This window comes from Helobdella robusta (genome assembly GCF_000326865.2).
Source record: "Helobdella robusta unplaced genomic scaffold HELROscaffold_22, whole genome shotgun sequence".
Classification (NCBI taxonomy): Eukaryota; Metazoa; Annelida; class Clitellata; order Rhynchobdellida; family Glossiphoniidae; genus Helobdella; species Helobdella robusta.
The window spans coordinates 1,586,898-1,658,986 of record NW_008704170.1 but is presented as its reverse complement, the minus strand read 5'-3'; the positions used below and the strand labels follow the sequence as shown (position 1 = coordinate 1,658,986).

At 33.7% G+C, this 72,089-nt stretch overlaps 9 protein-coding genes across 9 annotated transcripts; 6 read left to right on the top strand and 3 right to left on the bottom strand.

Moving 5' to 3' along the window:
- Nucleotides 1-3,488: 3,488 nt before the first annotated feature.
- Nucleotides 3,489-7,489, top strand: HELRODRAFT_111446 (hypothetical protein; the record flags this gene model as incomplete). The annotated part of the gene is made up of 7 exons (XM_009018676.1): nt 3,489-3,713; nt 3,927-4,181; nt 4,494-4,748; nt 4,891-5,001; nt 5,338-5,448; nt 5,719-5,826; nt 7,371-7,489. The coding sequence occupies exons 3-7, from the start codon at nt 4,670-4,672 to the stop codon at nt 7,487-7,489; spliced, it is 528 nt and encodes a 175-aa protein (XP_009016924.1). The 5' UTR covers nt 3,489-3,713; nt 3,927-4,181; nt 4,494-4,669.
- Nucleotides 7,490-8,915: 1,426 nt separating this feature from the next.
- HELRODRAFT_78428 (hypothetical protein) lies at nt 8,916-9,593 on the top strand (the record flags this gene model as incomplete). Its single annotated transcript, XM_009018675.1, has 2 exons — nt 8,916-9,046; nt 9,302-9,593. Coding segments are annotated over 2 exons (423 nt in total), but the record flags the coding sequence as incomplete, so codon positions are not given.
- Nucleotides 9,594-29,419: 19,826 nt separating this feature from the next.
- On the bottom strand, nt 29,420-30,294 carry HELRODRAFT_171997 (hypothetical protein; the record flags this gene model as incomplete). The annotated part of the gene is made up of 3 exons (XM_009018674.1): nt 29,420-29,587; nt 29,690-29,874; nt 30,240-30,294. 3 exons carry the CDS (start codon nt 30,292-30,294, stop codon nt 29,420-29,422), a joined length of 408 nt encoding a protein of 135 aa, XP_009016922.1.
- A 1,096-nt stretch (nt 30,295-31,390) lies between these two features.
- On the bottom strand, nt 31,391-32,541 carry HELRODRAFT_78077 (hypothetical protein; the record flags this gene model as incomplete). Its single annotated transcript, XM_009018673.1, has 3 exons — nt 31,391-31,512; nt 31,596-31,712; nt 32,409-32,541. Coding segments are annotated over 3 exons (372 nt in total), but the record flags the coding sequence as incomplete, so codon positions are not given.
- Nucleotides 32,542-38,682: 6,141 nt separating this feature from the next.
- HELRODRAFT_185541 (hypothetical protein) lies at nt 38,683-42,279 on the top strand. Its single transcript, XM_009018672.1, has 6 exons — nt 38,683-39,039; nt 39,107-39,286; nt 39,541-39,644; nt 40,683-40,836; nt 41,221-41,506; nt 41,597-42,279. The coding sequence occupies exons 2-6, from the start codon at nt 39,115-39,117 to the stop codon at nt 42,012-42,014; spliced, it is 1,134 nt and encodes a 377-aa protein (XP_009016920.1). The 5' UTR covers nt 38,683-39,039; nt 39,107-39,114; the 3' UTR covers nt 42,015-42,279.
- A 6,174-nt stretch (nt 42,280-48,453) lies between these two features.
- HELRODRAFT_99321 (hypothetical protein) lies at nt 48,454-53,820 on the top strand. The gene is made up of 17 exons (XM_009018671.1): nt 48,454-48,637; nt 48,707-48,891; nt 49,000-49,044; nt 49,151-49,312; nt 49,737-49,852; nt 49,911-49,990; nt 50,143-50,265; nt 50,418-50,459; nt 50,527-50,691; nt 50,765-50,856; nt 51,120-51,176; nt 51,488-51,668; nt 51,870-51,971; nt 52,192-52,296; nt 52,693-52,823; nt 53,101-53,155; nt 53,321-53,820. Exons 2-17 carry the CDS (start codon nt 48,737-48,739, stop codon nt 53,423-53,425), a joined length of 1,716 nt encoding a protein of 571 aa, XP_009016919.1. The 5' UTR covers nt 48,454-48,637; nt 48,707-48,736; the 3' UTR covers nt 53,426-53,820.
- A 29-nt stretch (nt 53,821-53,849) lies between these two features.
- On the bottom strand, nt 53,850-57,125 carry HELRODRAFT_185540 (hypothetical protein). The gene is given in 13 exon segments (XM_009018670.1): nt 53,850-53,982; nt 53,996-54,038; nt 54,060-54,400; nt 54,426-54,551; nt 54,797-54,896; nt 55,105-55,184; nt 55,259-55,390; nt 55,742-55,875; nt 55,995-56,068; nt 56,165-56,293; nt 56,434-56,548; nt 56,851-56,990; nt 57,101-57,125. The coding sequence occupies 9 exon segments, from the start codon at nt 56,988-56,990 to the stop codon at nt 54,496-54,498; spliced, it is 960 nt and encodes a 319-aa protein (XP_009016918.1). The 5' UTR covers nt 57,101-57,125; the 3' UTR covers nt 53,850-53,982; nt 53,996-54,038; nt 54,060-54,400; nt 54,426-54,495.
- Nucleotides 57,126-66,783: 9,658 nt separating this feature from the next.
- On the top strand, nt 66,784-67,077 carry HELRODRAFT_134617 (hypothetical protein; the record flags this gene model as incomplete). The annotated part of the gene is made up of 1 exon (XM_009018669.1): nt 66,784-67,077. A coding segment is annotated over one exon (294 nt), but the record flags the coding sequence as incomplete, so codon positions are not given.
- A 3,342-nt stretch (nt 67,078-70,419) lies between these two features.
- HELRODRAFT_78474 (hypothetical protein) lies at nt 70,420-70,713 on the top strand (the record flags this gene model as incomplete). Its single annotated transcript, XM_009018668.1, has 1 exon — nt 70,420-70,713. A coding segment is annotated over one exon (294 nt), but the record flags the coding sequence as incomplete, so codon positions are not given.
- Between the last annotated feature and the right edge of the window lie 1,376 nt (nt 70,714-72,089).

Below are 72,089 nucleotides of genomic sequence, written 5' to 3'. Positions count from 1 at the left end.
ATAGTTATTTATTTCTCTTACCTGTCACGTTCGTGAAGTTAAGATCATCATAATCCCCGCACGGCAAAAGTTTTGTCGTGTTAAAATGTCTGCGTGTGTGCATGTGTGTGTGTGTGTGCGCTTATTTGTTTGTTTGTGTGTGTGTTTGTTTGTTTGTGTGTGTCTGTGTGTTTAATGCATATATAGAGTGCCTGAGTTTTTTTTATTCTTCTGAGTATGAGCAGTGTCCATAAACAAATATGCGCGTTTGTGTGTGTGTGTATCTGTGTGTTTTTTCATGTGTGTGTGTGTGTTTGTGTGTGTGTGTGTGTGTGTAATATTTATGATAAAGACTTAATAATGAAAAATTGTCTGTGACGAATTGAATGCAAAAATTAAAATACGACATTTCGTTAGTGGTAAGATTCAACATTCTTCGAATTTTATATTAAAAATAACTTGTCTTTCCGTTAAGTTATTGTTGTGAAGTGAATAATAGTGAGTGATATACGCACCACACACACACACACACACACACACACACACACACACGCACACACACTCATGCACGCATGCGCGCACACACGCAAGAAGTTCAAATGAACCTATGACTCTTTGATAGTTAACAGTATTCGTAGAAATGTATGAATGTTTGTAATCAATTAAAAATACGTACATACTCGCACAGGCAAACAGTGTCACACACACCTACATAAACACACGCACGCACACGCACACACATACGCACACATACTCAAAACACATCAAACTGCCCTTCATTTAAAGGCGAACTAGTCAATTTAACATGCCAGTCATCATCACCAGTAGCAGCCGGAACAAAAGGAAGATACGTAACTATAAAAAGAGGCAGAGGTGGGTTTCGAACCGACGCCCTCTGCCTTTGCGAGGTGAAAGTATATGGCTGGCAATCTGGTATTAGCATTAATGAAGACCCTGGTAACAACAACAACAACAACAACGACAAAAATAATAACAACAACAACAACAATAATAATAATAGCAGTATCAATAACGAAATTAATAGCAAAGTTAATATTAGAGACACCAGAATTAAAGAGAAAGCAGTTGGTTAGTTGGTCTAGTGGTGCTTGATTCTATTTCACTATTTCAGTTCAATTCTTTAACTACCAATGATAACGAATGAGTGAATGAGTGAGTGAATGAATGAATGAACGAACGAATGAATACATGTAAGAATAGATGGACGAATGAATGAATGAATTAATTAATTAATTAACAAACAAACGAACGAACAAAAGAACGGACAATTTATTTAGAAAAAATCAACAAAAACACAAACCGCAGATATTGTTGTGAAGCCAGTAAGCGCTCGCCAAAGCAGCGTCTATGACGGTAAAGTCGGGCAGCTGGCGATCGACTCGGATCCTCTGACGTGTTCTTTGGCTGGCGTTGGATCGCAGTCGCCAGATGTGGCCTGGCTTCAAGTAGATCTGGGAGGTGTATACTCCGTTAAAGAGATCGTCATGCTTAATGCTAAAGATTATTATGGTTATTTTGAAGTATAGCTGTTCGATTTTCATCCTCTTGTTGTTTTTTCTTTTGGTTTTGTGCTGTTGCGGTTGTTGTTGATACTTCAGATTTTGTTGTTGTTTGTTTAAGACGTTATTTCATTCTTTGGCAATTGTTTCAACAGTTTTTTTTAGAACACAATAGTGGTATCAACAACATTGTCATCTACTTTGAAAACAGAATATAGTTTCTTAGTTCAGTTTTTATTTTATTAATACAAATAAAAACAAATAAAACTAATCTCACTTACAACCATCCTATCAATAAAAAACATTTTCCAACAACAACAACAAACATAACAACAACAACAACAACCAACAACAACAACAATAACAACAACAACAGAATCTCTCTTCATGTCCAACTTCGTAATCTCAGTGGATACAACGTCCAAAACTAACCCAACGACAAATGGCGACAACATCCCAAGCCCACCGCAGCAACTATGCTTCACCTATCATTCCATGGAACCATACGCACCAGCAGATGCCAACGCATCCATTCCGTGTTTTCCATCTGCCGTCGTTGGTCGATATGTGACCTATTTCAGACTTCCTGGAGGTTTTAGGCAAGATGCCATTAGCGTGTGCGAGATGTTGGTTGTATGCGATCAACTTTTAGGTTGTTAGGCTGGAAATTTATTTTTTTTGGGGTGATTTTTGGTAATTTGGGTGAATATTTTTGGTGTTGTTAGTTAAAATTGTCATTGTTTTTGTTTATTGAGATATTATTAATACATAGTAGGCAACTTTATTAATAAACAAGACCACGTGCTTATTACAAAATTAAAGTCTTTTTTTGATAATTTGAGTAAATTAAACCTTGCAGAGTTAATGTTATTTGAATGAAAATAAAATTAAATGATTTCATGTATTTGTTAGGTAGTGAGCCCGCCACAATGAAACCAGCAACTTCTACCCTTATTAGCACAACAACGACAACATCAAATTACATTTCTATATCTACTGCTACTCCGACGACTACTACGACTACTTCTACTACTACTCCGACAACTACTACGACTTCTTCTACTACTACTTCAACAACCAGTGCAGCCATTCTTTCCACAAGAAATTCTTCTCTAAGTAATTTGATTATAATATAAATCAAATTTTTTTTCTTTTTAACTATTTAAAAGGGGGAATAATTACGACATTCATTTTAATAACGATGACTTTTGATGACAGCCAAAATTTAATGATTACATGACGGCTTGAAGATTATGAAGAGGACGACGTAGTTTAATGTAAACTACAATATATCAAAAAACTATCAAACATAAAATATTTGACGCCGTCAATAAACGATTTCAAATTGACAATCCTTCTAACCTCACTGAAACCTCACAGACTCATACAGGATTTATACAAAATATTCATAAATCATTTTGAAAGATTAAAAATTTATAAACCTTCTGACCGTATTGTAGATTTATACAGGGTTTACCCAGTAAACTACACGCAGAGTAGCCAGTTTAGTGTCTACTACGGTTACTACGCTTTGGATGCTTCGGCTACAACTTGCGCCATCATGGGTGAGGGTTCGTATTCAACAAATTATGGCTGGTTTCAAGTTGACATTGGGGAAGAAGTTTTGGTAGATTCAGTCGTTCTAGTCAACATTCAAACATCTGGTTTGTGTGTGGTTTATTTTGTTATTCGTTCGTTCGTTTGTTTGTTAACTTGTTCATTCATTCATTTATTCATTCGTTCATTCATTTAATTCTTTTCTCATTCGATTGTATTGGTCTAAAAATCTGATTCACTTGAAATATTTAAAAAGTATCAAACAATTCTGCTACAAAACCGATTTCAATTTAGAAATTAAAATAAAATTTCTTCAATAAACTTCCTATAAATTACCTTATCAAACATATACTTATGAAATATTCACTCACATCTGACGTCCAAAAACCAACAAAAGATGCAACTCACCCACACAAGCAGATTACGTCTACTTGTCAAATTTCGCCATATACCTCGGCCAAACTTCAAACTTGACCACTACGACAAACGCGTGTGGCTACTACAGTGAAATTGCTGGAAAGGGAGCTGTGGTCAAGGTCCGGTGCCAAACCACGTCAGTTTCTGGGAGGTTTCTTACCGTTAAAAAGATTGGAGGTTTCAGACAAGACGCACTGACCATCTGTGATTTGCAAATTTGGGCGGCTGGTTTTGAGCCAGGTTTGCTGGGCTTTTTGGGAAAGTTTTTTCTATTTAATTCTATTTTAGTTACATTATTTTTCTTTTTCATTATTCCAATTAATTCTATTTAATATTTAAAAAGTTGAATCTTAATTGATTCAATGAAACGAACTTAAAATGGAATCAATGATATTTGAAAAACCTTATATAATAACATAAAGTTACGTTGACTTGAAAAAAATTCAAAAACAGCCCAGCTTTTACTGAAGCCTGTTTCAACGACAGTGAGTAAAAATGTAACATCGTCATCTTCATCATTATCCTCATCTTCATCATCCTCATCTCCATCTCCACCATCATCGTCGAACGGCTATTCGGATGACCACAAATTAGTTGCATGTTCCCTGATTGGGAAGGTTCCAGACGAGGACGCATGGTACCAAGCCGATTTCGGCTACTTTTACCTCTTCAAAAAGGTGCTCATCACTAACTCCAGACAGGCAACTGGTTAGCTGGTGTGGTTGCGACAATTGCATTTGTAGAAACGACTAATGAAAATATTTCGAATAAAATTTAGTAGTAGTAGTAGCAGGTAACAGTAACAGCAACAGCAGCTGCAGTAGTAAGTAGTAGCAGCAGCAGTTGTAAAAGTAGTGTCAGTAGTAGTTTTGTTCATTCAGCGGTGTTATGAAATTTCAGAAATTTACGCTATATAAATTTATCTGATCGATTGATTATTGATTGATTGATTAATTAATTAATTGATGGATTAACTATTTGATAAATTAATTCAGTAATTAATTAATTAATTAATTACAGAGGCGATATACCTGAGTAACTTCATCATCTCAATTGGGTCGGCAGAGATAAGGTCAAGCAACTACCCACACTCATCTCAAACCTGCTACTCCTACGAAAACTCAACCGCCATTCTTCCGGGCGCTGATGTGGAAGCCGTCTGCACTCCGCTTCCTGTCTACGGGAGGTATGTGGTGATGAGAAAAACTGGAGGCCCAAATCCCGATATCCTGGCTTTGTGTGCTGTCACTTTTGTAGTTGTATCCGCCGAAGGCAGTTAGTGTTGTTGTTGTTGTTATTTATTAGCATTAGTAGTAATGGTGATTGCTGTTGAAGTAGTTATATTGGTGTTGCATTTGTTCGTTGCTGATACCTCTAAGAAATATTGAAGGGAGAATTGTAAAAAAAAATACAACAGGCTGTCCGACAAATATGTTTAAATGTGCAACGGTGTCCAGGTGCATCCCGACGAACAAGACGTGCGACGGTCTCAACGACTGTGGCGATCTTTCCGATGAGCAAAATTGTAGTTAGTACAAAATTTCACCGAAATTTATCAACAAAATTGGGAAAAAATTATTTCCGCCATGAAAATTACTGTCAGAGGGGTAGCTAAGGGGGTCGTTGGGATTGAAAATTAGCTAAGGATAAGATAATGTAGAAGAAAATGTCTTTTGAAACTTTGATTAGAGACTGTAAATTATTTAACTTTTTTTTCACAAAAATGTAGATTTATACTAGAAAAATAACCGAAAATACCAAAACAGAAAAAAAGATCCATAATTAAGCGTCGCGACTGATTACTATGAATAAAATAAATATTATGAATATCAGAATTATGAAAAATTATTTACAACAAAACCAGCTTGCCCGGCCGATAAATTTCGATGTTTCAGTGACAACAGGTGTCTACTGTTGAAGTACGTTTGCGACGGTCAGTCCGACTGCGTGGATGGTAGCGACGAGTTCAATTGCAGTTAGTAATTGTGGCGGTTGGTCGTCGTGCTATCTATCATTTTATGATGGATTTTATTATTATTATTGTAGTAGTAGTAGTAGTAGTAGTAGTTGTTGTTGTTGTTGTCGTTGTTGTTGTTGTTGTTGTAATCATTTTGTCTACCTGTTGTTGTCGTTGTTAGACATCGTCGTCGTCGTCATCATCAAGTCAGCATAACCAACGTCAGCAGGTTATCATCGTTATACTTTTCATCGCGCCGCCATCCTCAACATTCTCAACATCATCCAGGCTGTCGAGGCAATCAGTTTCGTTGTAACAGTGGAAGGTGCATCCAATCCACGTGGCGGTGTGATAGCTATCCGGACTGTGATGACGATGGCGATGAAGTGGACTGTAGTCAGTTTCGCTTGTTTCTTTTATAAAAAAAATTTCATCATTGTCATCATAATCTTCACCATCATAATCGTCATCATCATAACTTTTACTTACATGCACGTGTTCATATACATGCACCTACACACGCACACACACAACACACACGCACACACGTACACAAACTCTCTTTTGGTTTCACACACGCACGCACACACGCACACATACACACACAGCGTGTGCAGTTGGTGCAATTAGGTGCAACGTGACGAGAATTTGCATTCCGGAGAGTAAGATATGTGACAAAATCAGAAACTGTCCAGACGATAGCGACGAAGCCAACTGCTGTATGTCTCGTTTTGTCTCGTTTCGTCTCGTCTCATTTCATTTTGTTTCGATTCGTGATGAATTTATTTTTAAAAAAAACTTCATATAGATGGTTTGTCATTTGAATAAAACTTAGTAGAATTGCGTTCAGGAAAAATTGAAACAATCCAATTACTATGAGATGTTAATATTTGTTCGGTTAATTGTCGTCATCATCTTTATCATTTTCAATTTCATCTTCATCATCTTCATTATCATCTTCATTATCATCATCTTCATCATCATCTTCATTATCATCATCTTCATCATCATCTTCATCATCATCATCATCTTCCTCCACAACAATCAGCATGTCAGTCCTACCAATACAAGTGCCAATCCAGTGGAGTTTGCATACACAACGACTTGCTATGTGATGGAATCCGAGACTGCCAGTACGGCGATGACGAAGATGGCGTTAGATGTCGTTAGTGCTTTTGCTCTTGCTGTTGATGTTGTTGTTGTGGTTGTTGTATTTTATTATTTTATTCTACACATTTAAAACACACACACACACATAAACACACACACACAAACACACACACATACACACATGTATACTCACGCACACACTCACAAACACACGATAACTAACCCACACGACGACGAGGTACTTCGGCCTAGTATCGTGAGAAACTTAAATTAGACTTTTGCTTGCGTTGAGCGAGTCAAAAGTGTATCAGTTGTACATTGAAACAATTTGTTAATTATAATTAAATAAATAATTATCTGCTAAATTCTCACACTTACACACACACACGAACACACACACACGAACACACATACACACACACACGTGTCATGTAGAATAAGCATTTTACATCATGATTTAAATAATGACACAGACCCATCGTATATACGAATAATCATTCAATCATTCATAAGCCAAGTAAAAATATATAAATATGTATATATATATATAATAATATATAATATGATATAATATGATATAATATGATATGATATGATATGATATGATATGATATAATATGATATGATATGATATAATATAATATAATATAATATAATATAATATAATATAATATAATATAATATAATATAATATAATATAATATAATATAATATAATATAATATAATATAATATAATATAATATAATATAATATAATATAATATAATATCATATAATATCATATAATATCATATAATATAATATAATATAATATAATATTTATATAAAAGCACCATGTGAGTCTGACAAATTCATGTGTCGAAAGAAGCAGAAATGTCTGGATAGGAAACAGCGGTGTGATGGTGTGGCTGACTGCAGCGATTCGTCTGATGAAGCCACGTGCCGTTAGTAGTAATAGTAGTAGTGGTAGTAGTTGTTGTTGTAGTAGTTGTTGTAGTAGTAATAGTAGTAGTAGTAGTAGTAATAGTAGTAGTAGTAGTGGTAGTATTAGTAGTAGTGGTAATAATAGTAGTAGTAGTGGTAATAGTAGTAGTAGTAGTGGTAGTATTAGTAGTAGTGGTAATAATAGTAGTAGTAGTGGTAGTAGTAGTAGTAGTAATAGTAGAAGTAGTAGTACTACAACTACATGAATTATAAATATGAATAATAATAACCAAACCTTTTACTAATTTAATCTATTAATAATAATGGTACTAATAACAACAACAACAAAATAATAACAATAATAACAAAAACAATGCGTAAAGTCAATAATTAGTTAATTAATAGAGAAATAGTCATGATTAAAACAAAATTAAATTAAAATAAAATTTAAATAACATCAACAATAATAAAAATTAAATTAAAATAAAATTTAGATAACATCAACAATAATAATATTAATAATTACGTCATCAATAGTGCACATGGAAAGTAGTTCCTCAAATGGGAGTCCCGCTGCTTTGTTAGTTTCATTGAATGGAGACAGTGTTAATTACCTCGTCTGTTCTGATGACTGGAGTCTTGGATGGAGTAATTTGGCCTGCAAATCCATGCTTTACAAGTTAGATTTTGTCATTTTTTTTAAATATTTTGATGTTGTTGACGTTGTTGTTGTTGTTGGTGGTGGTGTTGTTGTTGTCGGTGACGTTGTTGTTGATAATGTTGTTGTTGATGACGTTGTTGTTGATGATGTTATCAGTGTTATCTTTATAATTTCAAAATTTTTAGGTCTGCGTACAATACCTCGTACGTGCAAGTACCAGGTACAAATTTTCTAAAGCTAAGAAGTAAAGCCACTACAACGGCCAATATCTTGCTATCTCTAGAGCAAACGTCAGTGTATTAATTTTTTTTAATTATTTTTAAATGAAATACCAAAAAATAATTATATAGTATAATAATAATAATAATTTAATCAATCGGTCGATCGATCGATCTTTAGTACTTTAAAAATATTTATACGTAAAAACAATTCGTACTATAACTGCACACTAATGAAACGTGTATGTAAGTGTATAATGTATACAATAGTACTTGAATACAATGGAACTTAAAATACATTGACACTTAAATTTGTATTAATATTCACAGGAAGGCTTGTTCAAGCAACAAATTCGTTCATCTTGCCTGTCAAAGTCACGGTACGAATACCATTATGATGTCACTTTGTTGTATTTTATTTCACTACTCATTTTTCTTTCATGCACTTGTATACGGGACGACCAACAAGCCAAACTTTGAATATAGTATTGCACTTTTAAAAATAGTAAAACTCAAACTCACACACAGAATGTGGCAAAAAAAAATTATTTCCCAACTCGAAAGACCCTTACATAGTTAACGGGGACTTGGCTAGTCCAGGAGCTTGGCCATGGCAGGCTCAACTTTTTTATAACGGGGCGTTTAGGTGTGGTGCTTCCATTGTTGCTGACCGCTGGCTGCTAACAGCTGCCCATTGTCTCTTGTTCGTTACTTTATTTCATTTTATTTTAAATTTCATTCTATATAAAGATGCTTGTAATAAATTTTGTAAAGAATTTTTGCTAAATAGTCCTCTAAACTTTTTCATTTTAATCTACCTGATTATCTTTTACAATAATATTTCTATAAGTATCTATTTAACCGTGTATAAAATATAGTTTAAAGTTGATAACTAATATTAATTAATTTATAATTAATAGCAAACAAATCTAAATAAATCCGCACCTAACAATTTCAGAGATGCACTTGAAAACGTTCTCTCGGAGGGAAACTTAATGGTGAAAGTTGGGACCAACCTCTTGGCAGACCCTAACGCCTCCTCTATAAGCGTACAACGGATTATTAACACCCCAGATTTTGACAACAGGGCTGTTACTTCTGATCTAGCTCTCCTAAAACTTGAGACCCCCATAACTTTCAATGATTTCGTACAACCTATCTGTCTACCTGATTTTGATTATCAGTATGAAGATATGGAAGCATTTGATGTCTGCGTCGTTACTGGGTTCGGTCGGACTGACTTTTGTTAGTTTTTTTTGGTGTCTTGAATGTGTTTATGAGAAATTTTTAGGTTTTGAGAATTAAATATCTATGAGTGACATTTGTATTTTTTGTGTGTTTTCTATAATATTGTCTTCATCTCTCCGTAACAGCTGTTTTTTACATTCTTTTTGAAACAACCTTCAAAGGCCTTCTACTTAAAAACGTTTTTAAATTCATTTAGGTAATCTTACAATTCATTATCACTTCGATTCCACTTCATTTTAAAAATTTTAAGAATTCTCCTTCTGATGAAACCTGTAACATATTTTTCGGAATATTTTGCTACTAATAAAAATTCTTTCCCGAAAGATTCTACAATATCGAAGAACCTGTTGCAAGGCCGTATGAACGTAATGTTATACGAGGATTGCGTGCGTAACATGTTGAACCAGACGAAGAGTAGAGAGTCGGTGATAAGGTCCCAGCTGGTGGAGAAGGTCATGATTTGTGCCGGCTCAACTCCATCCTATTACGAGACTAACGCTTGCAAGGTTGGCCTCATTTTTTTGCCCTCATGGGTTGATTCATTTTGTCTTTTTTTAAATAGTGAAATTATATTGATAAAGGAAAAAAATGGGAAGAGAGAGAGAGAGAGAGAAAGAGAGAGAGAGAGAGAGAGAGATGTAGAAATATGAGAGAAAAAGTAAGAAAGAGAGAAAAATTAGTGTATACATTTTTAGTGTTATGAGTTTTTCAACACAAATGTAGAGGATACTATAATATGAATGATGTTTATAATAACGCAATTCTCGTTAATTCATCCAAATTTTTTAAGTTATCAAAACATTGTACAAAACAAATTGATGTCTCTATGAGGATTATGGCTCAGTTGTTAAAGACGCCTGGTTAGGTTGTTGCAGTAAGGCCGAGTTTGAATGCGAATAGATCTCAGCCTATTCCGTGCAATGTACGTGTGAATCGCGGTTTTCACGCGTATTCATATACGCTGTGCGTGTATGTCTGTCGTTGATACCTCTGAAGCAAGTGCAAAAAAAAAGAATGACCTTTTTAACCTTTAACAGGGTGATAGCGGAGGGCCCTACGTATGTAGAAACGTCAATGGCGTCTGGACCCAAATTGGAATAGTAAGTTTCGGCATGTCGGCTTCCAATGACAGATCCTGTATCAACAGTGTCTTCACAAAAGTATCTGCCTTTCTTCAGTTTATACATGACACCATGAACAACTATAACTAATTTGTGTATGTCTCTCTCTCTCTCTCTCTCTCTCTCTCTCTCTCTTTCTTGCTTCTCTCTCTCTTGCTTCTCTCTCTCTCTCTCTCTGTTTGTATGTGTGTGTGTGTGTGTATGTGTGTGTTACAGATTACATCAAAACTACACTGAATACGTTGTGGATTATTATTCCGTATTATCGTCGATATAACCAGCGTTACGTCAACTTCTCATCCACGTGGCAGTCTTCATCTCCATAATAATAGTAATAATAATAATAATAATAATAGTTATAATAATTATAATTAGTATTATTTTTATTATCGTTACCTCGGTTATTTGTCCTTAGCAATAATATTGCATTTATGAACGATGCTATTTTCTAATGGAAGTGTCACGAATTTAATGAAAAATATATGGAAAGATAGGGTACTTGAATAAGGGTGATATCTATTTGTGTGTATGTTTTTTGTTAGATTTTATTATAAATCTATATATATATATATAAATATATCAACATGTTTGTTTATATGTTTGTGTGTGTGCGTGTGTTTGTTTGTGTGTGTGTGTGTGTGTGTGTGTGTGTGTGTGTGTGTGTGTGTGTGTGTGTCTGTGTCAAATACGATGTTTTTTGCAACCGTTTTTACTTTTTGTCCAAATTTTTAATTTGTTAATTATACGAAATTATGATAAATAATAATAATATTATTATTATTAATTATTATTATTATTACAATAGACGTGGTGCTTTGTTGTAATATTTAGCTTTATATTTCTGTTTGTTTCGGCTATTTTTTTATGGTTTTTTGGCGAAAATGAACCAAAACGAACTTAACATATCATTTCAGCATCCGGAAAATTATTATTATAATTACTATTGTTGTTGTTATTGTTATTATTATTTATTATTATTATTAACATTAATCCTAGTTCAAAATATATGCACCGTTCAGATAATTTTTATTACCTTACTTTTCATTCGTTCGGAATATTTTTTATCTCTGTAAAATTTTAAATGATTTCTGCGCGCCATAGACAAATAAACAGTGTTTTCTTAATTATCGCCCAAAAAAACATAGTAATATAAACGTCACGATAAAAATATAAACAAACAAAACAAAAACAATCATAATTAACTTTTTTTCATATAATTATTTTTATTATAAGTAATACTCCTATATATTATTTATACTGTGGCAAGATAGTCTTTTGTATATAATAATATTAATCATAATTTTGTAGTAGTAATAATAATATCTTATATATGTAATACATACATACACAAATACATACAAACATACATACATACATATTGTATCCGAATAGTTTTTTTAACAATCAATGAAGATGTTTCACACAGCTCTTGGTAATTTGGTTGGAGGCATAATGGATTGGTTAGTTTTCGTGTTAGATAAATACGTAGGCAGACAGACCGACAGACAAACAGACAGAAAGACAGACAGACAAATAAATAGACATAGAGATAAAAAGAAAGATATATAGCTAGAGTGAGATTTTGTGCGTGTGTGTGTGTGCGTGTGTGTGTGTGCATGTGTGTGTGTGTGTGTACGCCTGGATTTCATTATAACAGGTACTATGGTGTTGTTATAAATTCATCATGCTGCGATTATTCAGTAACATTATTTTGGAAGGCGGTTGCCAAACTCATACTAATCCAGACCATAGTTATAATAACCTGTATAAGCCTACGAAGACTGTGCTACAAAAAGTTTGAAGATAGGACCGACACATCTGTCAGACCCCTGGTAGATATGCTGCATCATTTTGAGATATTTTGCGTCTGTCAGGTACAAATATATCTGTTGAATATCTCCACACTTGAAGTATTTTCAATGGTTACGCTATTTACTGCCTGGTTGTATCACTGCATCGAGTGCCCCTACCAACCCGCCGAGTCAAATCCCGTAAAAGGACTTGTCAAATCCATCATTCAGATTATGTCTACTGAGGTTTATAGCTCAAATAAGAATTAATTCCTTTTAAATTTTAAATTTTTAATTTAGCAAACTTGCGGTTTCCTGTCTTTTAAAATCTTTTCAACGATAAATATTTTTAGCGCGGTCTGTCAGAAGACATCAACAAGCTGAAGAACTTGATGAGGATAGCATCGTGGAGCGTCTTATTCATCCTCCTATCGTACACTTACGCCTACTTCATGCACTACGTAGTCACCTACGTCATTTCCGACGATTGGAGAACTGAAAAACTTGAGATAAGATTCTGCTGTCGAGTTGGTAAGGAGTCATTGTGGCTGGCGATGGTGATGGAGGTGTTGGGTGTTGTACTGTCGTGTCTCCTCTGTCGCTGCCTCTCTGTGACGTCGTCATACGCGTGTGAAGCTCTCTGGAGGGTTCTTCTGATGTTTCTCATGCATAAATTGAGTCAGACTTTCATGTATATTATATTGTTTTTGTGACAATAAATTGTTGAATATTGAGACAAAATTTTCTTAAAAAAGACACGAATTTTAGCATAACCACCAAATAAATTTATTTATAAAAATTTACACGCATCAAAATTGAAAAAAAAGTAAAAATAATACCTCCAACCATGCAGACTACGTGCCACAATACATCAACATCAACCCGGTGACGGCATTCGTTCAGCTGATCATCTGTGGAGATTACAGCGTCTTCATCTTCCATTTCTTCTCGGCACTGTTCACCACATTAACCTGCACCATCATCTCTCCGGCCGACGACACTCAGACGTTTGATGAAAAATTCTATTGCCAACAAATCGACTCCGTGCTAGCTTCAACTGAAAACGATTTCACCGATAATGAAAAACTTGGGAACAAAATCTGCGAAGGAATGTCTGACAAATTAAGAACCAAAGCATCCGATCAGTGCGAACGAATTCCTAGAATTAAGAAGAAAGATTTCTGTCGTCGTTATGAGAAATTTTTTCAAAAAAATTGTGAGAAAGAGCGGAGGCAACGAAAACAGCCAAAACCTCTGAACGTCTCATCAACATGCGACGAAGAAATTGGAGAAAATTTTTCGAATTGGAAATCGTCTCTGAAGTCTGAAGGTGGAAACGATGGAGATGGAAACGACGATAGCGATGAAGATAGTAGTATCAACGATACTGAAACCTGCAGCGATAGTGACCGCACAAAAGAGTGCAAGACAAGGTCTGCTGATGAATGCGATGTTAGTGATGACTCGTCGGAAAAAACGGAAGACAACTGCAAAAATTTCATCCGACAGATAGATCGACTCAAATGGGGTAAGAAAAAGTCGCCAAGTTACGGGAATTGGGGAAATTTTAATAGTTTTCGAAAGAATTCCTGTTTACAACCATTTAAGTTCTGTAACATGATGAATAATAGGAGTAAAAGCTCAAAATATTGCTGACGGTTTTAGGAGTGTTATTTTCCACAAAAATTTTAAAATTCTAATAGAAGAGACATTTATTTTAAAGCGGAAACGAAATATTTGAAAGAAATTTGAAAAAGTAAAAAAATGATTCGTTGGAGTTAAATTATATAAATCTGTAGATTCTAGAAAGTGTTGATTCAGAGAGAAAAATTTGGAGAAAATGTACATGAAATAAAGCAAAAACACATCTGATTGAATGGAAATAAAAATAAAATGCTACATAACGATGAAGACAACGATAGTGGTAGAGAAGTTGAATATGAAGAACATGAATTAAAAAGATTCAATACAATTGCAGATATAAATTTAAAATAATATTATCCATAATTTAAAAACATTTTTCTCATCTGTTTACACGAAATAATACATTTTTTAAAGTCTAGCATACATTTTTTAAAGCTTTCAAAACGCCCAGTACAAAACTTAATTAAATATCTCGCCTAGGTTGAATAATTTAAATTAACGTTTAAACTTTAATATTAGAAAAAAATTATGACAGACACTAATCATGATATAGAATGGCAAAAAATCTTGAGTCCCCAAAGCGGCATACAAAACAAGTAGCCCTGCTGTGTTTTCCACCGATCGAATGATCTCAAACGTGTTCATAGAATTTCAAATTTTCCTATCAAATTTTTATTTTTGCGAAATGTTTGCTAACCTTTATAATTTTGTACCTTTAAAACTTTTTAGAGAGTAATAAAAAAAAACATGAACGTGAATATCAATAAATCCGTATCATGGTTATCATGGTTATCAATTTTATTATTCCTCCATTTCAACTGCTTTTTCGTTATAGCTGCCAAGCAGGCACACGTATGCAGTCTCATTAATTATTTAAAAGAAAATATTCTGCGCTATATAACTCATCTGGTTACCTAGCAAAACACCGTCATAATCTAACTCAATATTTGTAAACTTGTAACATCAACTTTCAACATGATGATAAATAAAAGAAAAAAAACATCACCATTCTTCAATAACATACATTAGTCTATAAAAAACGAAATTTTTATAATTAAATTTGATTTGTGTTGAATAATACATTTATAAACTTCAAAAAAAAAAAATTTTGAGCTTTTTATCAAAAAAACTGCTAACTACCATCATTGCACATAGTGGACATTTAAAAATTTTCAACTGGTCACTACCAATGGAAGAGGGTGAACTTGTCACCTCTTTGGAAAATGCGAAACTTGGGAAACGAAGTTTGGCTCTGAGCATTCTAGAGGACAGAGTTTGTTGTGTTAAAAATAAATTTCTCTTCTTCGCTAATTCCGAAAGCGTCGTAAAAGCACTTGGAAGCGTAATAAATGAATGCCACGTTGAATCGACGAAAGTTCAGTGCCTCTACATTCTATTAAATGTTCTGCCGTGCTTGAAGGATGATCTCGATAATTCTTTCAGACACGTAATTGACAGCATTTTCCAATTAACAGTCCACCCGAAAAAACATGTCAGTCAGTTGGCACTCCAAGTTTGGCAGACGTACGTCAGTTTAACTCCGAACTACCAACTTGCTATAAACTATTTAGTCGAGCATGGAATCAGCTCAGGCATCGGTCTTGTGAGGATGAGTGTGGCAACAAATCTGACCAAATATTTAAAGTGGGAAAAAGATGAAAAGATTGTCGTCAACTATGAAATGTTAATAAGAACACTCATATGCCTCATTGGAAACAAGTTCTACCCGTTTACTATCAAGACTAAAATGCAAAATTCAGTCGAATATTTAAAAGAACTCGTCGGACAAGAGAAGTTTAACGAAATTTTAGCCATGATTCCGGAAACTTGTCAATCGAAATTCACGTCTTTTCTTATTCAGAAGAATGTGAGATCAGACTGGAAAAATGTCTTAGAGCTGAAACAGTACAAAAATTTCATTCCTATCAATGTTCTCTACGGGTTGATTCAGTTTCGAAACTTGAACCAACACAAAAAATGCGTCTACAAATTGAACGAAATAATCATTCACGAAGATTTGATGGACAAGAAAAAAATTTTAGCAATATACAACTTATTCATACTTCTCTTCAATAAAGAGCCGGCACTCGACGAAAGCGTCCTCTGCAAACTTTTGGAAATCCTCAAATTCATAATTGAGAATCGAGACCGATCACCCTCGGAGCATCTGACGGATATAATAAAAATCGTCTCTAATTACATCAACCACGACAACAAAACGATCAGAGCAACAGTGTACGATGTCTTCCAAATACTTTTACGTCTAGTCAAAAACAAAGCATTCTGTCTGAGCATCATGGATTACATGCAACGCTTCAAATCATGGCAGAAGAAAAAAAATTTCATCGACGCCCTCACATTTTTGCACTTAATTGAAATATCGAAATGCGATAAGACGAAAGAGGAAGATGTGCCATCGAAAAATTCGAGAGAATTTTTATTCGGCTACAAGGCGGCGTTGGTTAAATTGATAGTCAGCTGTTCTCTTTCCAACGAACCTTCCTTAAAGCTGGCAGCACTCGAATGCCTGGTTGTGTTGATCGAGCACCAAAAGATCAACTGCAATATGGAGCCGAGCATGGTTAAAAAAATTTTCCTTTCCACCATCGCCAACCACATCCAATTCTTTCCAAGCAGCGAGCTGAGCAAGAAGCAGAAAAAGTTTTTGATGCTGGCTATAAGGTTCAGGATGATGCGAAACATGCTGCCCTCCTTCAACGCTCACGTGAATTCACTCAACTACGCGCTGGACCTGGAGAAAGATGTTGGATTCGATGTCAACTGGGTCAGAGGAAACATCGATGAGGATATTTTAGACCTGGACAAAATTTTCAAGTCCATGAAACATGACGACTGCTGGCTCATGAATGGGTCGATTATGAGCTTAGAAGATAAAGAATTCATGAATAGAGAAGTCTTTTTTTTAATTACATTTTTTCATAAAAATTGTTTACGTAATTTATTAACTTTTTATGTAGTTTTTGCTAAAATTTACAGTTTTGATGAAACGCAATTTGTTTTAATAACGGCAATTAATTGACCATTTTATAATTTATTACCGCAACAGGTTTGCTTGGTGGATCCAGAACTTGTAATCTCATCCGATCACATCTCTGGGAGAAATTGTACGCCAAAACATAATTATAAAATTAATTATTAAGATTTTCTTATTATTAAAAACTTAATGACTCTGATAAATTGTTAATTTTATCAAAATATATAAGAATAATATACAAATTAAGATCTACTAACATTGTTATTCACACAACACACAACATTAATCCAATCCCTCAGTTAAAAAGCGTTGTCCTTTTGAGAGGTACAAGGCATATGATGGTACGTTATTACTTGAACCTTATGATTTTAAGATATATTGAGCCAATTTGGATTTTTTAGAATTATTGTTTCAAATTTTCACTTCTTTTTAATTTTTGTGATTTCAATTTTATGTACATTTTCTTTAATTAATAACAAGCGTTAAATAGGAGATAACATAATTACATATTTAATGAAGTTGACTTTACCAGATGTATCTGGTCTGGTTAGGTGATAAAATAATGAAATTGAATGGCACTTTAAAATTGGTAATTAAGAAAATATTGTGACCAAACAAAATTTAGGCATAAGCAAATTTAGTAAAAAATAATTTGCTACAGAAAAATTGACGGAGCCAGATCTCATAACTTGCAATCTAGCTCCAGGTTCAATCCCTAACTCCGTTTTCGACATAGCTAACAGCTCAGCTCGCTACCTAGCTCGAAGATCAACTCATAGTTTGAATCGAAACTTGAACTACAAATTAACGAACGAGCGTCTTGCGCCTGATATGGCATCCGTCCACGAGAACTGCAATAGCACGCAAGGTTGCAGAACAAACTCTGGAGATGTGGAGACCATGGAGTTCGTGGAGTGCATCTTCGAACAGTCTCTTCTTGATTACGATTTTGCCAATGGTTAGGTGTCGCTCTTGGTATGGGAAGTGAACGATGCGTGTGAACAATGAGTGCGAACTATGTTTGTGAACGATGTGTGTAAACAATGAGTGGGAACGTTTTTATGGGAATGTTGTTAAGTTGTACAAACAACAAATTAAATGTAAATTCTACGTTATTGAAATCTGTAATTATTTTCTTTATCATTAGATTGAGTTTTGTAGAAATATTTTTCAAAATCAAAGTTTCACACGACGAATCATTCACATTCAACGAATTCACCCGACGAATCATTCACATTCAAACGAATTCACACGACGAATCATTCACATTCAACGAATTCACCCGACGAATCATTCACATTCAAACGAATTCACACGACGAATCAATCACATTCAACGAATTCACCCGACGAATCGTTCACATTCAAACGAATTCACACGACGAACCATTCACATTCAACGAATTCACCCGACGAATCATTCACATTCAACGAATTCACCTGACGAATTCATACTACAAGGCTTGTGGGTTGCTCGATCGGAACAATCAGACGAAAAGATAAGGGTATCAGCTTATGGCAAGAACCCCACACAATGTCAAAAGAAAAACTTTGAAATCGCGGGCACCAAAAGCTCAGGTTTAACTAACATTATACAAAGTAAATTATCAATATATGTATCTCACTCATCTTCATACTGTCGCTTCAGACATAACAGTTTTATTTACTTTTATTGTTATGTTATGCAGTAAGTAATATTTAAATACACAAACACACACACACACACACACACATACATACACACACGCAAACACACATGTAAACAAACATACACACAAACATATACACACGCACGCACACGCAAATATATACACACATGAACGTCTATGTTGTAACTTATTGCCCTATCTAAATAATAAATGACTATTTTATAGCTTTTGTGGTTTTTAATTAAAGTCGCTCAATATTGATCTGCTGTACCTTAGTAGTAGAAGTAGTAGAAGTAGTAGAAGTAGTAGTAGTAGTAGTAGTAGTAGAAGTAGTAGTGGTATTAGTAGTAATAGTAGTAGTAGTGGTAGTAGTAGCAGCAGCGGCAGTATCAGTGGTGGTACAACTTAAATTACTAATTTATAATTCTAATTATTCAATAACAGATTTTTACACGTAATCAAACGCGCGCACACACACATACACACCAGAAACATCACAAACACATACACACCACAAACACCACAAACACACACACAAACACAGCTAAAGAAAAGAAAAATGTAAAGATGACATCAAAAAAGGGTAGCATGGCTGCAAAAAATGAGAATGGTGGTATCAATCTGCACGATGATGATACTATCACCACCAGAAAAGATGTCAAGGATTATGGAAGCAGTGGAAAAGAGACGAAATGCGTGGAAAGGGTTAAGAGAGTTGATGATGTTTTACTATCTTCAGACAGTAGCTCAGTTTTGCATCAGTTGAGTGAGAAACTCACTCAGATACAAATTGTTCTTCCGACTTTGAGGAAGGAAGTCAGTTTATGTGTTGTTGTTGTTGTTGGTGGTGTTGTTGTTGTTGGTGGTGGTGTTGTTGTTGTTGTTATTGTTGTTGTTGCTGCTGTTGTTGCTGTTGTTGTTGTTGTTGCTGTTGTAGTTGTTGTTAGTATGCAGTTGTTGTTTTTTTGTTAGTTTGTTGTTGCTCTTTATCTTGTTTAATTAATTAACCCAATTAATTATTAATTAATTGTATCTAATTAATTCGAATTGTATATCAGCTGAGACGATGTCGCAAGAGATCCAAGCTATTCCGCAAGGCGTAAGTTTGAAATGTCAAGTTTGTTACTACGCTACGTTCCTCTGTAATTTAGTTGTACCTGTAGTAAAACGAAAAAACAGCTGTACCAGTAGTAGCAGCAGTAGTAGCAGTAGTAGTAGTAGTAGTTATTGTTGTTGTTGTAGTTATTGTAGAAGTAGTAGTAGTATAGTAGTGGTGGTGGTGGTGGTGGTACTGGTAGTATTAGAAGCGGAAGGTTAATAAATATACTTTATCAATGCTTATATTTAATCGTTTTTTTATTTGATTAACAGGCAATCGGCACTCAGTCTCCAAGGTTACTAGTTATTTGAAATTTTGGTTTCTTTTGGAATCCTTTTTCATGTGTTTTCATGAAATAAACTTGTTTAAAAAAATATTATATTTGAATTGAAACATTCACGAAATAATTTGTCCTAATACGAAATCAATTCATTTCTTTCTATAGATAAATAATTTTAATTCGAAACCAATTCCAAACAATTCCAAACTAATTTGAAACCATTCGAAACTTGATTAAACTTTGTTTTTACAGAGTATAATTTGAAAAAACTAGGAAGACTAGCCAAGCATCTGCAGACCAACCCTCGCCAAAATTTTTCGGCATTCAAAATCAATCATGCCGGCATTCTTGAGTTCCTGTTAGTCAAATTTATGTATCTGTGTGTGTGTGTGTGTGTGTATGTGTGTGTGTCTGCAAATAACAGTAGCAGTAGTAGCGGCAGTAGCTGCACTAGTAGTAGCAGCAGCAGTAGCAGTTGTAGTAGTAGTAGTAGTAGTGGCAACAGCATTCGTAATAATGTTGTGTAATTGCAGCGCAAGATCGTATCTCAACACCGACGGTTACTCAAGTTTATCGAGGTCCATCCAGAACATCGCCCGCGCTGTAAAAAGTTAGTAACCGTATCTATCCGATATTCGAATATTCGATGTATTATTTATTATCATCTATTGATATGGTTTTTACTTTGATTTAATTTTAATTTCTCATATGATTTTGTGTGATACTTACTCGTTCAGTTGTTCAATTTTAATTGAAAAAAAACATGAATGTTATACTAGGTAATTATTTTTTGAGTTATTTAGAAAATTTAATTTTTCAAAAAAAAAATTTCAGAAAAAACCTCATCAAGATGCAAAGGTATTAAGTTCTTTTGTTGGCTTATGCCTTCCTTTTAAATTCCAACAACATCAATTTTAATATATTTATATTACATTTTATAAATAAATTATGACGACATAACTTCATAATTATTAATAATAATATCCATATTTTTAAAAACGAATTGCAGCTTTTGACATGAAAAAACTGAACGCGCTGGTCAAAAAAATTGTCACATACTCACGCCGTCATCACTCGGATGTTAGTGCGAGAGTTGTCTTCCATTTGTATGTCCGTGTGTGTTTGTGTGTGTATGTGTGCGTGTGTATATGTGTGCGTGTGTATATGTGTGTGTATGGATGTGTGTGTGTGTGTGAAGTGTGTTTATGTATGTGTGCGTGTGTGTTAGAGCAAAAATAATAAAAATTTTCTTCGTAGATTACAGGCAATTTATTATTCATCCTTATTTGGCATGTCTGGCTGCGAGTATGAATAAATTAATAAACGTCTTTTTTTTCTCTGTATTCTTTTTGATCACAACGCGAATGAATGATTTTGAAAGTACTGAACCATCTTATTTATTAAAATTAGTAGCAGTAGCAGCAGCAGCAGTGGTAGTACAGCAAAAAAATTTATTTCACAGGTTTTCCCTTGTAGAACGAAAAACAAGTTTGAAAAGTATAAGCTAAATAAGAAACTATCGTTCGAGAGGTATATGGCTCACAAAAGAATAAACAGCCTACTGGTTCTCGCCGATAAAATCACGCCTATCATATGGAATACGATCAGTAATGACAACAACAACAAATATAAGAATTTTAAAACAACCACTAGCGAAAATTCCTCAAAATCAGAAGTTCAAAACCCGTGTGAAAACATCACGAGTAACTTCTCTCTTAGCTCATGTTCAGAGAGTTCGAAATCATTAATTATATTAAGCAATAAGATTTCTATCGATGCCAAAACCAGCTTTTCAACTCCGAGCTTTCACAACAATTTTCTCTCAAATGACTCTTTCCGTCGTGAAATAGCCAGAGGATCTGTCTCAAGCTCCCAGATTCATCATACTAGCAGTATACTCTCAAACTCTAGTACCATTGTTTGTCGTAGTAGAAATTTTGATCCAACCAACAAAACTGAATTCACAAATGATGACAACAACAACAGCGACAACAACAGCAACAACAACAGCAACAACAACAGCAACAACAACAGCAACAACAGCGGCAACAACAACAACGGCAACAACAACCCGAATAATTGTGCAGATACTGCAAGAAAGATTAGTAGTAAAAGCTACAAGAACTGCCTCAGGCAGGATATCATAGATCTATCCTCCGATCTGGTACACCGCGTTCAAAGAAAATACAACAGTCTACACATTCTCAACAATTCCGGCTCTGTAAGAATGGGCAATGTGAACTTTAGCGCTAACAATAATGAGAGTAAACTGTTGATGCACCCCTCCTACACAGACAGAGAAAGAGAGAACGATAGAAATATCGCTGGTAACAACATTGCAAGAAATTTAAACGGCAGTAACAACATCCCAAACAACAATTACGTGAACAACTACAACACTACCACCACCAACAACAACAACAGAAACATAACAACACGTAGCGACCAACAACCCCAACCGAGGCTTGCAATGAGGAAACACATAACCACCCCTCTGCTTCTTCCCGACATAAACATCTCCCCCTTCTGTACCACACCAAAAAATTTCTCCAGTAGAAATGACAAAAATTTTCACAAAGTTCCAATTGAAAGTAGTGAAAATGAAAACCTCAGTAGCAGTAGCAGCAGCAGCAACTTCAACAGCAGCTACAGCAGTGGTAGTGATGGTAGTAACGATCTAGGGAGAATGTACAGCAGTCTGAATAACATTAAGTGTACGACTGAAACTAAACAAAACTTCTGCGGGTCTGATTCAGCTGAAGATTTCCTCAAAGACCATAACTATAACAAGTTCAAAAACGCTAACAACAGCAACAACAATAATAATAATAACAATCATAATGACTATATTAATAACTTTTCTCGAAAAAAGGCTAACAAAAAAAGCGAAAAACCCCGTAACGACGCTAAAACGTGCGTGACAAAAGACAACTTCACCAACTCTCACAACAACCAACAAAATGACGTCATCTACGATCATGATGGTGATGCTAGAAATACCGCTAATAATAACAACAACAACGAGACAAAGAGCAGTGCTAAAGAAGTTGCAGGTTCTTTTTTCTGAAATGAATTATACATACTTCTTTCATAAGGCCGCCAATCCCAATCATTAAGAATTGTCATTTGATTCGCCGTACAACTTGTTCACCTTATTATCATTAATTGATTAATTCATTATGATTAATTAGTTGTGAATTTTTAACATTTATTTGATTATTATTGTTGTTATTTTTGTTTTTTTATATATATATACACACATTTTCTATATTTTTATCGTAAATTAAAATTAAAATCGTAAAAAATAAATATCTTTTGGTAATTAAAAGATGAGGAGGTCGCGAAGCTGCAAGTGCATATCAAAAAATTTCCGTGGGTTTCCAAGAGGAGTGAACTCCCAAAGCCGTTAGTCTTGTTATCCGTTATTAATATATCATTATTTGCAGTAAAAGTAGCAGGGGTAGTAGTATTTGCGACTGTAGTAGTAGTAGTAGTGGCTCTAATAGTAGTAGTAGTAGTAGTAGTAGTAGCTCTAATATTAGTAGTAGAAGCAGTAGTAGTAGTAGTAGTAATAGTTGTAGAGGTGGTAGTAGTAATTAGTAGTAGTAGTTAGTAAAAGTAGTAGTAGTAGTAGCAGTAGTAGTAATAGTAGCAGTAGTAGTAGTAGTAGTAGTAGTAGTAGTAGTAGTAGCTTACAATGATTAAAAATTTTTTTAAAAAATCATTAATTTTATGTGATGTCTAAAAAATTGATTGGATATAAACTTATCCATATATTTAATCATTCTTTCATTTAATTCATTAAATCATTAATTAATTAATTAATTAAATAATTAATTAATTCATTCATTCATTCATTCATTTATTCATTCATTCAATCATTAATTCATTCATTCGTTCATTCATTCATTCATTCATTTATTCATTCATTCATCCATCCATTCATTCATTTATTCACACACACACACACACACACGCACAAACACACAAACACACACACACAACAGACAATTCGAAGAGTACGAGCGGAAAAAAAGTTCCCCAGCGAACGTCGATGACGTAGACGACGAAGATGACGTCATAACTATAAATACGTCACCCCCCGCGTCAGCTTTGGAGCAAGCCATCCAGTGCACTGAGGGTGAATGCTGGTTGGTTACTGCGTTGAAACCAGATGTAATAAAAATAAAATTACATAACCTACCACTTTACAATACTACTACTACCTACTACTACACTAACTACTACACTAGAACTTGCTACTACTACTTCTGTTGTGCTGCTGCCTGCTGCTACTACTACTACTACTACTACTACTACTACTACTACTACTACTACTATTACTTGGTGCTACTACTACTACCACTTCTACTATTACTACTACTGCTACTGCTGCTGCGGCTTCTCCTACTACTAATAATAATATTAATATAATAATAATAATAATGATAATATAATAATAATAACTTGTTTTATAAATTGTAGGAAGGAGAAACGTAAAGGAATGCTGATGATAATGAAGATGACCGAATCGAGAGAGCACGTCAATCTGGTCAAAGCGAACCTTCCGGTCATCATAAAACTAGTTGTGAATGAGGTATATAGATCTATAATTCTGGTTATTTTGCAAAATTGTCATAATTTCTTTATGGCTGGCGCGGTGGCTTAATGGCTAAGATGCCTGGCAGTGATGTTGTTGTGATTGTGTTCGAATGCGAAAAGACCCAGCCTTGTGACTGCCATATACAATGCGTTGATTTACGTGTAGTTCGTTTACTGAATGTTTGTTGCTGATATATGTATAAAAAACTAAACAGAAAATTTTACTAAGTATATATAAGATATATTTATACACACACACACACACACACACACACATATATATATATATATATATATATATATATATATATATGTGTGTGTGTGTGTGTGTGTGTGTGTATATATATATATTTAAAATTTTTCTTTTTGTATGAAGGTTAAGAATTTGCGTTCTAAAGTCTCCTTACTGGCCATGTCCACAATTGGTCAGTTGTTTGTGACGTATCAAAAAACATTGGATAAGGTGAGGTAACATTTATGTAAAAACTAAATTACAATTAAAAACGGATTTTTTTTAAATATTATTCTACACAATCCAACCCTGCGGTTACTCTTTATTACATAAACGCAAATTGTTACACCTTGCAAGTAGGACGTCGACAAGTGCACCCCACTGCTCCTGTCCAAATGTGGAGACACCAACAAATTTATTAGGGAGGAAGCCGAGAAGTGTCTTGTCTCCATTTTAAATAACGTAACTGCCACTAAATTCATTAGCGCCCTTATTCCTCTAGGGACAAGGTTAAATTTAATAAAAATTTCAACTGAAAATGACTTTTTAAACATTGTATATCTCATCTATCATTTGATTTGCTCTTTCATTTTAGCCACAAAAACGTGTCCATATGTTTAACGTCTACACGTTTGTTGAAGAAATTAATTGAAAAAGTTGGCCCGGAAAGAGTTCTTCAAAATAAGGAGATGACGGAGAAGGTGCTGCCTGCGTGTGCCAACTTACTTCTGGTTGGATCCAACGATGTCAGGTAAATATTTCTTCCTATTTTTTCACAAAAATTTTTTTTTTATGTTGTTAGACTAAGTCCTTTTTTTCGAAACCTCAGGGAGGCTGGTCAGTTGATAGTGAAAAGTTTTTTGTACTACCCTGTGCTGTTTGATAAATGCTTGGCTAGATGCGTCTCTCACAGCGTCGTCACCAGCATTCGCGGCAAGCTCGCGCTGATCAGCGAGACGGTACAGTTGTTCTCTTGCGTTGCTTTGAAATTTAGAATTTTTTCAATTGATTTTAAGTGGTTTTAGTTGATTGTTTTATTAGATTAGTTGTTTTTTTAATATAAAACAACTAATGATTTTGTGTGATGTCTGAAGTATTTGTATTTAAAAAAAATAGATAACGCATTACGAGCCACCGCCAGATGAAAACCCAGAATCGAGGGACACATCTAGAAAGTTATTAACCTAAATAATCATTTGATCTCTCACTGAATGTAGTACACGTATTCGTGCGTTAAATAAAAGTATTTTACATGTAAAATTTTTCGACAATATTCATAAAATTATTTTCATCCACTCTACTTTACCTCAGCAGTTCGAGTAAGCCAAAAATCTTCAGCTCAACGCCCGACGTACAGAAAGATCTGGATGCCGACCAGCCAAAAAATAAATCGGCCGGATCCACTTTCGGTCGGTCGAATATTCCAGTACCAAAAAACCGTTTAGGATCGCAGAACTCTGAGAAGAGGGTGGTGGAGCTGACAAGTCACATGATGGCAGGTTTGGAGGAACAGTTGATTTCAAAAAATGTAGAAGAGCGATTGAAGGGTTTGATGGCACTTGAGAGAGTTGTTCATAAGAATCCTGTTTGGATGGTAGAGTTGGTGGAAGTGAGTTGATTGATTTGTACGTAGCAAGCTGGTTGGTTGGCTGGTTGGTTGGTTGGCTGGCTGGTTGGTTGGTTGGTTGGCTAGTTGGTTGGCTGGTTGGGTGGCTGGTTGGATGGTCAGATTTAGCTAAATTTGAGAGTTGATTGAATTCTTTGGCGTCTGAGTAGGTCTGCTAGTGAAACAAAATTAACATATCACTTTGAAATAAGTTAAAACAGTCAAAACTAAAATAACAATGCTTGCGCTTAATAATAACTTTTTTTTATTCATCCCCATTTTTCAGATCGTCGATAACCTTCTGGGTTGCGTTAGTAGTAGCAACGAAAAAATTTCACTCAAGTCACTTACTGTACTAAACTCACTGCTAAACATCACAGCCATATACGCCGACAAAAAGATAAACTCAATAGTAAATAAGTTGGGACATGTGATTTCAATGGAATGTAGAGAAAATGTGCTCGAAGCTTTCAATGTTTTGGATACTGTAATGCAGCTATTTCGTTAGTTGTCGTTACATTTTGGCTTTTCCTATATTTTCATTGGCATTTATTAATTTAAATTTTTTTCTCCCAGAACCATTTTCATTACTTCAATCGTTTGTGACGATAGCAATGAAGTGTAAACTGTCTTACAAGCCTAATTTCATTGATAGAATTCATTGTTGGTACAATTTCTAATATCATTTTTCATCTATTTCACTATAATTTTCAAAATTTAAATGCATTTCGACACTAAAAAAAATTATTTGACTCGTAAAAAACCATTTCAGATCTCTACCTGGGGTCAGCCAAACAACGTCGCCTGCAATCAACTGATCACATATCTCCATTCATATATCACCTGGTCACTCTTGTGAATTATTATTCAAAATTCTCTTCTAAATTAAAAAACCAACCTCATACGCAAAACGTTTTGCAAAAAGTTTTTGAAAAGCATTCACCCGAGGTCGAGAGGGCTCCGTTAGAATTGAAATTTGATGAGCTGGATCAGTTTGATGGGTCAGTTTGTAGTGATGGAGACACTGTAGTGGATTGTCAATCCACGTTGTCTAAAAATTCTGCATTTTTACTGTTGAGCTTATTTGATACTGACCTCTCGACTGAAAACAGTGGTGAAATTTCGCAAGAAACATTTTCGTGTGGGACGAGCCCAGAAAATAAGAACAAGCCAGTTGAAACGAAAAACGTCACGGTACAGTTTGAAAATTTAATGAATGATATAAAAATTAGGAGTAAGTGGCTGATTAGAACTGTTGAAGGATACGCTGAAAGTCATCTGATGTTGAAATACCTTAGTTGGAAGCCAGTTGTTAGAGAAGCGTTTGATTCCTTGATGCAATCGGTGAAACCTGGTCTTTAGGAACTCACATCTTCTCAATCATTTTCACTGCCGATATATATATATATATATATATATATATATATATATATATATATTCATTCATTTATTTATTTATTTATATTTTCGTGGCTTGCTCAAACGAATGTATAATTTTGTACAATATATTTGTTGAAATTTTACCTGCAAAGATTTTTCTATACTTTGAACATTACTCTTGATCATTAGTGTGTTCGTTTGTATCATACTTACAAAATTAACATATGTCAATGGTTCCAATGGTATGATGTTTAATAATTTCTCTCTAGAATGTCTACAATGACGAAATAAATTTTGTCTCATTGTGTTGCCCCGTTGAATTGCACGCGTTGTATCGTTCTCTTTAACTAATGGTAAGGAGCTATTCATAAAACCAGGATGGCCGAGTGGTTAAGGCGTTGGACTTAAGATCCAATGGACATATGTCCGCGTGGGTTCGAACCCCACTTCTGGTAGGAATTGTTTTACATTTAAGTATCAATATATATCAAGTAATATATCATGACCGTATTTAAGCCGTATTTTAGATCTTTTGTTTAAAATTTTTCGATATATATTTTTTTTGTACCACCGAAAAATAATTATTGATATTAATCGTTGCGTGCATATCTTTCAAATGGACGCCCACTCATCGAGTCATGTTATAGTTCCTGCATTTAGCTCAGACAGCATTTGAACCAAGTATGTGCATCATAAGAACGATGTTCTGCCACGCTGAACTTCTCTTTCCATTCAGCAAAACAACAGGGGTAATAAAGCTGTTTTGAAAAATTGGCTATCGTATTGGTTAGTTCTTTTTTTTAATTTTTGCTGTGTTTGCGTTAAGTTAACGACTTATTTTTTGCTAATATTCGTTTACTTAGTCACCTTATCACGCTGGGAAACTTCAATATTTTCTTCTTTCGTCGTCTCATGCTTAATTAAGTAAAAAAAACTGAAGAACTGAACTGAATTAGGACGACTCTTTTTTGACAAAGAAAGTTTCATCAGAGACAGTTTGAAATAGAGAAATGAACATTTTGGTTGGTTATTTGATAAAATTGGTTGGTCCAGGTTAACCACTTCAAAAATCCACCTCATACATGGATTTCATGTGCAAATTTTTTAATTTTACGACAATTATCAACTTCTATCATGGGAATGATACTCTATCGGGTCACCCATCCAAGTGGCTGGCGGCGGTCAACTTAGCAAGTTAAGCGTTGTTGGAAATGACAGCGAAAAACTTTTTTTTGATTTATTTCATTGTTATCAAGAAAATTTGATGACATTTTTTGTTTGGAATGATCAAAGCCTATTTAGTTTTAGTCAACTTACTAATTGCATTAATCACAATAAATAAATAAATCTACCGATTATATAGTCATCTATTTGTTATATTTCTAAAGCTCATTATTAGTTTGTTAAATTATTCTTTCAAGCAGAAAAAAATTACTTAATTGCTTTCATAATGGCATCATAACGGTATGAAACCTTTGCAAAAACCGAAAGAGCGCATGTCAAGTTGGCCTGAGCTCTCCCGATAACGAAGTTTGCAATTCCAATCTGAGTCCATTGGAGCCTGGAGTTCCTGCAAACGTATGGTCCACCACTATCTCCCTGCCGTTTTTATTGTTGTTGGAAACATTAAAGCAATATTAATTTTTTATTTAAAAAAACATTAAAGCAATATTAATTTTTTATTTAAAAACTGTTTCCAACCGAGCAAACGTTGGTCCCTTTGTAAGTAGGAATTGAGCCGACGCATAGGAGATCGTCACCACGGAAAATTTCATCAAATTCATTACTTCCAGTTAACACGTAAGCAGCATATTTGCATTCTATGTTCGTCATTGGGTTCATCCTACCTTGCAATAAATACTTACTCTCCGATGCTGAATTACTGACTGAATGAATTGTGAGAGAAAATTTACAAAAATGATGCTTTTAATGAAATTATAATATATGTATGGATTTTGGTTATATAGTGGAAAGCGTCATTTTGTCGAAGTGTAAAACAAGCAGTCTCGCTGTGTGAACAGATTCAATCTGGGCGACCAAATTTTAAAATATATGATGCTCTGTCCTGTTAGACACTTTTGTTTATTAAAGCAGACCTCCTTACTGGAAGAAACCGCACTAGCGTTTACAACATCATGTAAAAACTTTTTCAGAAGTGTAGGCAGTAATATTTCACAATAATGTATCGTGGTGGAAAATTTGACTACAAGTCAAGTGGGCAAAAAATTTGTTGATCTTATTAAACACCAACCCATATCAGTGTTTCCATGCCCAGTAGCCACACAGACATCGAACGCCTCCGACATGTCGGGAGTCTGTAGGCAGATCGGCTGGACTGACTTGTTGAATGTGAGCGGCTCACGGATTTTCAAAGTGCCAAGTCATTCTCGTGAGTTTCTTCCTTGTAGTTGAACAATTTAATCTCAACGATTTGGAGATATTTAACTGCCGGGTCGTTCAGTATGTTTGTACCCACTGTAACACATATCTCAGTAGTCTCGACCACTACTCCATCTTTCCTAAAACAGTTACAAATTAATTTTAGAATTTGGCTATAATATAAAAATAAATAAATAAAACAATATTACGAGACACAATGGGCTGCAGTTAAAATCCATCTGTCTGATATAATGCTACCACCGCAGACAAACGTTGGAAAACCCAGGAAGTACCGGTAGAATTGAACCTGCCAGGGCCAAGCCGATCTTCGAGCCATCATTCCATTCACGACGTACGAATTCTTCAGGTCAAATGAGGCATCTCTCTTTCCGCATTCTATGTATAAGTTATTTACATGTGTCAGTGGAAGTTTTATTCTATCAAAAAATGTAGTCTAGATGAAATAGTAATTTACCTTGCACGTAGCAAGAAAGTTTAGTGTAGACATTATAGGGACAGCCGTGCCTGAAGATGTTGAACAAATAAAAACATGGTAGAATAATAATTTGCGATTGAAAGGTTAAAAATGAAAGTGTCCAAAAACGAAAGTGTCCAAAGATGAAAGTGACGTACGTGATAGAGAATGGACTTAGAAATATCATCTCCCCTGCGAACAATGTATCAGAAATTCTCAGCGATTTCGTTACGTATTTCGTCTCATTACTAAAACCCGCGGCTCGGCTAATTTATTTAAAATAATTTGATCATTGTTCTCCATTTAAAAATCATAATTATTAATGTCTCTAACTAACCTGTATCCCATTTGCCTACACGCCGCATTAGCGTGCTGATCCTTCCAACCGTCCAAACAGAACAAATGTCCAGGCTGGCCCTTGTATGTGCTGGTCAACATTCCAGATTCGCTAAGGCTTACTGCAAAAGTTATTTCATTTTAGAAGAAAAATGTGAATAGTAGCGTGTTAACAATAAAGTGAAAACGATTTGAAATTTTGGAATAATATTTCACTGACGACAATCCTCTTCATCCGACATGTCTGAACACTCAGGGCTTCCGTCGCACTGAAACTCATTCGGGATGCACATCTTCCATTTTTTGCATCTAAACTCGTTAGGCGCGCATGGCGCTAAAAAACAAAATGAAGAAAATTATAGAGGAATATTTTTCACTCAATCAAAAATATTTAAGCGACACAAGGCGACAACTAACGACATCTGGCCACATCTTCGTCATCACCATGCGGGCAATCCTTTAGTCCATCGCACAATAAATCATAATGAATGCATTCGCCGGTTGACGCACATTTGTACTGAGAGGTCTGACATGCTAAAATGCAAAGTTTTCATAGTCATCAATAGCAAATTTAACAGAATTACTGTTGTAGTGACGACTTTTTGTAATCAAATTCAGCAGTGAGCAAAAAATCAACTGACCGCAGTTTTTCTCGTCCAGATTGTCAGGACAATTCTTCACACCGTCGCAGAATTCAGAACGCCAGACACATTTTGTTAAATTCTGGCACCACATGTTGCCACTGGTGGCCAAACAGGCTTGCTTCTGCACATCAGCTGAAAAAATTTAATACATTCCTAACACTCATTAGCATGACTAAGTTCAACCATTTTAAAAAATTCTAATAATTTCTGAGGAAATATCAAAAAATAGACAGTTAAAAATCAAACCACAGTTGGCTAATCCAAGGCATAAGCTGCATATAGTGTTGATATCTACACACGCTCCTCTGGCCTGGCAGAAATATTCATCAGATTTACATTGCTGGTCAGGTTTGGAAGTGGATACAGTTGATTTGGCTGATCCTAGAAATATTTTTCTTAGTTGTGTTGGGTCGGTTGGTATTTCAGATGAATATTGATTAATTTTATTTTGAAAGAATGGATGAAAACTATTCTGCTTCTGTAACATCGCGAAAATTATAATTAAATTCAAACAGAAGTGATATAGACAGATAGATAGAGAGAAAGAGACAAAGAGAAAGAGAGAGACATAATAAAAGAAAGAAACCTACAGACAGACACATACCACAATTATTTTCATCGCTGTAGTCGCCGCAATCGTTTATACCATCGCACATCCATGCCTTGGTTATGCACTTTCCATTGGAACACCTGAACTTGTTGTCCGGACAATCATTTTGCTGGCCTTTCAACTCTGGTTTGGAAAGAAAAGACTTATTAATACATTTTTATTCATCATTCATAAACTAATGTTTCTTAATCTTATAGGGTAATGGTTCATTTCGGTCAATTTGGTAGATTTTATCAAATACTGCATCAATTGTGATCTCCTTCCAGCCTTTACAAATTACGTACACATACATACAATGCGATTCAATATGGTTTATCAATATATATCGATATGAAATAAAGTTTAAAAATATACAACAATATATAATATAAACAATGATATAAAAATATAATTATAACATAATTATTTGCAAAATATTTTTATTTATTAAATGAAACTTACGAGCGCCAGCAATCTCGGCGATGCAACCAACGAAACTCAGTTGAAACAGAATCTTTAATATCATAATTTTTTTTCAGAAATAATTTTTATTATTATAAATAATATTGAAATTATTTGTAATTAATAAATACAAAATTGTAACAACTCGAAATTATTTGTGCAAAAGGCATAAAGAACTTATTAAATATATTAAATTTTATTATACAGGCAAAACACGCCTAACAAGTATTACATATACGTACATGTTGATAGAAAGTAAAGTTTATGAATAGGTACCCAAACAAGTAAAAAAAACGAAAGACTTCCACACACACAGACACACACAACACACGCACGCACACACACAGACACACACACACACGCACATACACAGACACACACATACACATACATTATTCAGATGCTTCTAAAATATACTTCTTTGCTTAACCTAAGACATTAAATTGTAAAATACACTTTCATTCAAGAGAATATGTAAATACGTACATATTCAAACACACAAGTAGAAATGGACAGATTACAAATGTATGGATTATAATACTAGCAGTAGTCGTAGTTGTAGTAGCTGCAGTATATTACAGCTGCAGTAGTAGTAGTTGTAGTAGTTGTTGTTGTTGTTGTTGTAGTAGTAGTAGCAGCAGTAGTAGAAGTAGTAGTAGTAGTAGTAGCAGCAGCAGTGGTGGTGGTGGTGATAGTAAAAGAAGTAGTAGTAGTAGTAGTAATAGTAGTAGCCGCAGTGGTGGTGATAGTAGTAGTAGAAGTAGTAGTAGTGTAAACGTAGTTTGTTGAAAAAAAATTTGACTTGTATCCATAAGTGCAACAATGGAAAAAATTGGTTTAAGAGTTTAGAGAATTTTAAATAAAGTGATTAATCATAAAAACATAAAAAATTATGGAATATAATGAATAAATATAGTAAATAATAATAATAATTACAATAGTTATACTATTAATAATTTAATAAAATTTAACAATTTTTAAAAATTTCAGACGATCTTTATGGGAGAAACGGTGATCTCAAGCTGTGTGAAAATTCATTTTCGATGTGTTGTCCTTAATGCCATTGTATTATATTTTATTTGATATTAAGCTACTACTACAACTACTACTTCTGCTGCTACTACTATACTACTACTACCACTACTACTGCTGCTACTACTACTAATAATAATAAAAATAGTAATAGTAATACTTCTACTAAAACATTTGCAGCTACTGCAATTGTTTTTATACATTGTATCTAGACCATTAGTACGGTTTATGAAATGAATAACATTGCGCTTATTCATGCGTGGATGACATGAATTGTTGTATGAATGAATGTTGATGTTTGTTTGTTTGTTTGGTTGGTTGTATGTTCGTTTGTTCGTTTTTTAGTTCGTTCGTTCGTTCGTTTGTTTGTTCGTTCCTTCGCTATTGCGTTCGCTAAATCGTTTAGTTGTATGTCTGTACATTCTTTTTGTTTTGGGTGTTCTGATTTATGGCCTGTTGAATTCGATTGTAATAGTGTGTTATTTTGAGTTGTTTATGAGATTTTAATACAATATACTTGCCGTTTAGATTTCGGTTGTTATTGCCGTCACTGAAGTTTTGTCGTCCAAGTTTTAGCTCCACATTTTGTGGTTTTATGGTTTTATATGTATATATATTTATATATATACTGTGTGTGTGTGTGTGTGTATGTGTGTGTGTGTGTGTGTGTGTGTGTGTGTGTGTGTGTGTGTGTGTGTGTGTGTGTGTGTGTGTGTGTGTGTGTTGTACATTTTAATTAATAAGTATACATAATAATAAATAAACTTAATTTACTACATGTGAATGTAAAACTTGTCGCTCGATAACACGATAACAGGCAAACTATTGGATAATTGCAGGCAGAAGGTATAATTAGATGATTTCAATTAGAAATTAGAAAATTTCTCGGTATTTAACATTAAGCTGATCTTACTAATCCGTGTAAGATTACACAAAAGACCTACAAAATACTTTTGCTGTTGTATATATATATTTAGTATAAATATATATATATATATATATATACGTAGAATTGATATATATATATATAAATATATATGTATATATATATATATATATATATATATACAGAAGGAGTATGGAAAGAGAAAAAGAGAGAATATAGAGAAAGAGAGAATTAGAATAAAAATAAATATAAAAGTATTTACATAATTAAGTTTTTTATAGCTCTATACTCATATAACCTTTAATTATCTACTTATGGATTACCCTTAATTCCTGATATAGGCTTTCTGTAATAAATATATGTATATGTGTGTGTTTGTGTGTGTGTTAATGTGTGTGTTTGTATGTGTGTGTTTGTATGTGTGTGTTTGTGTGAGTGTGTGTTATATAAGCCATTTCGCCAGCCGTTAATTAATTAGCCATTTAGTATGTAACAGTGTTTCACTGGATTGCGCTATGGACGTGAGTTCCCTGTTGCTTTGTTTGGTGATAATTTGGCGTTTTTTGTGTAAAATATGGTGTGGCATTCTTATTTTTTTGCAAATTTGAATAAAACTATCTTTTAGTTATTTGAATTTTTATTTTAAAGTTTTAAAAGTTTTATAAAATTATTTATTGAAAAAGATGGTTTCCTGGCTGACGTGATGTGACGTGACGACTCGAGTGATTGACATTGAACAGTTCGTGATTTTGACCCAGAAAAAATAATTTTACAAAACTAAATTTTACAAATTCTTAAAAATTCCGATAACAATGATAATATTTTCAATTAAATATGCTAATTTCTTATTTCCTAACAGTTCAGGTATTACGTAATAAAGAGCAGATTGGACGGACAAGCGTTGGACGTGAGGGGTGCCTCTTGTAGTCCTGGGACGGAGGTCATTCCGTACTCCCAGCACAACAAAATTAACCAGATTTGGTACCAGGATCCTGCCAGAGGAATCATTGTCACAAAGTTGAATACTGGCTTCTGCATTGATGTTGAAGGTCTGGTTTAGTATTATTATTATGTATTTTAATTGTAGTTAATTATGTTGTTATTATTATAACAAATTCTAGTTAATACACTTATAATTGTTAATATTTTGACATAAATTAGTAAATTAATTTGTGAATCAACCCAAATGCTTATTAATTTCATCATTAAATTGAATTTCTAGAGCCATTGAAAACATGATTTTAAATATTTAATAGTTAATAAAACTAAAATGCTGACCTATTTTAAATTACTTTTGAAAAAATTATTTAAATTTATTTTTTAAAAAATCATCTAGATGGCAGGGTAGTCATCAATCCATTCAAACCAGGAGATGAGAATCAGCAGTGGGAGTTTCATGAGAATAAGCTGAAGAATAGATTTAATCACGACAAGGTCATTGAGTTACACGAAGGTATGTACCATATTTCTTATCAATTTTCGTTTCGTTTTCTAGAGAACTATAAAAATTCCCACATATAATAACTATAATAATTGTAATAATAATAATTATATAACTATAATAATTGTAATAATTATTATAATTTTTGATTGTAGGTATTTTGAGAGTAGGTGAGAAAGATAAGGATTCCTCGGGTCAGTTATGGGAGTTTGAGGAATGTGGAAACTCGTCTGATATCTCCAAGTCTGCTCCGTGCATCTATAATTTTGAGAATTCGATACTTTATCAGTTTTACATTTTTAAATATATTTTTAATATATCTCTCATTTATATTTTCAAAAACATGCCTAACATTTTTAAACGCGGACTAATCTTAACTGGTACTAATCACTCACTTTCCCTAACTTTAGGCCTGCACTCTTTTACATTATTAGTGAATTGAATGGTAAGGTGGTCGACATCGATAAGGGGTCCAATGAAGAAGGCGCCCAGATTGAAATGTGGAACCGACATCCTGATCGTCTGCTCAATCAGCTATGGTACATTGATTACTATGGGTATATTAGATCTGCCCTCAACAATATGGTTTTCAAAAATAAAGGTATTTTTATTATATTATTCTTTTACATGTTACCTAACTTATTTTAATTATTTCACTAGAGAGCCAGTAATTTTACTACTAACTTGTTGTGTATTAATATTACTGTTAGAGTTCTGTTGTTGGTGTTTTCATAGTGTGAAGAAAATTTTTTTGTCTGTAGATGAGAAAAACTTCACTCTTCTTTCATTTCAAAAACAAATTTGAGTTAAAACGTAGTTTAAATTTATTATTTTTAGGGTAAAATATTATTTCACCCATTACACTCTAAAAAAAAAACCAGGATACGGAAAGAAATTAAAGATGGGGCCCTATAAAAACACCCCCAGACACCAGTGGAAAATCGATAGCTGCAAATTAGTGAATGGAGAGGGAGAATGCATGGATATCATGGGACAGAATGAAGAAGATGGCGCCAAGGTTTGCTCCTACGGATTCAAAGATTCAGCCAACCAGCGCTGGTTAATACAGTATGAATTATAGATGGTATCATGATATATCATCTGTACGTCAAATAAACGTTCCGATACCGGTTCTGTTTTACCGATACCGATTCTGTTTTACCGATTCCGATTCTGTTTAGTTTTTAAGAAGAAAAAATTTATATTTTCCCTTCCCCTATCATGTGATCAGTATTTATACGCTTCATAATGTATTTGATTTATTGTTTTTTTCTCCATTTTGCTTTTATGATTTTTAAATTTTATTTAGTTAAGTACTTAGTTACTCAAGTTATTTAGAGAATACTTATTTGATTTGTACCTAGTTAAATATTCACTATTCATTGAATACTTGATTAGTTTATGAACATGATATTTATGTTGTTATATTTATATTGACTACTTAATTACTTATTGGATGGATATTTAGTTTCGCATTGATTTAGTATTTAGTTACTTGTGTTTTGATCGATACGGCTGTTTTTTTATCGCGTTCCAATGCTTCATTACAATCATCTACCTTTCATTCAATCTACTTCATGTTTATAATTATTATAATAATTATAATTATGATTATATAAAATTATATTATAAATTTATAATTATATTCTTCAAAAAGTAATAAAGTCAATTTTGCGTTCAAAAGTCATTGAATTATGTTTTAATCTCCTTCATATAATCCATCAATAATAATCGTAATAGACACGCACGCACGCACGCACACGTATAGAAAAACACGCACATACACACACACATCCACAGGCATACATACACAAACATCTCTATAAGGAACATGTGACCACAATATCGTCATCATCGCTGCTGCTTGATGCCAAGCCTTCTTCGACGGTGCTGTACATGCACAGATATATACATACACGTAGACATTAATACGAATGTATACGCGTATGTGTATATACAGAAGTATGCAATGTGTGTATACGCATATACACGCATATATACTTGCGTATATACTGCATACGCTTGGATGTACCTTTGCCAAGAGCAACTACAGCCAGTAGACAACGGAAATGCAATGCATTGAGACCTGATAAATAAAGCAGTGGGCGTTATACATATGCGTATATTTGATACATAGGATATATCATGTATATATGTATGTGTGTGTGTGTGTCTTTGTGTGTCTTTTGCTTATTGTTATAATTGGCGCGGTCTTTCATAATTATTGTTGTGCATTGTTGTAATATATGCGTGTGTGTTTGTTATATATGTGGTGTATATTTACCTTACATATTGTTATATATATATATTTATATATGTGTGTGTGTATTATATGTGTGTTATATGTGTGTCATATGCGTGTATTATACATACATGTACCTACGTATATACGTTTATCCAATGTATACCCGATATATATGTGTGGGAGACAGCTTACATGTATTGATTATTATCACCACTGTTGATGCACTGAGAAGAAAAGTAACCGAGTGATGTTATTGTTTGTTATACATTCGTGTCTTGTTAGCCTAACTTGACCGAGTTTAATTCAATTTTCTTAAGCTATCTATTCCTACTGAAGAACTTTAATTTATTTATTTTCAGTTTTAATAATATAATTAATAATAGAACTTATTTTTATGTGTGTGATTGTTGCATTTTATGGATGATTTGGTCTGATTTGATCTGCATATACGAGTTGAGGATTTGTCTTTTCACATTGTTTTCTGACGGCAAATAAGTCGTTTTTTTCATTTTTGTGTTAATTCGGTTCGGAGAAAGTCAAGAAAATCAAAGCATAAGAACACGTTAGTACTAACTTGATAATATTACCTTTTTGAAATTATAAATTACCAAAAAAAACCGTCCCGACAGCAATAGGGATGGACTCGCACCAGGAATTAAACGACGAAGACAACTTGGAAATTGATGAGAGTCTGACCAACTTGATCGTCAACTACCTGCCGCAAACTATGTCGCAAGACGACCTCAAGAGTCTCTTTTCAAGTTTAGGAGAACTAGAAAGCTGCAAATTAATAAGAGACAAAGCCACTGGTCAGTAGTAGTAGAAGTAGTAGCAGCAGCAGTAGTAGTAGCAACAGCAGCAGTATTAGTAGAAGTAGTAGTAGCAGTAGCATTAGTAGTATAGTAGAAGTAGTTTTATAGTTATAGATATAGTTACTGTAACTAACTTTCATTATTTTTTCATAAACTCGTTGAAATTTTGAAATATAAATAAATTAATTAATTAATACTAATAAATAATTACTCATGAAGAATTTCGAAATATCCTAATCCTGAAATCGCAGGAATGAGTTTGGGTTACGGTTTCGTGAACTACAAAAATCCGGACGATGCTCAGAAAGCCCTGCAAACGCTGAGCGGACTCCGTCTCCAGAATAAAACAATCAAGGTGTTTATATCTCATTTTTAATCATTTAAATTTAAATTCTTCAATTATTTAATTTACGATATATAATTAATTAAAAATATTTTACAATTTAAAGTTGGAAAATAAAAATGGCATCAATAAATGTATATATGACGTGAGGAGTTTCATTCCGTAATTGCAATCAAGTCATCAATATTATTGTAGCCATCTGTTGAGCGGGCGGACCCAAGCAGATTTTCTTAGGAACAAATAAAAATAGTTTCAGAAAAATCAACAAATAAATCAAATACACACGTACGTACGCACAACATGGCGCAATGTAAGTTAGATCTCATACCTAAACTGTCTTAAACATGAAATTATAGCATGATGACGAAAAATTGATTGATAAGAAGAAAATTTTTCCAACTGATATCAGTGAAAATATCACAAGATGTTGCTGGGTATTGATGTTTTGGTTTAAGTTATCTTGTGTAGTTGTATTAATCTGATGTATTTTTTTGAGTTGCTGTTATTTTTCTTGAGGTAACTTTCATTTCAACTACCACCAGATATGTGTTGGTTATTTTTTAGCCGATAGCATGCGAACAATGTTTGAGTTTTACGCGACGGCTCAAGAATTTTTGTTTTTAAAAAATGTGTATCTGACTGAATTATTTCCAATTTTATCGAAGTAGATCTGTAATGTTTTTATCACTTATTCATTCATGTTTGTTATTTCGGTTAATGGTGTTCAATTGTTCATTTTGGGTTCTTTATAATATTTTTCATTCAATTTTCATCGCCGATTCAAAAATAACACAACGGTATACCTTTTTTAATTCAATCTTTTCATTTTGCATAAAATATAATTTATTTAAAATAACACGGGATATGGATTTTTTAGTGCGTTCATTTTAATTTAGTTTTCTTTTATAAATTTTTTAGTTCGTATTTTTTGATTTTTCTAACCACATTCCGACACTGTGATGAACTCTGCAATCAATTCGTCATCCGTCTGTCTGTCCGTCTGCCTACGTCTGTCTGTCTGTCTGTCTGCCTACGTCTGTGTGTGGCTAGGTTTCCTTGGCTAGGCCGTCTAGTGAAACGATCAAAGGCGCCAATTTATACGTTAGTGGGATTTCTAAGAACTGGCAAGTGACAGAGCTGGATAATTTGTTTAAGCCTTACGGTCAGATAATTACTTCTCGAATTTTATCTGATCCCCAAACTGGTATTTTTATTTTTTATACATTCATAATATATTATTTAATGCATTAATTTTTCTACAGTTGCCTAATTATTTATTTCAATTTTTGAATTTAGTACATTTGAAAGTACATATATGCCTAATTTTAATTCGTTTTTTTATTATTATAAACTTTCATTTTTTTGCTGCTTCCTAATTGGATTTAAATTATTTGGATTCAATAATTTCATTTAGTTGGTGTTCAGTTTAAGTTCCGCTCGCAAGAAAAGCTGAGATGCAAAAAATGAAAGCTAATCTTCTAAAATTATTATAAGACACAAAAATGATTTATAAATAATGAATTAAAATCCTATAAAAAATCAAACAAAATCAAGGTAGAAAAACGTTTCGATGAAAACTTACTTACAGGTCTGTCAAAAGGCGTGGGATTCGTGAGGTTCGACACGAGACCAGAGGCAGAGGCTGCCATCAAGCAGTTGAACGGAACCATTCCAACCGGGACGACAGAGCCCATCACGGTGAAATTTGCAAACACGCCGTCGGCATCAACGGCCAAGACCCCACCAGTCACTCAACTTCCTATCCAAGCAGTTGCAGCTGTTGGAGTCAGTCCAGCCACCGTACAAACGGCTTCTTACTTAGCTCCAACTAGAAGATTGGTCGGTCCTATCCACCATCAGGCCGCTAGAGTCAGGTACGAAAAAAACAAACGATTTAAAATTTACGCAAAATGTCACTTTTTTTGAAATATGTTCACAGAATTATTTGAATTGTTGAATTATAGATACTCACCTTTGGAGAACCCTCTTACTTCTTACACGAACGGGATCATAAGTGGCGCAAGCAACACCAGCCTGAGTACAACTGGATTTTGTTTGTTCGTCTACAATCTTGCTCCAGAGACAGACGAAAGCGTTTTGTGGCAGTTGTTCGGACCATTCGGAGCCGTGCAAAACGTCAAAGTCATGCGAGATGCTTCGACAAAAAAATGCAAAGGATTTGGTTTTGTAACGATGACCAACTACGACGAAGCCCTGCTTGCCATTACGGCCCTCAATGGCTACCCAATCAACAACAGACCCCTTCAGGTCAGCTTTAAAAAAGCGAAGGGTGGAACAGTCCTGCAGCAAGCAGTCAGCCACAGCGTTGCTTCAGCGGCTCTTTCTACTCCAACAATAATGACCATTCCTACCTTACAGTAAATGCCGGCATTCAATTTCTTCATTTGTAATATATGAACTTATTTATAATTTCGTTACAGTCGACAGCATAGTGTAATTGTGAGCTACGAGTCATTTTAATTGTAATATTTGCATACATATATTATATATATTTTAATATTTCGAGTTATTCTTTTCCTGTTTATTGTGTTTTAACAAAATTTTTACATGTCTGTCAATTTATTTGTTGTTGTTTTATTCGATCATTTTTTGCTGAATTTGAATAAAATGTTATGCAATAACTAAACTATTGGATTCAAAATATTTTTACGCAACATAAAAAACGTGGTTCAATCAAAATCATTGAAGTAAGGAGTAGAAAAACATTGTTGAATACTTGGTTAGAGCGGAGAATTGACTCCAACGACAACGCCCTAGCCCTCGATATCCATCAGTTTTCCAAACCAATCCTCAACATCCACAAAACCAATTTTCTAATTTTCACACCAAGATTGTTCCAGATTTATTTTAATGGATCCCAAACCAATGAAAAACGAGGAATGACTGAAATGACGTAAGGGTGGATTAATATCTTTGACGTAACGTCAAAAGTTTTTTTTACAATGTCATTTAATAATTGGATATTTTGGAAACATTTTGATAGAAGTGTGGATTTATTTATTGTTTTAGCGTTGTCCTGTCACTGGTTGCAGCACTGAATTGATAAATTAAATTAATAATTACTATACGTATATACAGGATAAAAAATTAAACCATATATCCTTTATTCTAATTATATGGTATGGGCAATTCGTTGCGAAATCGTTGGAGGAAGTAGTTATTTATATAACAGTAGTTATTTTACTGCATGGTAGTTATTTTATTGCATGGTAGTTAATCAGCCGGTATAAAGGTTATATTCAATTCCTATCAAATAAATTTGGCAAAATATCATACGCAGGCAGAACTAAATAAAGAAATAGATAGATAGATAAATATATATACGTAGTTATAATACATTTATAATGTTGTATTTACACATTCAAATTGTACATTTGTGTTATGGTGTAGTCTCAAATTATTTTGAATTCTCTCAGAAAATTTTAAACGTTTTACCATACTATATATACTAGTCATTTTTATCAACAATTTAAGAATTTTATCAATAATTAAAAAAATTCAAATTGATTTCATTGCGATATCGATAATGATTTTTGTGACCTGACTGATTAAAAAGCATCAAAGAAAGTTAAAATAGGATGGAGAATTTGTTATATTGGGATATTCGTTTAAAAAGCGAGCAAAATTTTAACATAAAAGCGCTTATAAATCTACACATATTGGCTCAGCTTGGCTTGGTTCGGCTTGGAATCGGATGTTAAACAAAGTGTGGTCTCAAACTATTTTGAATTCTTCCAGAAAAATTTGAACTGCGTGCGTACATATATAGTAATGGCTACTGTTGTTTTTTATAATGAAATTATAAAATATATAAATATAGCGAGCAAAATATTAACACAAAAGCGCTTATAAATCTATGCATATTGGCTCAACTTGGCTCGACTCGGCTTGGAATTGGATGTTAAGCAAGGTGTGGTCTCAAACAATTTTGAACACTCCCCGAAAAATTTGAACTGCGTGGTTATATATATAGCACTGATTACTGTTGCTTTTATAATGAATTTTTATTTTATATATATATATATATATATATATATAAAGTGACTGAAATTCATGTATACAAATAATTAATAAGATTATATGTTTATATGAAAAGCAATATAGCAGATTCAACCAGCCAACCAGAAAGTTTCGAAGGCGTTCGTTTGATGACTTTAATTTAGTACGGTTAGCATTGTGGTTAAGACTGTATAATAGTGCAGTATATAAATTAAATAAGTTTTTTACTGATACGAATGATTGAAATGATGAGAATGTATGGTTGAAACGAGTATAAATAGAAGAGCTGAGACAACATGAAAATCAGATCAGCATTCTGCCTCGATTGAAGCAGTCTGCCTGATCTCATTTATTTATTTTAAAAATTTTTTTATTTTTATTTATTTTATTATATAGAGTTATATAGAGTTATATAGTGTTATATAGAGTAATATAGAGTTTGCATGTTTGTAGGTGGTTTGAATGTTTGTAGGTGGTATTTTTTTAAATTTTAGGTGTGATCTATAGCGGTTGCTCATACATACAAATATACATACATCATGTTTGTTTGTGTGGTAGTATTTTATGTTCTGTTTTACTCCTTTTTCTCTTTCTTCATGAGTCTTGAGTTAAGTTAATGAAGCATAGGTAGGTGAGGTAAAAATTAATTTATTATATAGGTAGGCTAGGGCATAAGGTAATTTAGTTACATAGGTAGGTTAGGGACTCCTATTCTTTTACTCTACTTGGTGGTGTGATTTTTGTTTTGTGTTTTTTTTGTTTTGTTTCACACCATACATTCAACAGGTACGCGGTGGTTCCTGGTTTTAGTGGAATTTTTATTGATTGAATGTAGTAGTATGCATGGTTATATAGAGTTATGTAGAGTTATGTAGAGTTATATAGAGTTATATAGAGTTATATAGAGTTATATAGAGTTATATAGAGTTATATAGAGTTATATAGAGCATAAATCCTATATAGATACCTTTCTTTGCTCTTCTTTTCTCTTTTCTTTGCTGACCGGTCGGTTTCTTTGCGGTTATTTTCATTTAAATTGAATAAATAAGATTTTTCCATTCATTTAGGTTTTTTTAGGTTCATTTATCTAGGTTGAAGCTTCCAGAGGACTTTATCGTGGACGATCAGAATGGTTGTGATGTCACGCTACGTTCGTTCATTCGGTGGCAAAGAATGCACGCCCTGCTGGGGTACGTTTTACCGTTTCTTTGCGGTTCTTTTTTTGCCAGTTGGCTGGCTTTTCCGGCGGGTTTCACTGCGGCTCGTTTTTCTATTTTCATTTAAATTAGTCAAATAAATAAGATTTTTCCATTTCATCCATTTCATTCAGGTTGAAGCTTCCAAAGGAATTCACCGTGGAAAATGTCAGGCTACGTTCGTTCATTCAGTGGCAAAGAATACACGCCTGGCTGGGATACGTTTTATTCTTTTTTCACTGTTTTTCTCTGTAATTTAAAGTTAAGTAGGAATGCTCACACGCACACGCACATACACACAATTACATTAAGTAGCTATATAGGTAGGTTAGATAGGCATAATTTTAATTGTAGGTAGGTTAGATAGGAAGCATCTAACACTAATGTAGTTGAATAGGTAGGCGAGTAAGTTTATCGCTTCTATTTTTTCTCGCACCCACATTACACGCATCAGCGTATTACACACACACACACAAATACATACATAAACACATATTAGTATTTGAGCGTTATTTTATTTTCATTACACATTCTAATTTATTATTACTAAGGTTGAGAGTAATTTAATTTCATAGGTAGTTAAGGGCAATAATTTAATTCTAGGATCAATTAAATAAACGCTGTAAGTGTATCGATAGGTAAGTTAGTTATTAAGTTTTACATTATTATTATTAGGTTGGAGCCCAAGGCATTACGTAGGTGGTGGGGTGGGTGCCGAAAGGCCAATGAATTGGGCTCTTGAGTTTTGTAATTTTAGGTAAGTTAGGGCCATAATGTAATGAATAGGTAAGTTAAGGCTACGTTGTAACACACACTCATTAATAGATTTAGGGTTTAAGTTTTATATTATTATTACTAAGTTGGAGCCCAAGGCATTACGTAGGTGGTGGGGTGGGTGCCGATTGGCAAATGAATTGGGCTCTTGAGTTTTTTTGTAATTTTAGGTAAGCTAGGGCTTAATTGTAATGAATAGGTAAGTTGAGGGTACGATAGCCGATAAACTCTGAATTTCGAAGTCTGTTGTCAGAGGTAAGCCTTGGTGGCCAGTGGTGAACCGGCAATGGTTTACTATCCGGACGGCAATGGTTTACTATCTGCACGGTAATGATTTAACATGCGGCACGACCATAGTCTACTACCCGCACGGCTTCCGGACGGCAAATGGTTTACTATCCGCACCGCAATAGTCTACTATCCGCACGGCAATGGTTTTTTATCCGGTGCCCTGGCTGTCGGTGAACCTCTGTGCAAGGATAGAGAATGAAAGGGGACTTTCGACTATCGTACCATTAACAATTTAATATAGATTAGTTAAGGTAGTTGAATAGGTAAATAGGATTATTTTTATTAAGCAATTTGAAATGCAGGCACCGCTAAGCTTTCTGATGAGAATCTACTCTTTCTCTATCTTTCTCCATCAACACGGGCTGTGTTTCAACAACAATCTCGAGGAGGACTGGCACCAGTTTTGGAGGACAACGAAGGAACCGGACCGCATTCAACATTCTGCCTTTGTCGAATGGACGACGGTAAGTTTTTTTTACATTTTACTTACATTATTATTTTAAAATTTTATTTATTTGACATTATTTTCATTTTATAATTTAATTTTTTTTTTGCTTCTAAGATTCTAACATTCATTTACTACTACGCAAATAAAATAAAAATTTGATTACAGAATGATGAGAGGTGGGCAGTGGTGGGAGTCAGCACGTTTAAGATGATGGTCTCATGATGATTTACACATGATGATGGTGGTGTAGGAAGAATCAGCTCGTTGGCTGTTCGACTGACACTCTGAAGTTCGGATGGTATTTTGTGTGCCGACCAGATGGTGGTGGTCGGTGCAATAGAAAGTACAGTAACGACGATTTTTGAAGTAAGGTTTAGTTTTGTTTTTTATTTTTCTCATTCGTTCATTTTATCACTCAACCTTTTTAATTATTCTTCTATTAATTGATTCGTTAATTCATTCTATTCGTTAATTGAATCATTGATTTGTTTATTAATTCATTCATTCACTCATTCATTCAACCAATTATTCAATCATTCAGTTGACCATTTATTCGATCATTCCTTTGTTCCTTGATTTACTAATACGCTAATAAAAAAATGTCTACAGAATGATGAGAGGTGGGCTGTGGTGGGCATCAGCACGTTTCAGATGGAGGTCTCATGATGATCGTTCCGGTGGCAATTCGAAGATAACAACAACGACGGTTTTTGAAGTATGATTTAGTTTCATTTTTTTATTTTTCTCATTCATTCATTCATTTTATCACTATCTTTCAAATTATTCCTCAATTAATTTATTCATTGATTCATTCTATTCATTCATTAAATCATTGGTTGATTAATTAATTAGTTAATTTATTCATTCAACCAATCGTTCAATCATTCAGTTAATCCTTTATTCGTTCGTTCCTTTGTTTCTTGATTTACTAATTTGCTAATTAATAAAAACTTGTCTACAGAATGATGAGAGGTGGGCATGGTGGTCGTCAGCACGTTTCAGATGGTGGTCTCATGATGATCGTTCCGATGACAAATCGAAAATAATGTTAAAGGTAAATTTGTTTTTGTCTCATTGTACATTTGAAAGTACTCGAATTTGAACAAAGATTGAGAGTTATCTCAAAAAGATAAGTTGCCTATTTTTTCCAATTGCTTGTTTTTTATTTTAGTGAATTAATTTTTTTTTTCAATTTATTTTTCAGTATCCGGTCAAATTCATTCCATCGATGCGTGTCAGATGAAGGTCGGTGCAATGGAGGTTCGTTGGTAGTGAGTGAAGTTTCTGGAGAGTGCGCGCCCGCACATTTACATACACGCACACATCAATACAACACATGCATACACAACAGCCATTCATTCGGTGTCGTCGTTGTTATGTTTTTCTTCAACTTTCTATTTTCTTTACCGTGAACCGGGCTTTAATTTAATTCATAGGTAAGTTAGGGACTGAGATGATTTAAACAATTGTAGGTAGGCTAGGGCTTAACATTAGTTAAAAAGCTTCAAGTAAAATAAAAACGCTAAAATATGTTAAATAAAATACTTGAAACATCTAAAACGAGAAATACAAATTTGTAGGTAAGTGAGTTGAGTTAATGATTATAAGTAAGCTAGGGCCCTGAGAGTAATTTAATTGTAGGTAGGTGACTGACTACTATTCTTGCGACTTCTTACTATCTTTGTGTGCTGTGTTTGTTTTCGCTTCCCAACACCCCACCAACAAAACAAACTACATTTCATTCTCGTCGTCGCTTTAAATTGTACCTTTTTGAACAATCTTTTTAATAATGTCTATTTATTTATTCATTAAATGTTGACTGGTTTCTAGTTTTTTTTAAATTGGTTATATAATTTTTGGATATTTCTTGATTTACTTTGTATATATGCATGTATAAATTATTTCTGTTTGGTATATTGATTTAGTCATTATGATATGTTGTGAACTGTTCTTACTAAATGTTCATGTTACGTGGTTTATTATAATATCCTTCGACCGTCAAAAATGAGCGAAGGCCGTTATATTTATTCTAATTATATGGTTTAGAGGTCCTTGACAACACTATTAAAGTTAAATTAACTTTTATGTATTTATGTATATACCTCGCGTTATGAAAGTTGAATTTTTTTGGTTCATTTTTACTCGCTAATGACTAAACCCACACAAACGCACGCGCTAATTAGTGCCAAATAAATTGTGACATTTTAAATTTAATACATTTTCACATTAATTTGCTTTTGCCAAGGAAAAACAGAAAGAATTGTTTTCAAAATTAAGTAATTGATATTTTTATAATAATTTTTTTTTTCAAATTTAAAAACCTAAAATTTTTATTAAAAAATAAGATGTCAATTCCTCTGTTCATCTAATGAACGATGGAGAAAAAACGCCCAGCATCATCATTAGAAGCAGCTACAGCAGCTTCAACATCAGCAGCAGTGGCAGCTTCAGCAGCAGTGGCAGCTTCAACGTCAGCAGCAGCTGATGAAACAGAAAAAGTTAATAATGATTTTCAAAGTCAAAATGCTGGGTATATATAATATACTTATATAATTAATTAAATAATTAATTAATTAATTTAAATATTTTGTTACTTATTTGTATTTATATTAATGTTTATTTAATTATTGTCTTTTTGAAAAATGATTTGTTACAGAGAGACATTGCTAGAGAAGGAGGGAACAGTATGCAATTTTTATCCTTTCACTTTGTTTTTCTATCCATCTCTTCATCCATGCACACACTCACACACGCACATACAAACACACACACATACAAATCAAAATACAGATTATAAATGACCCTATCCACGGTCACATTGAAATCAGCCCCCTCTGCATGGCCATCGTAAACACCCCGCAGTTTCAGAGGTTGAGGTACATTAAGCAGGTTGGATCGAGTTCCCTGGTCTACCCTGGAGCTGTTCACACAAGATTTGAGCATAGTATCGGGTTTGTTTGCATGTGTGCATGTGTACGTGTTTGTATATTAGTATGTGTATGTGTGTGTTTCTATATTACTATGTGTGTGCACGTGTGTATGTACGTGTTTGTATATTAGTATGTGTGTGTTTGTGTGTATGTGTTTGTATATTAGTACGTGTGTGTGTGAGTGTATGTGTTTGTATATTAGTATGCGTGCGTGTGGGTGTGTACTTGTTTGTATATTAGTATGTGGTGTGGGCGTGTGTATGTGTTTGTGTGTATACATGTTTGTATGTTTGTATATTAGTATGTGTGTGTGTGTTTAAGTGCTTGTATGTTTGTATATTAGTATGTCCGTGAAAATTATTTGATTGGTGTGTGTATGCGTGTGTGTGTATGTATGCGTGTATGGATGTGTGTGTATATGTAATGTATGTCTGTTTTTTTGTAGAGTGTGTCACCTGGCAGAAACATTATGTAGAACCCTGCAACAAAAGCAGCCTGAGCTGAATATCACCGAATCCGATGTGTCATGCGTCGCTATTGCTGGATTGTGTCATGATTTGGGTATGTGTGTGTGTTTTTACGTGTGCGTATGTGTATATATCATTACATTACAAATCAGGCCATGGACCTTTTTCGCACCTGTATGATCAGCTGTTTGTTCCTATCTTCAGGAGATTTGTGAAACTACCTGCTTGGAAGGTTTGTTTGTTTGTTTGTGTGCTTATTTGTATGTTTGTTCGTTTGTAAGTTTATTTGTTTGTTTGTGTGGTTTTCTGTTATCTGTATGTCGAGTTGTGTGTGCTGGTATAGATGTTTGTATGTTACAAACATACAAACATACATACAAACAGCACGAAAAAGGTTCAGTTGATATGCTAGACTACCTATTAAAAGTGAATAACTTGAAGCATCTCTTCAGCGATGACGACCTGATATTCATCAAAGAGCAAATTCTTCCCCCTCCGAACAAAGATGTATTATCTTTTTTCTCTTCCATTTGTTTGATTGTTCATTTATTCGTTTTTTCATCCATTCGGTCATCATTCATTCATTCATCCATTCATTCATTCGTTCATTCATTTTTTCTATCTTCATTAATTTACCTCATGTAAATTGTTTTTTCAAGGATTACAAGGGAAGAGGTCAGGACAAGTTGTTTCTCTACGAGGTCTGCCAGATTTCACTCTTATTTTAATTACAAACACACTCACGCACACTCACGCACGCACGCACAGATTGTAGCCAACAAACGGAATGGGATCGACGTAGACAAGTGGGATTACTTCCTTCGGGATAGTTACTATTTGGGTTTGAAAGTTTCGTTCGATCCAGGTCGACTTCTTAAATTTGTTAGGGTTATCAATGTCGATGGGGAGAAACAGATCTGTGCCAGGGCTAAGGTCTGGTTGGTTGGTTGATCGATTGATTGATTGATTGATCGATCGATTGATTATTGATTGATTGACAACCTAGGAAGTGGACAATCTGTATGAGATGTACCACTGCAGAATCAGTCTCTACAAACAAGCCTACCTCCACAAGACCACCATGATCATTGATTACATGTAGGCTGTTGTTGTTGTCGTAGTTGACGATGATAGTAATGATGATGATAGTGATGATGAGGATAGTGATGATGATGTTGTTGTTGTTGTTCTTGATAGTGATGATGATGACGGTGATAGTGGTGTGGAAATTGTACTCTGACACACAACTGTCACATAGTCTGGCAAAAATTTAAATAACAATGTAGCCAACGACAACAACAACAACACAAGCAACAAAACAGACAGCAAAACAGAACAGAACCATTAATTTTTTATTTCAGGATCTGTGAAGCTTTGAGGCTGGCCGATGATCACCTCTGCTTCCCTGGCACCAATGGGTCATTATCCTTTGTCGTCTCCTCGCGTTTTTTTTATTCGTCTATGTTTATTTGTCTATGTTTAGTTGTTTATGTTTACTTGTTTATGTGGTGGTTATTTGTTTTTGTCGCGGTTATCAATCTTTGATGAGTAGTGCGCAGAAGTGAGAAAGAGAGCGAGAGAGAGAGAGAGAGAGAGATAGGATTCTTTATCACAATTAATAAAACACTGCAAAAACAACAACAAATACCACAAACAGGCACACAACAACTCACGAAAAACAAACAAACAAACAACTCACCTTAAACATCATCTACAAATGGCAAACTAGAAAACTCTACAAGATGTCGGAATGCATGAACGATATGGAGGCCTTCTGGAAAATGACGGACGACATCATCCTTCGAATTCTCCACACCCGCAAGCCAGAACTTTCCAGATCGAGGGAATGGATTAGGAGAGTCTTTTCGAGGAAGCTACCTAAAATTGTTGGACTCGTAAAGGAATCTGATGTTGGTTTACATGTCTCTGTGCCTCTTTGTGTGTGTGTTTGTGGCTGTGTTTGTTTGTTTGTGTATGTGAGTGAGTGGCTGTGTGTGTGTGGCTGTATGTGTGTGTGTTGTGTGTGTGTGTGGCTGTATGTGGCTGTATGTGTGTGTGTGTGTTTGTGTGTGTGTTTGTTTGACACAAGCATGCATTGTAAACGTTCACAGAATTCAAGGTTGAAATGGAGCGCTGACTGGGTGCATGAACAGCTCGTCATAGAGAGTGTACTGTTAAGAATGGGCCTCACCACTGATGATTTCATCGTTATCGTTAGTCTACTCATTCATTCATTCATTCATTTATTCATTCATCCATTCAGTCAATCATTCGTCCCTTCTTTCATTTACCAATTTTTTCACACAGACATACACACCCACACTCACAAACAGGCGTGCATACATGCACGCATACATCCAATCAAACACACACACACATACATACACACGCACATACGCACACACACACATACACACACACGTACACACACAGAAACGTTCTTTTGATTATGGTATGAAAGAGAAGAACCCACTTGAAAACTGCATGTTCTACAGTAAACATGATCCAGACGTTGCTTACCAAGTGAGGAAGAATCAAGTGCGTTATCATGATGCTATTGTTATTTGTCTAGCTCTCAATCAACCAATCAATCAATTATTCATCCAATAAATCATTCAACTAATCAATCATTCATTCAATCAATCATTTAATTAATCAATCATTCATTTAATCAATCAGTCAATCAGCCATGCAATCGTTCTTTGATTTATTAAATAATAATTTAATCAAATTTTGTGTTATGTTCGAATCACCCAATCAACCAGCGAATTAATCTCTATATTTTACGGCCAATCAATCAACCAACCAACCATTTAATCAACTCACCAACCAATCATCAATCAATCAGCTAACCAACCAACCAATCATTAATCATTCAACAAACCAACCAATCATCAATCATTCAACTAACCAACCAACAACCGATCAACTCAGGTCTCGTCATTTTTACCTGAAAAATTTCACGAAGTCCAGTACCTGGTCTATTGCAACGAGGATGAGAAAAAAAGTGTGGCCAACGAGGTCTACGTAGCCGTCTGTCTTAAACACAATCTTCTCATCAGCAAAGTCATTATTATAATTATTATTATTTATAATTATCATTATTCATAATTATTCATATTTATTATTATAATTTATTATTTTTTATTATTATGGTTTCTGTTAAAGCACTTCTGTTGATCCTCGTCAGTAATGTTACGTGCATGTTCGGATTGTTGTGTTGTTACTGCTGTTATTATGGCTATAATTTATTTCATTATAATTTATATATTATTACTATTTACATTTGATAATTATAATAATTATTATTATTTATGAATATTTTCTTTCTAATTCAATCTAGGGTGCCGAGCAGAATGGCCTGATGATGACGCCAATAAGGAAAGATTATTTCCAGGTGGCTCCAAGTATCATTTTGAAGTCGCATCGTTCACTCATTCTTTCATTCATTCATTCACTCATTCATTTCCTCATTCATTCATTCTATCATTCATTCATTCATTCACCCATTCATGCACGCACTTATTCCTCCGTTATATTCATTCACTCACTCTCTGATCAGCCGTCCGACGAACCTGCTCTGAAGAAAAGGCGCGAAAGTTTGCACAGGAATCTCGTGAACGAATTCCTCGCCAGCAAGGGTGTCGACATTACGGGCAACTTGTAAAATGAACTTCTTTTTTTGTGGCATCCTTCTTCACAAATTTGAAAGTCGTTCACTGCTCTTGCTATCCAGTTGTATTTTTTGTTGTTTTTTTTTGTTGAAAAAGTTAATAAAAATGTGATAAAAAGTCATTCATCTCAAAGATATTTAGGTGACAATACCCCGGGTTTGTATAGTTGATATGTGTATGTATGTGTGTACGTTCTATATTAATTATTACTTTTTATTACTTATTATTCTCGCACGATCAATTTTTTCTCACGTAATTCATGTAAATGGTTTAAACGTTCAGTTAAAATCCTTCGTTATTACTGTCTAGATAGTTAGATGTGTTCATCTTCCAGTTTGAAATGTCTCATTATTTTATATTTTTGGATTTGAAGTTATGAAAAGGTACACTTTATCACTTGCACATGCGCCTGTGTGTGTTATAGTTTTGTTTATTTCAAATGAAGAACGTTCATCAATCAATTAAAATTAACTAATCGCAATTAATCAAACAAACATTTAACTTATAAAACAAACAATCAACTAATAAAACAAACAATTAACCAATTAAAATTAATATTTCACATTTCACTGAATAAAAGTTTACTTGAATTCATCTGACACACACCACACACACACACACACACACATATATATATATATATATATATATATATATATATACCAGCAATCAAAGAAACCTGTGAATGGTTATTTGTTGAATATAATATATATATATATAACACAATCACGCAATATAAACAAATAAATATAAATATATAACACACAATATAAACAAATGGTGGTTAAGAATCTTCACTATGGAAATATACAACCCATAACATTATATATGTATGCAAATATATATCACCCTGATAAAAAAGCCACAATTAAAAAAATAACTTAATTAACTAATTAATTAATTGATAATTTAATAAAGGTAAAGTTAAACTGAATCAATTAGACCCAAGACAATTGGCCATAACCTAATTGGCAGAAATGGTTATAATGGTGATTGACAAGAATAATAATAATAAATATAATAACAATAATGAAAATAATAATTTGATTCATTAATTTCTTCTTCATTTCCTGGCTTTATCATAGTTCTCCACGAACCAATCACAAGTTTCTTTGATTGCTGGAAGGATGGACGAATGTGAATGAATGGTGAATGAATTGATTGATAGATAGTCGAATGGATGAATTGATAGATGAATTAATAGATAAATGGATGAATTAACTGACGGAATGGTCTGGTAGATGGATAGTTGAATCAACCATGAATTAATTATTCATTAAATTAGTAAAATATTCCAATAAAACACACAAACACGCACACACGGACATACAAACAAACACATGCACACAGACGCACGCACACACCTTGTTCGATGGGTGTGAACTTGAAATCAGGGAGGTACTTTCTCAACTTCGCATTACTAGCTGTCTTCTTGTACTGACCATCAGATTTAGAAGCGTCATACTAAGAAATAATGATAATAATAAAAACACAAATAATAAGCCAGTCAATCATTAAATGAAATTAATCAATCGATCAAAGCAAGTCCATATGTGCCATCAATTATCAACTAATCCAACCAAATCCTAACGTACACACATACACACGATAATAACGATTATGTTAATTTTATAATTAAAAATAATTATAGTTGAAAAATAATTATACTAACAACAACAGGCCCTTGAAAATTCATAGCCCTGACGACCATTTCAGCTGCCTGCTTTATTGAAACTTCATCCTCCTCTCCAACTGTTCAATTTCAATTGTAGTAATAATCATAATTACCACTATAATTATTAATAATAACAAATTAAAGGACAGACCAGATAGAATGATGGGTTCAATTTCGTCATAATCCCTGAGAACCCAGATGAAGAGCCGGGCCAGGTCGAGGGAGTAGATGAACTGCCTCAATGGCGCACCAGTGCCCCAGATTGTAAAAGCCTCGTTGTTTTCTTTATTGGTTGGTTGGATGATTGGTTAGTTGGATGATTGGTTGGTTAGATAATTGGTTGGTTGGATGATTGGTTGGTTGGATGATTGGTTAAATGACTTGTTGATTGCTGTTTGAATGATTGATTGATTGACGGGTTTATTCATTTATTGACCTGAATGACGGATTTTTGGCTCTGTGAATAATTTTAAAATCCCTACTATAACATAATACAACACAAAATAACGCAAAAATCTGTCTAGTCTGCTAGAAGTTGCAGTCAGTCAGACAATCAAAGAACTAACCACTCAACCCACCAGCCAAGCAACCAGCCAGCCAACTAGACATGTCTACAAACCAATGAACCACTTACTCTTAGCCAAATATATCTTATGCATGAGACCAGGCAGGACGTGTCCATCCTCAATGTTGAAATTGTCGTGCGGCCCAAAAACATTCGTCGGTATGACGCTGGTGAACTGGCAGCCATGCTCCTCATGGTAACCTCTGTCGTTGACGTCATCAACATCATCACCACCGTCATCATTATCACTATCACCATCATCACTGTCATCACCATCATTATCACTATAACCGTCATAATCATTATCAGCACCTCAACTCACTTATTTTGCACGTCAATCATTCTTTTAGCATAAGAGTAACCAAAGTTTGAATCATGAGGTGGCCCATTGTGAACCTGAAAACCAAGTGCATTAAGTACAAAACAAGTACAATAAGAACAACAAAAGGACATTACTTATGACATAAATGCATCGAGTGTAACAAAACAAACCATGGTTTCATCAATAGGGTAGGTGGTTTTATTGGGGAATATGCATGTAGAGAGGCATGACACGACTTTTTTAACTTTCATTTCGTAAGAATTGTGCAGTATGTTGTCATTCATTAACATGTTCCTTCTCTGATGATGTGTATGTAGTAGAAAGCAATTTGTTTATATTTTATTATTTATTCTTTAAATTTTAGGTATTTATTTATTTTTTTTAAATTCTTTAAAAAATCTCTGAAACAGAAAATTCTTAAAACAAAAAAAAATCTTACAAAAAAAGCCAGATTGTGTTTGAGATTCTTGAATAGTCCCCCAACCATTGCAGCAAGATGAATGACATGCGTTGGGTGCACACGTTCAAATAAGGTCTTCGTTTCATCTAAATTACTTTTAGACAATCATCCATATCATAGTAGACTAAATATTACATTTCTTTAAAAATTAATTATTTTACTTTTAGTTGTTTAAAAATATTTTGTTTACTAGAAGTAAAATAATTTATTCATTGTTTGTTTATTATATTTCACTATTTTTAGTTATTATGGTATGTTTCTTGTTTGCAAATTCACTACTCATAGGTTTCTAAATCATTATTATAATATAATCTTGACTACAGAGTGCAAACCAGACTGCAATAGCAATGGCTAGGCAGCATATTATTAATAAAGAAATTTAAAATCTTCACTCACGTAAGGTCGGCATCCTTCGACGATAGAAAGATCCATTCTTCATTTTCTCTTTTTTCTTCAGTCTCCACAATCTTTTTAATGGCCTGGCCGACCAGCCCGGAGCCGCCGGTGACCAGGATTATTTTTTTATCGCCCGACATCTGAAAAAATTTCATTTAAATAATTTTTAATAATATTTAATTGAATATAATTCTTTAAAAATGTTGAATTTAAATGCAATTTTGTAAAAAAAAAACCCATCTTTATTTACCTTGCACGACCACAATTAAGTTTACTTTTAAGCATTAACAGTTAACACGTAACCAATGGATTTACACCACATAACTAAAATAAATATAACGGCCTTCGCTCACTTTTAACGGTCGAACAAGGAGCTTACTTCCGGAAGAGATTTGGAGGGTGATTTATTATCGTTCGAGTCAAGAGTCGGGCTATTTGACATGCTTGGATTATTGGCTTACGAAATTGCAATCAATCAATCAATCAATTAGCTTATAAAGCGCTATTTCCGCGATGTTCAACAGCGCTCCTCAATGAATTTTGAAAACAGATGGGTCTTGAGACCCGCTCTTAACTTCGCAAGTGATGGAGAAGTAGTCAGAGAAGTAGGTAGAGTTCCAGAGAGAAGGACCAGAAAAAGCAAAAGCAGATTTGGCAAAAGAGTGTTTAACACGAGTTAAGAAAAAGCGAGAAGAAGACGATCGTAAACCGATCGTAAATCTGATAAATACTTAGGAAATAATTTAGATTGAGACTTATACATGAACGTGCAAATATTAAAAATTATTCTATATTTTATAGGTAGCCAGAGCAAGAGAACAAGATATGGAGATATATGAGAAAAGAAAGGGGCACGAGCAACTAGACGAGCAGCAGAGTTAAAAGCTTTACTTAAAGGATAGAGTATAGAGTCAGGAAGACCATAGTAGAGCGAGTTACAATAATCAATCCTAGATAAGACTAACGAAGTAACAAGAAGGAGAAGAGTAGGATCGTCAAGAAAAGGCAAAAGTTTTTTTATTCTACGTAGATGAAAGTAAGAGCTTCTAGCAACACTGTTAATCTGAGAAGAGAGAGACATAGTAGAATCAAAGATAAAACCTAGACAACGAAACTTATGAGAGACATCAAGAGTTTTAGAATCAGGTAAGATAATAGGAGGAATAGTAATAGAGTTTTTAGATTTATTAAAACAAATTAATTCAAACTTAGAAGGATTAAGTTTAAGACACATAGAGTCAGACCAAGCAATAATTGAAGAAAGACATAGAGATAAATTATGAAGAACACTATTGAGATTAGATGGAGGAAAAGAAGTATAAATGTAAGAATCATCAGCATCTAGTTGACTAGAGAAAGAAAAGTTATTAATAATACGAGGTAGTTCAGAAGTATAGAGTATAAATAGAAAAGGGCCAAGGATAGAACCCTGAGGTACCCCGAAAGTAAGAGTAGAGGAGTTAGAAGTAGAATTATTGAGAACAACAGAAGAAAAACGATTACAGAGATAAGAAGAAAACCAAGATAGACAAGAATCAGTAATATTAAAAGAATGATGCAGCAGTCTCAAGAGAATAGTATGGTCTGTTGAGTTTTGTTTTATATTAAAACATTATGATTTATAATATACATTTATTTTTTTTTGGACCAAATGTTCTTTGCTTTGTACGTAACTTCACTTTTTCCTTTTCTGTTGATCCGGTGGATAATAAACAAGACGAGAACGTTGCTTGGTTTATTTCTCTTCTTTTAATGTCTTTCAATATTATATCAATTAATTAAACGATCTACGTAACAAGAAATTTAACATGGTCAACAGTATCAAAAGCCGAGGAAAAGTCAAGAGCAAGAAGAAGAGTAAGATTACTATTGTCACTAGGGAGAAGGATATCATTGTGTATTTTGAGTAAAGAAGTTTCAGTACTGTGAGCAGGTCTGAAACCATGCATGGATTTTAACGAGCAAGCTATATGAAATATTTACTTGACTTAATATGCTTAAAACATTGTAGTAATTCTCTTTAATTTTATTAAATAAAATTATGATTTTATTAAATAAAATTATTTATTATTAAATTATTGTTGTTAATTTGAATATAAAAATTATACTTTTGGTTCTGTGAAATCAGGTGGCTTTTTCCTGAAGCCGAAGGTTGGCTTAGTAGGATTGAACTAAAGTCACCCTTTTTTACACTATTCGATCATGTTAAAAATTTGTTTGCTCATGAAATTAACGGCCTAAATAGATCAAAATTGTTATTTGAACAACTATCTTCATTATATTCAATGAATATTTTACATTCTGCTGGTGCTCATAGAAATTATAGTTGCTGAAATCATACGTTGGCTTACTGCAGTGGCTTACTGGGTCTCATACAACAGTGTCATGGCGGTTTTCTTTACATATAATGCTTTAAATAAGTCAATATATTCATTTCGCAATTATTTTTGTCAATATAAATTAAGAAATTGCTTTTGTCTGGTAAAATACAGTGGCCAAGTAAAGCCGTATGTTGGCTTAATCGGATTTTTTTTTCATATATACAATACTATGAGATCAATCAATCAACCAATCAATCAACCCACCAACCATTCATTCAATCAACTAATCAACCAACCAATCGACCAATCAATGAACCATATTTGAAAAATATTTGCAAGGCTTGTTCAAACTCGAACAAAAACTTAACTGTACAGATCTACAAACAATTTCGAGATTTTAGTAAAGAAAGAAAAACAATAGTTGCTTTTATTAAATCAAGAAATATCCAAAAATTATATAACCAAATTAAAAAAACTAGAAACCAGTCAACATTTAATAAATAATTAAATAAATAGATATTATTAAAAAGATTGTCCAAAAAGGTAAAATTTAAGGCGACGACGAGAATGAAATGTAGTTTGTTTTGTTGGTGGGGTGTTGGGAAGCGAAAACAAACACATCACACAAACAAGCAATTGGAAAAAATAGGCAACTTATCTTTTTGAGATAACACTCAATCTTTGTTCAAATTCGAGTACTTTCAAATGTACAATGAGACAAAAACAAATTTACCTTTAACATTATCTTCGATTTGTCATCGGAACGATCATCATGAGACCACCATCTGAAACGTGCTGACGCCCACCACAGCCCACCTCTCATCATTCTGTAGACAAGTTTTTATTAATTAGCAAATTAGTAAATCAAGAAACAAAGGAACGAACGAATAAAGGATTAACTGAATGATTGAACGATTGGTTGAATGAATAAATTAACTAATTAATTAATCAACCAATGATTTAATGAATGAATAGAATGAATCAATAAATAAATTAATTGAGGAATAATTTGAAAGATAGTGATAAAATGAATGAATGAATGAATGAGAAAAATAAAAAAAGAAACTAAATCATACTTCAAAAACTGTCGTTACTGTTATCTTCGAATTGTCATCGGAACGATCTTCATGAGACCTCCATCTGAAACGTGCTGATGCCCACCACAGCTCACCTCTCATCATTCTGTAGACATTTTTTATTAGCGTATTAGTAAATCAAGGAACGATCGAATAAATAACTGAATGATTGAATAATTGGTTAAATGAATAAGTGAATGAATGAATTAATAAATCAATGATTCAATTAATGAATAGAATGAATTAACGAATCAATTAATAGATGAATAATTCAAAAGGTTGAGTGAAAAAATGAACGAATGAGAAAAATAAAAAACGAAACTAAACCTTACTTCAAAAATCGTCGTTACTGTACTTTCTATTGCACCGACCACCACCATCTGGTCGGCACACAAAATACCATCCGAACTTCAGAGTGTCAGTCGAACAGCCAACGAGCTGATTCTTCCTACACCACTATCATCATATGTAGATCATCATGAGACCATCATCTAAAACGTGCTGACTCCCACCACCGCCCACCTCTCATCATTTTGTAGACAATTTTTTATTAGCGTAGTAGTAAATGAATGTTAGAAGCTTAGAAGCAAAAAATTATAAAATGGAAATAATGGCAAATACATAATAAATGAAAATAATAAAAAGATTAAAATGTAAAATAAAAACTTACCGTCGTCCATTCGACAAAGGCAGAATGTTGAATGCTTTCCGGTTTCTACGTTGACCTCCAAAACTGGTACCAGTCCTCCTCGAGATTGTTGTTGAAACACAGCCCGTGTTGATGGAGAAAGATAAAGAGAAGATTCTCATCAGAAAGCTTAGCGGTGCCTGCATCTCAAATTGCTTAATAAAAATAATCCTATCTACCTATTCAATTACCTTAACTAATCTATAAATTAATGGTACGATAGTCGAAAGTCCCCCTTCATTCTCCATCCTTGCACAGAGGTTCACCGACAGCCAGGGCACCGGATAGTAAACCATTGCCGTGCGGATAGTAGACTATTGCGGTGCGGATAGTAAACCATTTGCCGTCCGGAAGCCGTGCGGGTAGTAGACTATGGTCGTGCCGCATGTTAAATCATTACCGTGCAGATAGTAAACCATTGCCGTCCGGATAGTAAACCATTGCCGGTTCACCACTGGCCACCAAGGCTTACCTCTGACAAGAGACTTCGAAATTCAGAGTCTATCGGCTATCGACCCTCAACTTACCTATTCATTACAATTAAGCCCTAGCTTATCTAAAAATTACAAAACTCAAGAGCCCAATTCATTGGCCAATCGGCACCCACCCCACCACCTACGTAATGCCTTGGGCTCCAACTTAATAATAATATAAAACTTAAACCCTAGGTCTATTAATGAGTATGTGTTACAACGTAGCCTTAACTTACCTATTCATTACATTATTGTCCTAGCTTACCTAAAATTACAAAACTCAAGAGCCCAATTCATTGGCCTTTCGGCACCCACCCCACCACCTACGTAATGCCTTGGGCTCCAACATAATAATAATAATATAAAACTTAATAATTAACCTACCTATCAATACACTTACAGCGTTTTAATTTACATTAGAAGATTGTTCCTAGAATTACATTATTGCCCTTAACTACCTATGAAATTAAATTACTCTCAACCTTAGTAATAATTTAGAATGTGTAATGAAAATAAAATTACGCTCAAATACTAACATATGTGTTTATGTATGTATTTGTGCGTGTGTGTAATACGCTGATGCGTGTAATGTGGGTGCAAGAAAAAATAGAAGCGATAAACTTACGCGCCTACCTATCAACTACATTAGTGTTGGATGCTTCCTATCTATCCTACCTACAATTAAAATTATGCCTATCTAACCTACCTATATAGCTACTTAATGTAATTGTGTGTGTGTGTGTGTGTGTGTGTGTGTGTGTGCGTGTAAGCATTCTTACTTATTTTTAAATTACAGAGAAAAAAGAATAAAACGTATCCCAGCCAGGCGTGTATTCTTTTCCTCTGAATGAATGAACGTAGCCTGACATCTTCCATGAACTCCTCTGGAAGCTTCAGCCTGAATGAAATGAAAAAATCTTATTTAATTAATTTAAATGAAAATATAGAAACGAGCCGCGGTGAAACCCGCCAGCCGGAAAAGCCAGCCAATTGGCAAAAAGAGAAACCGCAAAGAAACCGTAAAACGAACCCCAGCCAGGCGTGCATTCTTTGACACTGAATGAACGAACGTAGCGTGACATCACAACCATTCTGATCTTCCACGATGAACTCCTCCGGAAGCTTCAACCTGAATGAATGAACCTGAAAGAACCTAAATGAATGAACAAATCTTATTTAATTAATTTGAATGAAAATAGAGAAACGCAAAGAAGCTGACCGGTCGGCAAAGAAAAGAACCTCAAAGAAAGGTATCTATATAGGATTTATGCTCTATATAACTCTATATAACTCTATATAACTCTATATAACTCTATATAACTCTATATAACTCTATATAACTCTATATAACTCTATATAACTCTATATAACTCTATATAACTCTATATAACTCTATATAACTCTATATAACTCTATATAACTCTATATAACTCTATATAACTCTATATAACTCTATATAACTCTATATAACTCTATATAACTCTATATAACTCTATATAGCCATGCATACTACTACATTCAATCAATAAAAATCCCACTAAAACCAGGAACCTGCGTACCTGCTGAATGTATGGTGTGAAACAAAACAAAACAAAAACACAAAACAAAAGACACACCACAAAGTAGAGTAAAAGAATAGGAGTCCCTAACCTACCTATATAACTAAATTACCTTATCCCCTAGCCTACCTATATAATAAATTAATTTTTAATCTCACCTACCTATGTTTCATTAACTTAACTCAAGACTCATGAAGGAAGAGAAAAAAGAGTAAAACAGAACATAAAATACTACCACACAAACAAACATGATGTATGAATGTGTGTATGAGCAACCGCTAAAGAACCCACCTAAAATATAAAAAAAATACCACACACAAACCACAGGCAACATATATAACTCTATACAATAAAATAAAAAAATTATAAAAATAAAATAAATGAGATCAAGCAGACTGCTTCAAGCGAAACAGAATGCCTGATCTGATTTTCATGTTGTCTCAGCTCCTATTTATACTCGTTTCAACCATACATTTTCATCATTCACATCAGTATAATATAAATTTATTATAAAAGCAATAGTAATCAGTGCTATACATGTACACACGCAGTTCAAATTTTTCGGGAAGAATTCAAAATAGTTTGAGACCACACCTTTTTTAACATACAATTCCAAGTCGAGCTAAGCCAAGCTAAGCCAATGTTCATAGATTTATATATATGTACGCACGCAGTTCAAATTTTTCCGGAAAAATTCAAAATAGTTTGAGACTCCACCTTGCTTAATATTAAAATTTTGCTCGCTTTATTTACGAACATCCCAATATAACAAATTCTCCATCCTATTTTAAAAATATTCTTTAATGCTTTTTAATCAGTCAGGTCACAAAAATCATTATCGATATCGCGATGAAATTAAATTGAAATTTTTTTTAAATTGTTGATAAAAGTAACTAGTATATAGTAAAAAGTTTAAATTTTTCTGAGAGAATTCAAAATAATTTGAGACTACACCATATATATATATATATATATTTTTTTTATTTAGTTATGCCTACGTATAATATTTGGTTTGGTCAAATTTGATAGGAATTGAACACAACTTTTATACCGGCTGATTAACTACCGTGCAGTAAAATAACTACTAGTGTTAACATGACGTCATTTCCTTCAACGATTTCGCAACGAATTACCCATCCTATTTAATAATTATTATTTGATGTTTTTTAATTTGTAACGCCACAATCATCATCATCGATAAAGCAATTAAATCAAATTGAGAATTTTTAAAATTTTTGAAAAATGTACCCTTATTCATTTTATGATACTACTTTGTTCAATAAGATGCTGTTTGATACATATAACTAGAATAAATATAACGGCCTTCGCTCACTTTCAACGGTTGAACAAGGAGCTTACTTCTGGAGGGGAGATGGAGGGTGATTTTTTATAGTTCGAGTCAAAAGTTACGATAGTATATTTACTAATTACAATATATTGCTTTTATTTAAAATGTTCAAATTTTATTTTTTTAAATTGTTATCCACTATGGTAATTAATTACTTTTATTTGGTATAAATTTAAACAAATAAAATCGACATTACCAAAATAAATTAAAAGTTGCAAAAATTGAGATTCTTTGCATATCCCTGCTCCAACCCATAAGAAAGTGTTGTTTAATGGTAAATAGGCCTCCCCTTGATTTACACCATACATAGGTAGTAAAATTTTCAAACAATTTTTATAAAAATAAAAATTAAATAATTTAAATATTTATTAAAATTATTATAAATAATTTAAAATTAAAAACTTGCTAAAATAATTTATAAAAATTAGAATACCAAAAACAATTTTTTTCACTTTTTTTATACTTTGTAAAATTTCCAATTTTTCAGTTGGAATTTCCATTGAAAATCCCCAGCCGCCAAATAAGGAAGGGAATTTAATATTTTAAATGGCATCTCAGAAAGCTCTGATAGATCCGTTTGACTTCCACCTGTACATTGGTAGCTCATTAGATTTTATTCACACAACAAATTTTATTAAAAAAAAATTCAGTGACCTGGGTCTTCTGGTAAAGTTAAAGTACGACGAGCCGTCACATGAAACCGAACTGACGAACGTTCATGATGGCATCTCAAAAAGCTTTCGATCTTTAATATTTGTGACGGATTCATATTTTGAAGACCCATTTTTTAATGAAGAAAAGTCCAGGCTCCTGCAAAAGTGTAAGATGTTCACCGATAAGGCAGTTTTGATAATATTGATATCGGATGAAGAGGTGATAAAAGACATGGAAGGTGCTAAAAAAATATTTCAAGATTTTGAACAACTGATCGTATCAAAAAGTGATCTCAAAGAGGATAAATTTTACAAAGATTTAATAAGCTCTCTAATTGACGGTCAATATAATAGATTAAATTAATGATACAAACTTCATCTTATTTAAAAATTCATTTTTTTCAAATTTCCAGTCAACCCAAACCTAAATTTGATTCATCTCCCTAAAGCAAATATGGGACAAGAGGCAGCTTACAGATACTTTTATGGGTTTTTAAGGCTGGTTCTCCCAGGTTTTCCATAAGATACTTTCTATTTTTTAATAATTATTTGCTCCCTTTATTCACCCTATTTTAGCAACCAAAGCACAATAATTTTCCAAAAATTGTATTTAATTTATTAATTTATTGTCACACGTTTGTTTTAATTTGTATCTTTATTATTTGAATTTTCCAGATTTATCGATAAAATCTTTCGAAGGATTTGAAAAAATAGGGCAGAATATAATCTCAAAAATGTTGATAATAATTCCAGAGGACTGCTTCTGTAGGGTGACATTGGATACACAGGATAAGTTGATAGAAACCACGAAACAATTCATTACTACGATTGCAAACAGAGCCGGCACACTGGAAAGACATTACAAGAGCTCAATTCATAAAATTCTCGATGAAAATGTCCGTTAAATGTTTGATCGTTTTACATTTTTCATTTTTTTCCGTTTTATACATCAAATTTAAATTATTTTTTAAACAATTTGAAGAAAAAAGAATGCTATTATTTTGTTGGAGAATTCGCGGCACCCTTACTGTCCATATACGAAAACTTTCTATTTGGCCTGTCTGGCATAACCCAGGAGGAACTTTACCAAGAGAGAAATGTGTTTCTAGTAACTTTGAGATCAATTCTAAATCACGAAACAAACCATAAAGTGAAAGATAAATATAAGCTTCTGTTTTGGAGGAACATTGGTTTAGGTTGCTTTTGGATTTACTGAATTTTATTTCATTTTTATTATTTCATAAATCGTATTTTTTTTTTTAATAAAAGACCGCTCAGAGCTAGATGGGTCACTTTATAATCTGATTTGGGCAGTCGTTAAGGAAGAATTAACTTCAACGCGTTAGATGTATTTCAACCCACCTTCAAAAAAAACTTTTTTTTTATAACTTTTCTAAATGTTTAAAATTAAATAAATATTTATAAGCATAAAAGTGAAATTTTTGAAACCAGTCGAAACACTCAATTTGGAAGAAGACAGCTGCCAAATTGTTGAAGCTCCAACAAAAGCCCACACGCAGATAATTAGGACCGAATGGTCGTTTAAGAAAGGTTTTTGATGAATAATAAAAATACGTTTGATGACATCATTCAGTTACGTCACAGGCTATCAAAAAATACTATTTGAGCTAATATATTTTCTTGAAGATGTATGCAAGAACTTGGCGAGATACAACTTATCGCAAACTGTCAGAGGAAAGTGTTTGGCATTTATATTTACAGAGTGTCTCGATGAACCTGGAGTCAGATCTGGTTGTCAACATGATGAAAGTAGGTTCAATTTTAATGAAATTTTTTCAATTATCTATTTTTTTTACTCATTCAAACGCAGAATACATCCGCGAAACCTTCGAAAGTTTAAGGTTCGAAGTTCATATTCACTACGACCTAACAAATAGCGAATTCGAAAAGGAATTACTAAAGTACCAGATGATGGACCACAGCTCGTACGGAGCTTTCGCCTGCTGCATCTCGAGTCACGGACGTTACGGAAACATCATCACCAAAGACGGCCTGATGCCCATCCTAAAAATGACCGACTTCTTTTCAGAATCTGCATGCCCAACTCTTAAAGAAAAACCAAAAATGTTCTTCGTACAGTGCTGTCAGAAAGGTTTAGAATCATATTTTCTTACCACATATTACCACATCTCACCATGATTTCAATAAATTGAAGTTTAACCTTGAAAAAAAATTCTTAGCCACAGACGATTTAAACGTAAAAGAAAAAATATTAGAAGCAAATCAAACGTCTGAAAACGTCGATAAGTTACGTATGATGGTGAAATCTTTTTTGAATTTGAGCGAAGCCGACATTGCGAATCCCCAACTGACCTCTAAAATAATCAGTCTCATACAAGGTAGGCCTCATAAACCCATTCATACATGTACAAACATTTCGGAATTAAAATTTTTATTTGAAAAATTCACCAAAAGATAAAAGCAGCAAAGATGTCACACAAATAATCCGTTACGAAAGTTTAATCAAGTGCGCTCTCACACCGAGTCATCCGAATTTTTTAATGTCTTACTCGTGCCTGCCAACGAAAGCATCGTACAGATCTCCAAACGTTGGAAGCATTTACTTCAAAACATTGCAAAAATGTTTGGACAAGAATGTAGACATCAATGTATGCTTGGTTAAGTTGACCAACGAAGTGAGTTCAATTGTAGAGTCTCAGAGGAAGAAAGGCAAGGATGTCTTTCAGGAACCATTTTTCGTATCAGCTGGCTTGAAAAAATCAATTTATTTTGATTAAAAAACTGTTGAAATGTTGCACGTGTGCATCTCATCTGCCGACGTCCTGTTTTTGAAATTTTGATATCGCTGTAAAGATCTGAGTTATGAAGAAATAAATAAAAACAGTTTGCAAACACACAACTTTAATTTTCATAAATTTAAAAAGTGATAGACAACAAATATTTCAGATAATATGACAATTTTAGTCTTCGGGGTCTTCAAGTTAGTTCAATTAAAATAACGCGTCACTTTGTTTTGAAATACAAAGTTTATAAAACCATCTTACGGTTTGAGAGTATTCTTTTATGTGATGGGGTGTGTGTCGTGTGTGTGTGTGGGTGAGTGGTGTGGTGGTGTGTGTATGTATTTCGTGGGTAAAACGTGTTTCTTGTGAAGACGAAAGAAAACAAACAGGAAAGACGACAGCGTAACAAATTTACACACGCACAAGCATGTCTTTGACTTTGGTATGTAATGATGTGTAATACCTTTATTTTAACAAAAATAATTCATTCATAATTCTACTAATTCATTTTTTCAATTTTAATTTCTTTTTACTATCTCAAATACGATCTTATTCAAATCCGATGTTTACCTTTTAAAACTCGCACCTTCACATTTCCTGCTAATTTGTAACTTCGGAAAAACCCAGCATCGTAAAAACTGCATCGCAAAAACCCAACTTAGCTAATGTTATTTTCTTTCTCATTATGGCAACGGTCACATCCCAGAGACAGGCGATAGACCCGTTTGATTATCACATGTATATAGGTAGTTCAGCTGATTTCATTTACGAAGCTCACGTCATTAAGAGTAAATTTTACGAATTAGGTGGTCTTTCTGTGAAATTAAAATACGAACCAGCTAGTAGCAGTTCAAGCGATACTGCAGCTACTACTTCTACTACAACTTCTATTACCACAACTTCTACTACGTCGACAATTTTATCAAATGTTCAGGATGGAATCTTAAAAAGTTTTCGCTGTCTACTGTTTGTTACTGACTCATACCTACAGGATGCATTTTACAATGAAGAAAGGTCTAGATTGCTTCAGAAGTGCAAAATGTTTACGGACAAGTCGGTCTTAGTACTTTTTATATCCGATGGTGATCTAATGAGCGATTTGGACGGCGCAGAGAAAATGTTTGAAGATTTTGAGAGTGTGGTCGTGTCGAAGAAAGACCTGACAGATGAAACTTTCTATAGCAATATCATTGATTCTCTGTTTGACGGTTGATTTTGATTTTTTGTCAATCCTTAAACGTTACTACAAGTAATTATTACCTTCTTAAATGTCGTTGATATTTGTGTGACGACAGATACCAATATAAACTTGATTCACATGTCAAAGGAGAATATGGGTCACGAAGCAGCATTTGGATATTACTATGGCTTCTTAAGATTAGTTCTACCAGGTAATTTGCACGAAAATTTCCAAAGTTACAAAACCTTTAAATCTAATTCTTATTAGAATAAATTTGATAAGAACATTCAACAATAAAAACGCCGAAAATAATTTTATTTCCGACCGACCCAAAACAGACTTAACTACAGAGTCGTTCGGCGGACACAAAGAGATGGAGGATAAGATGATTGCGAAGATGTTCATTATCGTACCTGAAGATTGCCAGTGTGGCTTGACTTTCAGCATAAAGAACAAACTGGAAACAATGAAACTGCACACGAGTACCATCGCAAACAGAGCCGGAACTGCTGAAAGAGTTTATAAAAGTTCTATACATAAGATACTCGATGAAAAGGTTAGTTTTTTCGGATTTTTTTTTCGTTTTCTTGTTTGTTTTGCTCGGTTTGAATTATTTTTAATAATGAATTCTAGGGGAATGATTATTATTTCGTTGGTGAGTTTGCAACGCCACTCATGTCCATGTATGAAACTTATTACATGGGTCTGACTGGGATGTCTCTTGATCAATTGTATCTGGAGCGAGATGCTTTTTACGTTACTTTACAATCAATTTTGAGTCACGAAACTAACGCGAAAGTTAGAGATAAGTATAAAATGCTGTTCTGGAGGAATGTTAGTTTAGGTAAATCGCGTTTCAACGTTGTTTTTTCTGAATTCAATCGTTAAAGGCGGTTTTTCATTTTAAATTTTGACATTTTTTCAACTACCAGATGGTGCGGCCGTAGAGTCGTCGATTTATAATTTGCTACTGAATGCAATTAAAGAGGAAATTTCTTTGAAAAGTAGTGTAGTTTTGTAATTTGTCTATAATTAGAAACAAATTTTGCTGCTTATCAACTTATCAATAAGCTTTTTTAAACATTTTCAAGCCAAAGAATCGATCCTCGAATCAGATGCTTCTACGAATGTTGAAGTTTTAAAGAAAAAATCGTTGAAAAAAAGCTCCGATGAACGCACAGTAAAATTGAGAATCGATAATTTATTCATCCAAGGTTAAACAAACAGTAGTTATTAACCATTACTTGAAATAATACGAATAACGCTACTGGTTTGAATACTGTTAACACATTGAAAACAATTCGGCTTTTAAACCGTCACAGGAGCTTGTAGAAGTTTGCAAAAGTATAACCTCTCGCAAAACGTCAGAGGAAAATGTGTGACTTTTATATTCAACAGTTGCTTTCAAGAAACGAGGGAAAGAGATGGATGTGACCATGACAAAAGTAACGCTTACTTCATTTTCATCACACTAATCAATGTTACATTGTCTATGTATGTTCCGTATCAGCTTATATCAGTGAAACTTTTAAAAAGTTACGCTTCGAAGTTGACATTTATGAAGATTTGACAACTTCTGAATTAGAAAATGTTCTGTTGAAGTATCAAAGAATGGACCACAGTTATTATGGTGCTTTCGTCTGTTGTATATCTAGTCACGGATTATACGGAGACATAGTAACAAAAGATGGTTTGATACCAATTTTAAAAATTACCGATTTTTTCTCAGACTCTGCCTGCCCTTCGCTTAAGAAAAAGCCGAAAATGTTCTTCATCCAATGTTGCCAAAAAGGTTGTTGAATAGGGACGGTGCTGGTTGAACGTGGCTTAGAAATAAGTTCAATTAAATGAATTATTGTTTTTCAGACCAGCCAAATTTGAAACAGCAGATGATAGATCCGTCTCGGCCGCCGGAAAACATGAATCATTTGAGTGGCCTCGTTTCATCATTCTTGAATTTGTCTGAAGTCGACAACTCCAACCCAATATTGCACTCAAAACTAGTTTGCCTTATACAAGGCCAGTGTACCTATTTTAGTTAACATTTTATTGTTGATGATTTTAAAAAAGCTAAATAAAAATGAAAATGTTGCTTAGATGAGAGAAACGAGAAAATAACTCAAATAATTCGCTACGAAAGTTTGATCAAAAGTGCGCTGACGCCAAGTCATCCTAATTTTCTGATGTCCTTTTCGTGTCTACCGTCAAAAAGTTCATACAGATCTAAAAAGAAGGGAAGCATATACTTCTTGGCACTAAAGGAATGTCTGAAAGAAAATGAAAACATCAACGAGTGTCTGATCAATGTCACTCGTAGAGTTAACTCGATCATGAAGAAGTTATCAGAGAAAACTGTAAAAAATGATCAAACAGATGAAAGGGTTGATATCAGCCAGGAACCTTTCTTCATATCTTCTGGATTAAACAAGTTGATTTACTTTGAATAAGGAGGTAAATTATTTTACAGAAGTTATTTAAACTTGTAATAACAATTAAATTTGTACAATCACAAATATCTAAGGTTTTGTGTAATTAATTGTAGATTCAACAAGCGTCTGTTGTGCAAATGTACTCCGATCCGTGATTGGATGATATAGGTACATGGATTGGATTTCTAAAACTCTTTCAATCAAGATCTTAATGTCTAATATTTTTAAAACTCTTCATAGATATTTTCACTTTAGTTTATGATTTTTGATGATACATTTTGCAGTTTTAACAAAATAAAATTGAATTGTAAGTACAAAACAAAAGTGATGTGTGTGTCATACAATGTACTTAAGAACAATACTATGGTATACCATGTATTTGTACGGGTATAGATATATGACAGGTACGGGTAACATTTAGCCAGTCAGCAGTATCTCCAATTTTTTCAGACAGGCCATTTAGTAGAGCCACAATTTCATTGAAATTAGATTCACTTTTTTCATTGCGATTAGTTCAACTTTTTAAAATAAATATAAAATCCATCTAATCATGGGTCTAATTTCTAATTTTCGCCTAACTTTGGCTATTTTTAAGCCGGATGTCGTGGCCAATCCGGTGGTTGTTCAGGTTTGTTGTTGTATTGTATTGTATTTCATTATTTTTAAAATTTTATTTTTTATAAATTTAAAAAAAACATAGTCAATAGTGAATTACAATTAGTGAATTAGTTGTTTAATTAATTAACG

Excerpts from the sequence above, each read along its gene's own strand:
- HELRODRAFT_185541 (XM_009018672.1), top strand. The coding sequence starts at position 39,115 with ATGGACTCGCACCAGGAATTAAACGACGAAGACAACTTGGAAATTGAT. Across the intron at positions 39,287-39,540 it reads AATAAGAGACAAAGCCACTG|GAATGAGTTTGGGTTACGGT; the intron begins GTCAGTAGTAGT and ends CTGAAATCGCAG. Across the intron at positions 41,507-41,596 it reads CATCAGGCCGCTAGAGTCAG|ATACTCACCTTTGGAGAACC; the intron begins GTACGAAAAAAA and ends GTTGAATTATAG.
- HELRODRAFT_99321 (XM_009018671.1), top strand. The coding sequence starts at position 48,737 with ATGGAGAAAAAACGCCCAGCATCATCATTAGAAGCAGCTACAGCAGCT. Across the intron at positions 51,177-51,487 it reads TGCTTCCCTGGCACCAATGG|AAAACTCTACAAGATGTCGG; the intron begins GTCATTATCCTT and ends ATGGCAAACTAG. Across the intron at positions 53,156-53,320 it reads TAAGGAAAGATTATTTCCAG|CCGTCCGACGAACCTGCTCT; the intron begins GTGGCTCCAAGT and ends CTCTCTGATCAG.
- HELRODRAFT_185540 (XM_009018670.1), bottom strand. The coding sequence starts at position 56,990 with ATGTCGGGCGATAAAAAAATAATCCTGGTCACCGGCGGCTCCGGGCTG. Across the intron at positions 56,549-56,850 it reads TCGAAGGATGCCGACCTTAC|TAATTTAGATGAAACGAAGA; the intron begins GTGAGTGAAGAT and ends ATTGTCTAAAAG. Across the intron at positions 55,876-55,994 it reads ATGATTGACGTGCAAAATAA|AGGTTACCATGAGGAGCATG; the intron begins GTGAGTTGAGGT and ends CGTCAACGACAG.